Source organism: Helianthus annuus, chromosome 17, assembly GCF_002127325.2.
Source record: "Helianthus annuus cultivar XRQ/B chromosome 17, HanXRQr2.0-SUNRISE, whole genome shotgun sequence".
Taxonomy (NCBI): domain Eukaryota; kingdom Viridiplantae; phylum Streptophyta; class Magnoliopsida; order Asterales; family Asteraceae; genus Helianthus; species Helianthus annuus.
The window spans coordinates 29,966,346-30,038,434 of record NC_035449.2 but is presented as its reverse complement, the minus strand read 5'-3'; the positions used below and the strand labels follow the sequence as shown (position 1 = coordinate 30,038,434).

The window sequence follows — 72,089 nt, the reverse complement described above, 5'->3', positions numbered from 1 at the left end:
ACAAGTTGGAGGATGAGTTGTACAACTTGAAGATGGTGGGTTCAGAGATTGAAGCTTACACCAAGAGGTCGAACGAGTTGGCTGTGCTATGTCCAACCATGGTAGACCCACCATACAAGCGCATTGAGTTGTATCTCAAGGGGCTTGTACCAGAGATTCAGAGCCACGTTACCTCGGCTAACCTCAACAACATTCAGGAGATCCAGCGTCTCGCTCATCGCATCACTGATCAGGCAGTGGATCAGAATAAACTGCCAAAGCGTGTCGGCGCTACTGCTACAGCTGTTACTTCAGTCACTCCAACAGCTGCTACTTCTACCACACCCAGCGAGAATAAAAGAAAGTGGGACGGGGATTCCAGCAGGGGATCAGCGTCTGTTCAGTCCCAAACTCAGCAACGTCGCACCAACGATTACCAGAGTCCGAGTCAGCAGTCATCGGGCAGTCAGGGACATAGTGGTTATAAGGGAAATCACCCGTGGTGTAACAGGTGCAACAAACACCACAGTGGAAGATGTCGCAGGAGTCAATGTCAAAGATGCCACAAGATGGGCCATGAGGCCAAAGATTGTAGAAGCGCGCGACCAGTGAATCAGAACCAGCAACTTCCACCGCCAGCTCCACAGAATCAGCAGCAGCAGCCACAGCGTGGAAACCGGGGGTGTTTCCAGTGTGGGGCTGAAGGTCACTACAAACGCGATTGCCCTCAGTTGAACCAGAATCGCAATAACAACAACAACCAGGGCAACGGGAATAACAACAATCAGGGTAATGGTAACAACAACAACGGCAATGAAGCTCGAGGTCGTGCTTTTGTGTTGGGTCGAGGAGATGCAGTGAATGATCCCAATGTGGTTATGGGTAAGTTTCTTCTCGACGATATTTATGTTACTGTTTTATTTGATTCGGGTGCTGATACAAGTTATATGTCACTGAAAATGGGTAAATTATTAAAACGTACACCAACACCCCTAGACACTAAACACGTCGTAGAACTAGCAAATGGTAAAAGTGTAGAAGCCACGCAGGTAGTCAAGGGTTGTAGTATTGTTCTAGCGGGTCAGACTTTCTCGATTGATCTCATACCCATAGTTTTGGGTAGTTTCGACGTCGTCATCGGTATGGATTGGTTATCCCAACATCATGCGGAGATCTTATGCAAAGAAAAAGTTATTCGTATTCCTCGCTCCAGTCAGGAACCTCTCGAAGTACAAGGTGACAAGAGTGGTGCTGTGGTTGGCATCATCTCTTACTTAAAGGCGCAGAAATGTTTACGAAAGGGACATACCGCCATTCTGGCACTTGTCACTGACGCATCAGCAAAGGAAAAGAAGCTGGAGGATATACCAGTTGTGCGTGATTTTCCTCAAGTGTTTCCTGAAGATTTACCTGGTTTACCTCCTCATCGTCAAGTTGAGTTTCAGATTGAATTAGCTCCAGGAGCAGCACCAATAGCCCGCGCACCGTATCGTTTAGCTCCAACCGAACTGGAAGAACTGTCGAAGCAGCTGCAAGAGCTCTTGGAAAAGGGCTTTATTCGTCCAAGCTCTTCGCCTTGGGGAGCTCCAGTGTTATTTGTGAAGAAGAAAGACGGTACGTTCAGAATGTGTATAGACTACCGTGAACTCAACAAGGTGACAGTGAAGAACCGTTATCCTCTTCCGCGCATCGACGACTTATTCGACCAGTTGCAAGGGTCGTGTTACTATTCCAAGATTGATTTAAGGTCAGGGTATCATCAGCTGAGAGTCCGGGATGAGGACGTCTCCAAAACCGCTTTCAGAACTCGCTACGGTCATTACGAGTTTCTTGTCATGCCATTCGGGCTTACAAACGCACCTGCAGTCTTCATGGATCTTATGAACAGGGTGTGCAAACCCTATCTCGACAAGTTTGTTATCGTTTTCATCGACGACATTTTGATTTACTCCAAGAGTCAGGAGGAGCACGAGCAGCACTTACGCCTTATCTTGGAACTTCTTCGAAAGGAGCAACTGTATGCAAAGTTTTCAAAATGCGACTTCTGGCTTCGTGAAGTCCACTTCTTAGGCCATGTGGTGAACAAGGATGGGATTCATGTCGATCCATCCAAGGTTGATTCGATCAGAAACTGGCCAGCACCACGTACACCAACAGAAATACGCCAATTCTTGGGTTTGGCGGGTTACTACAGGCGATTTATTAAAGACTTCTCCAAGATCGCGCAACCACTCACTATGCTTACACAGAAAGGTGTCGTTTACAGATGGGGTAATACGCAAGAGACCGCTTTCCAGTACTTAAAGGATAGGCTTTGCAGCGCACCTATTCTTTCATTGCCAGAGGGCACGGATGACTTCGTGGTCTATTGTGACGCATCGATACAGGGGCTTGGTTGTGTATTGATGCAACGTGATAAAGTGATAGCCTACGCTTCTCGGCAACTCAAGGTTCATGAACGGAACTACACGACGCACGATTTAGAGCTGGGAGCTGTTGTTTTCGCGCTTAAGATATGGCGACACTACCTGTACGGTACCAGGTGCACGATTTACACCGATCACAGGAGTCTCGAGCATATCCTTAAGCAAAAAGATTTGAATATGCGTCAACGAAGATGGGTTGAACTACTGAACGACTACGAATGTGCCATCAAGTATCATCCAGGGAAGGCCAATGTTGTGGCTGATGCCCTCAGTCGGAAAGACACTTTACCTAAGCGCGTGCGAGCGCTACAGCTTACCATTCAGTCCAGTCTTCCTGCACAGATACGAGCTGCTCAGATAGAAGCACTAAAACCCGAAAACGTCAAGGCTGAAGCCTTGCGCGGTTCAAGGCAACAAATGGAACAAAAGGAAGACGGCGCCTACTATGTAACGGGGCGTATTTGGGTCCCACTTTATGGCGGCTTACGCGAACTTGTGATGGATGAAGCGCACAAGTCTCGCTACTCGGTACATCCAGGGTCGGATAAGATGTACCACGATATCAGAACAACTTACTGGTGGCCAAACATGAAAGCTCTTATCGCAACTTACGTCGGCAAGTGTTTAACTTGTGCAAGGGTTAAAATCGAGTACCAGAAACCATCAGGCCTACTTCAGCAACCAGAAATACCACAATGGAAATGGGAGCAAATTTCCATGGATTTTGTTACTGGCCTACCTAGATCCCAGCGTGGGAATGACACTATCTGGGTGGTCGTTGATCGGCTCACAAAGTCTGCTCACTTCTTGGCTATCAAAGAAAAGGATAAGTTTTCTACCCTAGCAGACATCTACATGAAAGAAGTTGTTTCGAGGCACGGAGTGCCCATCTCTATTATTTCGGATCGCGATGCACGATTCACGTCAGAACTTTGGCAAGCGATGCACAAATCTTTCGGCTCACGATTAGACATGAGCACAGCATATCATCCTCAGACGGATGGGCAGTCTGAGCGAACTATTCAAACTCTAGAAGACATGCTTCGAGCGTGTGTCATCGATTTCGGCAACGGCTGGGAAAAGCACCTCCCTTTGGTGGAGTTCTCGTACAATAACAGTTACCATACCAGCATTCAAGCCGCTCCATTCGAGGCATTGTACGGACGTAAATGCCGGTCACCTCTCTGTTGGGCAGAGGTGGGGGATAGTCAAATTACGGGTCCAGAGATTGTTGTGGACGCCACAGAAAAGATAGCACAGATACGGCAACGCATGGCGGCAGCACGCGACCGTCAGAAAGCCTACGCGGACAAGCGTAGAAAGCCATTGGAATTTGAGGTCGGGGACCGGGTTTTATTGAAAGTTTCACCCTGGAAGGGTGTGGTACGTTTTGGTAAACGGGGCAAACTCAATCCGCGGTACGTCGGACCGTTCGAAATCTTAGAAAAGATTGGCAAAGTAGCCTACAGATTAAACCTACCTCCTGAACTCGGTGCAGTTCACAATGTATTTCACGTGTCCAATCTGAAGAAATGCCTATCAGATGAGACCCTTATAGTTCCTTTTAAGGAACTCACTATCGACGAGCGGTTGCAGTTCGTCGAGGAACCAGTTGAAATCACGGACCGGGATGTTAAGGTCCTCAAACACAAGAGAATCCCTCTTGTTCGAGTTCGTTGGAACTCCCAGCGTGGCCCGGAGTATACATGGGAACGCGAAGACCAGATGAAAGAAAAGTATCCCCAGTTATTCGAAACCAATGCATCCACTTCTGAGGCTGAAGCTACTACTACTGAATTTCGGGACGAAATTCCAAATCAACGGGGGGATGATGTGACACCCCAGGAAAACCAGTGAACAACGTAACTTACCCAGCTTCCTCAGTGAGTGCGTACCAAATTTCGGGACGAAATTTCTTTTAAGTTGGGGATAATGTGACAACTCGAGTTTCTGATTTTCACTTTCGCACTTGATGCGTGTTGACTTTGACTGTTTAGTTGTTTGTATTGTGAATTGGAAGTTGTACGTGTTGTGTTTTAATGAAACGATTGTCATTTGGCCTATATGTGATTACTTGCTGTGGTAGAAAATAATGTTAGGATTATTATTAAAACACTTAGTCTAGATCGGAACATGTCATACAGTTCGAAGGATTCGAAGGACCACGAAGGATGACCTTCGATTCGAAGACCTCGAAACATATCCTTCGAGCACGAAACATATCCTTCGATATGTTTCGGCCCAGTCTTTCCAATGGGCTTGGCCCATTACTGTGATACGTATATATAAGGATGCATGTAAACTGATGGTTATTTTCTAAGAAAAACCCTAGTTCCTTTGTGTGTGTGCGACGGCCAAGCAGACTTAGTCCCTGTTCGAAGGATTTTATTTCCGCAACCCCGATTTCCGGTTAGTGTGTGATGTTGTTTATGATGTATGATTTCATGATTGATCAATGGTCTTGCAATATGTTGTTTATATGTTGTCATGAATCGGATAAGCTAGGTTTAGCAAATATAATTGGATTGAATAGTCATGATTACTAGGATGTTGTTGTTGATCGGTTAGCAAATCGGTCAAACTTGTTTGATTAATCGGCCGGATTGTTTGTATACGAATTGGATATGTATGTTAATCAGGTTGATAATCGGCTAAATATGGTAATCGGACATGTTCATGTAATCGACACCTATGTGTAAGTTGGATAGTTTAAATAATCTTGTTATTCAGATTAGGGTTCTTGATAAACATGGGAATTATGCTTGTTTGATCTGGTTGATGTTAACTGATTTGTGATATTGGTGTTAATTGATAATCACAGCAAAACTTGGAAACTTGTAACGTAACTGATATCCATCGAAAGATATCAGTTACTCGAAACATGGTAGTAACCGAAAGATACCGAAAGATACTAGATGTTCGAAACATAGTGTTGACCGAAGGATAGCAATGACCGAATGATAACATTAAGTTCGAAACATAACATTCTGTTCGAAAGATAGCTATGATACCTGTTAGTCGAAAGATCTCTAATGTGTCGAAAGATGACCATGAATTGAATGATAGCTGATGTTCTACTGTGAAATAATACGTGTTGTGTCGATATGCAAACTGACTGTTATGTGAACATTAAATTGCATGCGTATCGTTGTGAACATGAACTGATTTGTTATACGTGCATACGATAGGACGTGAATAAATTACTTGTGAGTGCATAACCTAGCATACCGAGCAAACCAAGGTGAGTTCACACAGCCAAGGCATGGGTTCCCAGGGTGGGAATGGGTTGGATGATTACTTGTGCATACTTTGATACTGTAACGAACGATTAAACTGTTGATGCTTACGAACTACTCAACTGCCTTCGCACCCACCCTGGTCGGTAAAGACTATGGTCGCGAACGAACTGATAAATTGCCTTCGCACACACCCTGGTCGGTAAAGACTATGGTCGCGAACTAACGAACCTAATCTTCGCACACATGCCTGGGAGGCCGCGATGGAACTGATACGATATGAAACTTAACTGAACGAACGCACTATTACCCAAACTAAACTATAAACTGTGAACTCGCTCAACTAGTTTGTTGATTATCTGCTGCATGCCTTGCAGGACCTTAGGTACATATTGGAGCTTGCACAAGGAAGGAGCAGGTCGTTGTGGGGCTTGGATCTTGATCATCTTATTGAACACTTTTGATATTTGACATTTATTTGCTATGAGTTTTACAATAATACGCTTCCGCTAAACAATGACAACTTACTTATGTTTTGGAAACACCTTTCATATGGAATTGGTTTGGTTTATATTGCATTTACTTTTACTTTATACAATGTTCTGTATGATTGGTGGCTTGATCCTGGTCAGTCACGCTCCCAAGCGGTGATACTCCGCGTGTGGATTTTGGGGGTGTGACACATATGGAAGTGGGAGAGTATAGCTATGGATTTTATAACCAAACTTCCACCCACGCCTTCAGGTCACAACAACATTTGGGTTATAGTAGATCGTCTGACCAAATCAGCCTACTTTCTGCCAATACGGGAAGACTACAAGGTAGAACGACTAGCCCGAATCTACACCGACGAGATCATTCGTAATCATGGTACGCCTCGTGACATCATTTCAGACCGTGACGCTCGGTTTACTTCGCGACTGTGGGAAACGTTTCAAGCGGCCCTTGGTACGTCGCTTAATCTGAGTACTGCATTCCATCCTCAAACCGACGGACAGACTGAAAGAACGATCCGTACTCTTGAAGACATGCTCCGTGCGTGTGTTATAGATTTCGGTGGTAGTTGGAACAAACATCTACCGCTAGTCGAATTCTCGTACAACAACAGCTATCATGCCAGCATACAAATGGCACCATTCGAGGCCCTGTATGGAAGAAGATCTCGTTCGCCTATTGTGTGGCACGAGATCGGCCACTCGCAATTAACCGGCCCCGAGCTACTACAAGAAACGACTGACAAAATCCTCCAGATTTGCAACAACTTGGCAAAAGCCAGGGATAGGCAGAAAAGTTACGCCGATAGAAGACGCAAGCCTCTTGAATTTGACGTTGGCGACTACGTACTCCTAAAGGTATCACCTTGGAAGGGTGTAGTCAGATCGGCAAGAAAGGGAAACTAGTGCCTCGATATGTTGGACCTTTTAAGATCCTGGAAAGGATCGGGAAAGTTGCCTACAAACTCGAACTACCGGAGGAACTCAGTAATGTCCACCCGACTTTCCATGTGTCAAACCTCCGCAAATGCCTAGCTGACCATGATTTGATTGTACCTCTCGACAATCTTCAGGTCAACGAAACGCTACACTTCGTGGAAAAGCCTGTCGAAATCATGGATTGTCAGACCAAGCAACTCAGACGCTCTCGCATCCCTATCGTGAAAGTCCGATGGGAAGGCAAACGAGGCGCAGAGTTCACTTGGGAACTCGAAAGCGACATGAAGGCCAAGTACCCGCAGTTGTTCAAATGAAGATCTGAAGCGTCAAATTGGTAATTCATGGCGTTGTGCAGCTTCGAGCCTAATTTCGGGACGAAATTCCCTAAACAAGGGGAGGCTGTAACGCCCCGCGTTTTCGAATGTCAAAGTCAAAGTCCAAGTCAACATTGACTTTCTTTGACTGTAAATAGTCGATTTTATATTATGTGGAGTAAGTGTTGTAATCAGAAAGAATCGAAGAAATCGAACATTTTAACGCGAACCGATTTACGACTGTGAATAGTAGGAAGTAACAATGCGATAAAGTTAACTAATCAGTAATCAAACCGATCTAACTATCATCGAACTCGAATCTCGAATTACGCGAACTCTGGTTGTTGTTATACGTGTGTGCGTGCCTTATGTGTTACCTGTGCGTGTTTATTTTATGTTTTGTGTGTTAATCAATCGAATCAATCGAAACTCGAATCGAAGTTCCAAACTCGAATCAAATACAATCGAAATCGAACTACGACAAAAGGTAACGTTAGGATAAGGTGAATTATAGATGATTATATGTTAGATATAGTAGTTGGGACTGAAAGTAATTTGAATAGGAAACTCTATCGTACTCGATCAAAACCGAAATATCAAAAACCATCGCAAAACACTCAAAATGGGGTCACCGATCGAACAGGAGACACTGATCGAACAGGCCAGCCGATCGAACCAGCTGTTTGATCGAGCAGGCCAGCCGATCAGGAAGCCTGTCCGATCGGTTAACACTTTCCTCTTTTGGAGCCTATAAATAGGGCTGTCATTGTCATCTTTACCACTTTTTGAAAGCTCTGACCGACCAGCTCCTGTTCTTCACCTTTTCTCATATTTCTCTCAACTCCGGTATGTATTCACTCTAAATCTTGTACGTTTTTTTTATCAATGCATGATTCTACACCTTTTTATCTTTCAAATCTTGATTTCTAACTGTGAAATCATCAAGATCTAAGCATTCTAGGATGATGTCATCATGGTGTTCTTCAAGAACATCATGTTTTGACCTCAATCCACCATGAATAGCTCGGATCTAACCAATTTCCACATAAACAAGTCAAGATCTATCAGAGATCTAAACATTTACTTGGTGTAAAGGATTGAAAGGAGGATTTCCAACTTTCTTTCAACTCTTTTACACTCAATGCCTTCAAACCGGTAGAAACGGAGCTTGAGCTAACTCACCAATCATTCCGATGGTCGTGTGATTCAAGATTCGGGTTCTATCTACGAGGTTCACCGACTTCGGGTTAAACGTTAAACTGACGTTCCGAACCGTTCACCGGCCGGACTTGGGTGATTCCTGTCCGAGCAGGATAAACAAGTAAGAACGAAAGTGTCCTAGTTCAACTCGTTGTCAAACTACCTCAATATAACGTCAAATAATCAGAACAGCCAAGTGTTAGACGAACAGGCCGACCAGGTCAGGATGATGGCCGAACGGTTAGGCTGTTCGAACGAACAGCCCAACCGATCGGACAAGTCAGCCGAACGACCAGGTCAGCTGATCGGCTCGCATGTGGCCCCACACTTTGACAAACTCATGAAGTATGGTATTGAACGAGGTGATGTTCGATTGGACGAGCTGTTTGGTAACATTACTCATCGGATCATGAGATACTATGCTTCAACACTTAATCGATTTTTCAACTCGTTCGACACATTGGGGTGCCACCCGATCGAACATGATATCAGAACGAACAGGCTGTTCAATCGGATACGCTGCTCGATCGAGTGACAATCTGCTGAGGACTACTGCGGAAGTTCCTAACCGATCGGTTAATGTAACAACTCACACTAAAATTAATACTTAGTAGATTAATTATCTATTAAGAAAACCCTAATTGAGAAACCCAAGCAATTCTGCATAAACCCTAAAATTTTCATAACAATCGGAATCGGGATCAGGGCCCCTAAAACTCAAGGGGGGTAAACCCTAGCTGATAATTATCTTGAATTCTTACTGTAGAAGTAAAGTTCGTTTGACACACTGACTCACCAAGGCTATTTAGGACACGAAACAACCTAGGCTAGAAAGTAGACCCGTCGCGCCACGCGACGGGTACACATATCTCTTTCGCGTGGCGCGAAGGGGAGCAATTTCCAGATATAAATAGGGGACGTTTGTCACACCCCGACCGCGTATAACATGCAACCGCGGCGGAAAACGTCGGGGAGTGTTGTGGACAGAATTAAATTGTTTCATAACCATGGCATACAAGTTGTATTTTATTTATAAACAAAGGTGTTACATTGTCTTAGAAAGAGAGTACGGAAATCAAAACATAATTAAGCTAGTTCAAACTTCATTTTTAGGCTCTAAGGCACAGGTCCGCCCTAGAATCATGATCATCGTCCTATGGAATAGCTCCTGAAAACACATGTGAAAGTAGGTACGTCAGCATAAAAATGCCTGTGAGATACATAGGTTTTGTGAAAATGGGATTCATGACTTGAGTTTAAAAAATGTTTAATAACAGTCAGTCATGAACCTTGTAATTTGTCTTGCTTTGTAAACCATTTGAAAAACGATAACATCAAATGATATGTATAGATAAGTGCAAGGTTAAACAAATAACCAAGTAAAATGAGTTGAATAAGATAAGTTGTTTATGAAGATAATGTCTTGTGAAGAATATGTTATTTATGTAAAATGTAATGTGTCTAAACTGAAATGACTTAGATAACGCCACGATATGTAATATTATACAAACATTTATATATAGGAAGTACCAGCGGCGTATCCACCATGTTTGTATCATATTACATACGCCACGTTACTTAAATCATTTACCCAAACCAATCCACCATGTAAATTGATCATGTGTAAACCAAATGTCAAGTGTTATTGTAAACCGTGTCAAATGTTTATGTTCAAATGTAAACGACCAAATGTGTATGTCAATGTCGACGTGTTTATGTTCAATGTAAATCATGTAATATGTATCCCAAAATGTATCATGTATGGTAAGCGAAATGTATCAACTTAAACCATATGTAAACTGCACAAAACAAGTCGTTGAAGTAACACGTGGTTTAAATCAACGTTATGTTCTGTGGAAAAATGCATGCTCTATTGATATTAACATTTATGCGGTGTTGTAAACTATGCATACATCCAAGCCTTGAGACTGCGGCGATAAACCCTTAAACAAATTAAAGGTTTATCTAAGTTATGTATATCGAATTCGGTCATTCCTTCCAGTCCTATCAAACCCAGGACTTCAGGAATGGGAGTTGTCAATTCCTATGGTACCACTACCTACTAACGAACGGCGTGATCAATGTTAATGAATGTATTGTCCCATGTTAAACAAACCAAATGTCATAACAAAATGAAGGCATGTGATGTAAACAATTGTACTAAGTATGCTAAGTAAACATACGAAGCAGAAATGTTCATGTAAATCAATGTGTCCATATGCTGAGTAAACATATGCAACAGAAATGTTTATGTAAATCAATGTGTCCATATGTTGAGTAAACATATGCAACAGAAATGTTCATGTAAATCAATGTGTCCATATGCTGAGTAAACATATGCAACAGAAATGTAATGTAAATCAAATGTACTAAGTACGCACACAATGGGCATACGTAGCATAAAATGTAATGAAATCATGTACTATAATGTACTAATGAGCATAGCAGATATACGATGTGAAAACATGGAAAGCATGAAAGTAACAGATAGGCACATGTGTCTCACCCCAAAACAGTTTGGAAAACAGTAAAAGATGGGGTTCTATGTACTCACCTGAGATTGCTTTGAGTTCCTTGTATAATAACCAAATAGTGCTAAAGATCACGGAATATCAACGGCACCTAATAGGTAGCTTATGTTAATATACCGGACCGAATCGGAAGGATCGGACAGTACGCGGGTTCGAAAACCAAACGAGTATGGAGACTCGTGTAATATGGTTTAACAACGCCTACATACTAAAATGAAACTTAACCTAAGTGCTTACGGTCCATCACGACCCGTTTAGGTAGCTTACGCTACCCTAACGCGTCATTCGCGTAGAACGCGTTCGGAACGCCTAACATTGCGACCACAAGGTATAACCTCGGAAGGTTATAGCTATGGTCACCTAATATGTTTGGTCGGATCCTAAAGATCGACCAAATGGGTCGGGTTCGAAAGTATAAGCGATGGTTTAGATCGCTTACCTTACGACCCTATATAAGCACTATACTAAACGTGACGAGCTAAGCATGTTAGAACATGCTTAACTAAGTTTAGAAACAGGTTTGACATCAAAACAAACGGCTTTGATGCCCACGAGTAGTTTGGTTACAAAATATGCAAGAATGCACATTTTGGCCGAAACTACGACTCGTCACTGAGCCTAGATAACGTGGTGATCAGTAGGTATGGTCACTATGGACCATAACCATCGTGATCACGCTCACGTTATGAAGTTCCATGAACTTCGCATCGACCATAAGCTGGTCAATGCAGAAAGTCAACAAAACGTTGACTTTCGGACTCGAAAAGCGATAAAAGAGCGAAAGAAGACTTACGGAGGGTCCCCGAGTGCTAATCTAGATCAAATAGCTCAGGTATGAAACAATGGTTTCAACTTAGAGCTTCAAGATCAGATTGTTGTGATTTTTACACTAAGGGGGGGGGTATTTATAGGAAAAGTGGAACCGTTAGGATCGTTTTATCGAATATCGTGCCTTGATCTCGTGCGTACATGTGTCCAGTGGTTAAATTCACTGAACTTGGCTCTTGGCCCTTCATTGGGTGAAAAGGCATCGCCTCTTGATCGAACGAAAGGCCAGATTTTGCATTAAATGCAAAATCTTTCTGTCAGACATCCTCACGCGGCCCGCGTGAAAGGGAGTGCAGGTCTTACGCGGGTCGCCTGGCCCCGTCTGATCTGCACCACTTGCAGAATTTACGTATTTGGCCCCTGTTGCGTTTTTAAGCCATTTCCAGCCCTTTTAAGACCTGTAAAGCCATCTTTAAGGCCCTAAAATGATGCCTAAATATTGTGGACATGAAACATGCCCAAAAATGTTCCGGATGTTGGCTCGTTTGGCCGTACGATCGCGATGTTCGCTTAGTTACGACGGAATGCGCATAAGCGCGAAAGACGATCCAAATGACGCGACGAATGGATTTTTCTCATGCCAAACACTAAGGCATAATATAAGGATGCTTACATAAATTTTTGGACGTCCGGATGTATTCAGAACGTAAGTTATGCGCGAAAGTGCAAACTTATGCACTTTTTGACACTTTTAGTCCCTGAATGATCCAAAAGTTTATTTTAGCATACCAAACCCCTCAAAGCCTATTTCTAAGCTATGTAAAGGGTATTTATGGTATGTTTAATTTATGGACATGTTCCGGAATGTTCGTTACAGTTCAAATTGGCATACTTTCGCAGTTTGTCAAGTTTAGTCCCTGTAAGCGAATTAACTTGTTTTTGCCATACCAAAGCCTTCAAAACTTATTTCTAAGTTATGTAAAGGTTATTTAAGGTATGTTGAGTATATGTTGATGTTCCGGAGTATTTGTCGCATTAAATTGAGTACGTTTACGCACCAGTTTGCGTATAATGCTTCAGAAAGCGATGTAGCTTTTGAAATTGAACGAAGGTCAAAACATGAAAAATGAAAAACACAATCAAACAATCATTGGGATAAAATAACATTGTTTTATTGATAATTGAACTGTTCATGATGATTACAGGCACAAATGTTACAGTCTCCCCTACTTGTGGAAATTTCGTCCCGAAATTTATTTAGAGGAAACTGATTGAAAAAGATGCGGATATTTTGCCTTCATTTGATCTTCACGTTCCCAAGTAAACTCGGGTCCACGCTTAGATTCCCAACGAACTTTGACCAAAGGAATGCGCTTGCGTTTAAGCCACTTGACTTCACGTTCCATGATTTCTACCGGTTTTTCAACAAATTTCAGTGTTTTATCAACACGAATTTCGTCAAGCGGTATGTGGAGGTTTTCATCAGCTAAACACCTCTTGAGATTGGACACGTGAAAGGTTGGATGAACATTTCCAAGTTCAGGAGGTAACTCAAGTCTGTTGGCTACCTTACCGATTCTTTCGACGATCTTGAATGGTCCAACATATCTAGGTGCAAGTTTTCCTTTCTTTCCAAATCTGATCACACCTTTCCAAGGTGAGACCTTAAGTAATACACGATCACCGACTTGAAAATCCAAGGGTTTGCGTTTTAGGTCCGCGTAATTCTTCTGACGGCTTCTAGCTGTCTGAAGGTTATCACGTACTTTCTTTACCTTTTCTGTTGTCTCTAGAATGATGGCAGGTCCAGTAAGCTGAGCCTCACCGATCTCATTCCAGCAGACTGGTGAACGACATTTTCGACCATAGAGAGCCTCGAAAGGGGCCATGTTGATGCTGGAGTGATAACTGTTGTTGTAGGAGAATTCAATCAACGGAAGATGTGAATCCCAACTACCACCAAAGTCGATCACACAAGCTCTAAGCATATCCTCCAGTGTCTGGATTGTTCTTTCAGATTGACCATCCGTTTGCGGATGATAAGCTGTGCTCAGATTAAGTTGGGACCCCATAGCAGATTGCATGGTTCTCCAAAAGTGAGAAGTGAAACGAGCATCTCTGTCAGAAATGATGCTCAAAGGAACACCATGTCTAGCTACAATTTCATCCACGTAGATTTGAGCAAGTTTGTCAGCCGAAAAATCCTCACGGATCGGCAAGAAATGCGCTGATTTGGTAAGACGATCAACGATTATCCAGATGGCATCGTGACCTTTCTTTGTGCGCGGGAGTTTGGTAATGAGATCCATAGTAATGTTTTCCCATTTCCAAACTGGGATCTCTGGTTGCTCCAATAATCCGGAAGGACGCTGATGTTCAGCCTTAACCTTAAGGCAAGTAAGGCATTTGGATACGTATAAGGCAATGTCTTTCTTCATACCAGGCCACCAATACTGAATACGAAGATCCTTATACATCTTATCTGAGCCAGGATGAATGGAATAACGAGACTTATGGGCTTCATCCATAAGCAAGGTACGAAGAGCATCTTGGCTTGGGACCCACAAACGGTCCATGAAATAGTACGATCCATTGTCTTTTAATTCAAGAGCAGGTGTTATGTGATAAGGAAATTCCTTATCCATCAAGCCTTGTGAAACACAAGCTTGTTGAGCCTGAGAAATACGGGCTTGGATATCGGTTTGAATAACAGACTGGACACGTACACAATGAAGCTTAGTACGTTCCTTGCGACTCAATGCATCGGCTACGACATTCGCCTTACCAGGATGGTAGCGAATCTCGCATTCGTAGTCGTTTAGAAGTTCAACCCAACGTCGTTGTCTCATGTTGAGCTCTTTTTGATTGAAGATATGCTGAAGACTTTTGTGGTCTGTGAAAACCACACATTTTGTGCCGTACAAATAGTGTCTCCAGATTTTGAGAGCGAAGACCACTGCACCCAACTCAAGATCATGAGTGGTGTAGTTCCTCTCATGTATCTTCAACTGTCTTGATGCGTATGCTATGACCTTGTTTCTTTGCATCAGGACGTAGCCAAGACCTAATTTAGATGCGTCGCAATAAACGACGAAATAATCGTTGCCCTCAGGCAATGTTAGGATAGGCGCGTCGCAAAGCTTTTGCTTCAAAGTCTGAAACGCTTCCTCTTGTTTGACTCCCCAATCAAATGGCTTGTTCTTCTGAGTTAGAGCAGTTAGAGGAACTGCAATCTTTGAGAAATTTTCTATGAAGCGGCGGTAATAACCCGCTAGACCAAGAAAAGAACGAACTTCAGTAGGAGTAGTAGGTGTATCCCAATCCCTAATCGCACTGATCTTGGAGGGATCTACATGAATACCTTGTTCGTTGACAATATGTCCTAAGAATTGAACCTCTTTAAGCCAGAATTCACACTTGGAGAATTTGGCGAAAAGTTGTTCTTTCTTTAGGAGTTCCAAAGTAAGACGGAGATGTTGCTCATGATCAGATCGCGTCTTAGAATATATCAAAATGTCGTCAATGAAAACAATGATGAACTTATCCAAGTAAGGTTTGCAGACCCTATTCATCAAGTCCATGAAAACAGCAGGAGCATTAGTCAAACCGAATGGCATGACTGTGAACTCATAATGTCCATAACGAGTACGGAACGCTGTCTTTGGAATATCTTCTTCATGCACACGGAGCTGATGATATCCAGATCGTAGATCAATCTTTGAAAAGTATGAAGCACCTTGCAATTGATCAAAGAGATCATCAATGCGAGGTAGGGGATATCGATTCTTGATGGTAAGCTTGTTAAGCTCACGATAATCGATACACATCCTAAAAGATCCATCCTTCTTCTTTACAAAGAGAACGGGAGCACCCCAGGGTGAAAAGCTAGGACGGATAAAACCTTTGTCGGAGAGTTCCTGCAGCTGTTTAGACAACTCTTGCATCTCGGACGGTGCAAGACGATATGGAGCTCTGGCAACGGGATTTGCACCAGGTACGAGATCAATACGGAACTCGACTTGGCGTGCTGGAGGTAGACCAGGTAAGTCTTCAGGGAATACTTCGGAATAATCCCGAACGACAGGAATATCTGAAATAGACTTACCCTTGCCTTTATCTGCTGTAACATGTGCTAAGAAAGCCACATAGTGCTTTCGCAGATACTTCCGTGCTTTAAAACAGGACATGAGTTTGAGACCACCGGCAGGCTTCTCACCATGGACCTGTAGGATCTCACCTGTCGATAGCGGTACACGAACAATCTTCTCAGAACAAACTATCTCTGCGCGATGCTTGGATAACCAATCCATTCCCACAATAACGTCGAAGCTTCCAAGTTGCATTGGCGTGAGGTCAATAGGAAAAATATGGTCGTTAAGATTCAACTGGCAGTTGCGCAGAACAGAATTTAGAACGATGGGTTCACCACTGGCAACCTCTACTGTCAAAGGTTTACCTAGTTTCGTTCTAGATACGCGAAGCATTGTTTCAAAAGACAATGACACAAAGCTCTTGTCGGCACCCGAATCAAAAAGAATAGACGCTGGCTGATTATTAATAAAGAACGTACCGTTCACCACCTCGTTGTCTGCTTGTGCTTCTTATGCATTCATGTTAAAGACTCGACCTCGAGCCGGTGCCGAATTCTGGTTTGCATTCTGGTTCTGGTTGACTAGTCTTGGACACCGATTTCTGTAGTGGGTCAGATCCCCACAATTATAACATGCACCTGGTGGGTAGTTTGGTCGTGCAGCCTGACCCTGTTGCTGAGCAACCTGTTGAGCAGGGTTCTGGACTGCGTGATTCTGAGCAAACCGACAAACATCGGCAAGATGACCCGATTTCCCACAGTTAGTACAGAAACGGCACTGATATTGTGGCTGGTGGTGACTGTTGCATCGATTGCACAAAGGTGCACTTCCTGAATAGGGTTTCTTGGCTGGAGGCTGTGCGGCTTGGTTGGGAGCTGCCTGGTTAGCTTGGGCAGTCACAGCAAAATTTTGGGAAGCCTTACGCTTCCTTGACCCCCTTGAGGAACCAGAGTCCTTTCCCTTCTTGTTCTGACCTTTCTTACTATCCTCCTTGTCAGCCGACTGCTTCTTGCCCTTGTCACCCTTCCTGTGTAGTTTATTCTTTCGGATCTGCGACTCAGTCAACGTCGCCGATAACTCGATTGCCTGACGGAGTGTGGTAGGGTTGCTACCAGTAAGGATGTCTTGTACTGAGTCAGGCAGGCCGTCGATGTACCTTTCGATAGTCTTGTCGAGTGGGGTAACCATAGTTGGGCAAAGAAGACTCAACTCCTCAAACCTATCCGTATAAGCCCTGTGCTCACCACTATCTTGCCTCAAAACATCAAATTCTTTCTCCAACGCTCGCTGTTCATGACGAGGACAAAACTCCTTCATCATAAGGGCTCTCAGTTCAGCCCATGACTGAGCTAGAGCAACTTCCGCACCTTGATCTCTCATAACCCCGTTCCACCACGTAAGAGCCCTCTTCTGAAACACACTCGAGGAAAACTCGACCTTGCGGTTGTCAGGACACTGAACATGACGGAAAGTGTTCTCGATACTCTCGAACCACTGAAGAAGCCCAGTTGCTCCCTCAGAACCACTAAACTTGAGTGGCTTAGCCGAGTTAAAATCTTTGTATTTGCATGTACCGTTGTTGTTGTTGTTGGCCTGGTTCCATTGAGTAAAGAGATTCGGGAATTGAGCAGCCATTTGCGGCGCAATGATCTCTGCCAGTTCAGCAGTCGCTATTTGGTGTTCACGTCGAGGAGGCATTCTGGAAGAGGAAAACATGAAAGGAAACGAGTGAGATGATTGGGTGTAGAGAACGAGATGAAACAGAATCAATAAAAGCAAAGATGGTGGTTGTGCATCGCAACGCAAACAAGTGATATGAAATGTCTAGTCAAAGTAAATGGGTCAGATTTAGTGTATCGCGAAGACATGCTCGCCTATAAGTGAATACTCACCCCAAGAGTTCCCAGGTAAGAGTGACTGGTCCGATTATGTGGATTTGTACGAACACTCTAGCCTTAGACAGAAAACTCAGGGTACAGGCATTCACCCTTCCAGTTCGCACGTGTTCACACTATTACCCCAAAACTTTGACGGGATTTTTGAAAATCCAAAGGGGTTCAAAACCTTATAATAGAGGGTTCAAAACCTTACAATAGAGGGTTCAAAACCTAGTAATCAATCATCCTGGAACAGATGATTAATTTTCAAAGCGGGTTCGGAACCGAAGTTCCCGTTGTGGTTATCACCTAAGGATAGGTGATGTGCATGTTTTAAACTCTAAACACAAGACAACTTGTGTTAGGGTCCTAAAGTTATAGTCTAGGTCAAAGCATTACTAATAACCTAATTCCCTATAACCAATGGCTCTGATACCAACTCTTCTGTCACACCCCGACCGCGTATAACATGCAACCGCGGCGGAAAACGTCGGGGAGTGTTGTGGACAGAATTAAATTGTTTCATAACCATGGCATACAAGTTGTATTTTATTTATAAACAAAGGTGTTACATTGTCTTAGAAAGAGAGTACGGAAATCAAAACATAATTAAGCTAGTTCAAACTTCATTTTTAGGCTCTAAGGCACAGGTCCGCCCTAGAATCATGATCAACGTCCTATGGAATAGCTCCTGAAAACACATGTGAAAGTAGGTACGTCAGCATAAAAATGCCTGTGAGATACATAGGTTTTGTGAAAATGGGATTCATGACTTGAGTTTAAAAAATGTTTAATAACAGTCAGTCATGAACCTTGTAATTTGTCTTGCTTTGTAAACCATTTGAAAAACGATAACATCAAATGATATGTATAGATAAGTGCAAGGTTAAACAAATAACCAAGTAAAATGAGTTGAATAAGATAAGTTGTTTATGAAGATAATGTCTTGTGAAGAATATGTTATTTATGTAAAATGTAATGTGTCTAAACTGAAATGACTTAGATAACGCCACGATATGTAATATTATACAAACATTTATATATAGGAAGTACCAGCGGCGTATCCACCATGTTTGTATCATATTACATACGCCACGTTACTTAAATCATTTACCCAAACCAATCCACCATGTAAATTGATCATGTGTAAACCAAATGTCAAGTGTTATTGTAAACCGTGTCAAATGTTTATGTTCAAATGTAAACGACCAAATGTGTATGTCAATGTCGACGTGTTTATGTTCAATGTAAATCATGTAATATGTATCCCAAAATGTATCATGTATGGTAAGCGAAATGTATCAACTTAAACCATATGTAAACTGCACAAAACAAGTCGTTGAAGTAACACGTGGTTTAAATCAACGTTATGTTCTGTGGAAAAATGCATGCTCTATTGATATTAACATTTATGCGGTGTTGTAAACTATGCATACATCCAAGCCTTGAGACTGCGGCGATAAACCCTTAAACAAATTAAAGGTTTATCTAAGTTATGTATATCGAATTCGGTCATTCCTTCCAGTCCTATCAAACCCAGGACTTCAGGAATGGGAGTTGTCAATTCCTATGGTACCACTACCTACTAACGAACGGCGTGATCAATGTTAATGAATGTATTGTCCCATGTTAAACAAACCAAATGTATGTGATGTAAACAATTGTACTAAGTATGCTAAGTAAACATACGAAGCAGAAATGTTCATGTAAATCAATGTGTCCATATGCTGAGTAAACATATGCAACAGAAATGTTTATGTAAATCAATGTGTCCATATGTTGAGTAAACATATGCAACAGAAATGTTCATGTAAATCAATGTGTCCATATGCTGAGTAAACATATGCAACAGAAATGTAATGTAAATCAAATGTACTAAGTACGCACACAATGGGCATACGTAGCATAAAATGTAATGAAATCATGTACTATAATGTACTAATGAGCATAGCAGATATACGATGTGAAAACATGGAAAGCATGAAAGTAACAGATAGGCACATGTGTCTCACCCCAAAACAGTTTGGAAAACAGTAAAAGATGGGGTTCTATGTACTCACCTGAGATTGCTTTGAGTTCCTTGTATAATAACCAAATAGTGCTAAAGATCACGGAATATCAACGGCACCTAATAGGTAGCTTATGTTAATATACCGGACCGAATCGGAAGGATCGGACAGTACACGGGTTCGAAAACCAAACGAGTATGGAGACTCGTGTAATATGGTTTAACAACGCCTACATACTAAAATGAAACTTAACCTAAGTGCTTACGGTCCATCACGACCCGTTTAGGTAGCTTACGCTACCCTAACGCGTCATTCGCGTAGAACGCGTTCGGAACGCCTAACATTGCGACCACAAGGTATAACCTCGGAAGGTTATAGCTATGGTCACCTAATATGTTTGGTCGGATCCTAAAGATCGACCAAATGGGTCGGGTTCGAAAGTATAAGCGATGGTTTAGATCGCTTACCTTACGACCCTATATAAGCACTATACTAAACGTGACGAGCTAAGCATGTTAGAACATGCTTAACTAAGTTTAGAAACAGGTTTGACATCAAAACAAACGGCTTTGATGCCCACGAGTAGTTTGGTTACAAAATATGCAAGAATGCACATTTTGGCCGAAAATACGACTCGTCACTGAGCCTAGATAACGTGGTGATCAGTAGGTATGGTCACTATGGACCATAACCATCGTGATCACGCTCACGTTATGAAGTTCCATGAACTTCGCATCGACTATAAGCTGGTCAATGCAGAAAGTCAACAAAACGTTGACTTTCGGACTCGAAAAGCGATAAAAGAGCGAAAGAAGACTTACGGAGGGTCCCCGAGTGCTAATCTAGATCAAATAGCTCAGGTATGAAACAATGGTTTCAACTTAGAGCTTCAAGATCAGATTGTTGTGATTTTTACACTAAGGGGGGGTATTTATAGGAAAAGTGGAACCGTTAGGATCGTTTTATCGAATATCGTGCCTTGATCTCGTGCGTACATGTGTCCAGTGGTTAAATTCACTGAACTTGGCTCTTGGCCCTTCATTGGGTGAAAAGGCATCGCCTCCTGATCGAACGAAAGGCCAGATTTTGCATTAAATGCAAAATCTTTCTGTCAGACATCCTCACGCGGCCCGCGTGAAAGGGAGTGCAGGTCTTACGCGGGTCGCCTGGCCCCGTCTGATCTGCACCACTTGCAGAATTTACGTATTTGGCCCCTGTTGCGTTTTTAAGCCATTTCCAGCCCTTTTAAGACCTGTAAAGCCATCTTTAAGGCCCTAAAATGATGCCTAAACATTGTGGACATGAAACATGCCCAAAAATGTTCCGGATGTTGGCTCGTTTGGCCGTACGATCGCGATGTTCGCTTAGTTACGACGGAATGCGCATAAGCGCGAAAGACGATCCAAATGACGCGACGAATGGATTTTTCTCATGCCAAACACTAAGGCATAATATAAGGACGCTTACATAAATTTTTGGACGTCCGGATGTATTCAGAACGTAAGTTATGCGCGAAAGTGCAAACTTATGCACTTTTTGACACTTTTAGTCCCTGAATGATCCAAAAGTTTATTTTAGCATACCAAACCCCTCAAAGCCTATTTCTAAGCTATGTAAAGGGTATTTATGGTATGTTTAACTTATGGACATGTTCCGGAATGTTCGTTACAGTTTAAATTGGCATACTTTCGCAGTTTGTCAAGTTTAGTCCCTGTAAGCGAATTAACTTGTTTTTGCCATACCAAAGCCTTCAAAACTTATTTCTAAGTTATGTAAAGGTTATTTAAGGTATGTTGAGTTGTTGATGTTCCGGAGTATTTGTCGCATTAAATTGAGTACGTTTACGCACCAGTTTGCGTATAATGCTTCAGAAAGCGATGTAGAGTTTGAAATTGAACGAAGGTCAAAACATGAAAAATGAAAAACACAATCAAACAATCATTGGGATAAAATAACATTGTTTTATTGATAATTGAACTGTTCATGATGATTACAGGCACAAATGTTACAACGTTGGCACTTGAATTTTGCTGGTAGTTCGACGGAAAAATTCACAATATACGCTGAGTTATAGTTCAATTACTACACAACACACACTAATCTCGAAACGCTGCCGCAATCAGGGTAATAACTCGATCGCTATTACGATTCAACGTCCGATCGATTGAAACTATACAACGATTGTTTAAGTGCTGCTCAAATTAAGTTTATACTTTGTTATTCATCGTGATTTTGACTTGAATGTTTGAGTGCTGTTCGAACTCGGACTATACTCTGTCATTCGTTGTAAATCCGTTGAATTGTTAAGTATTGCACTTTGTTAATCGTTGTGAGGGTTTAATCTCGTGAATTGACGTAACTGCTGAATTAGTTACTAAGCCCGTTTGTGTGTGCATTGTTATTTAAATTAGGTTAGAAGGCTAATCAGTAAAGCTTATACACTGCTCGTTAAATCTGCAATGTGAGTCATTTTCTTTTTATCAACTGTTTTACAATACTCCAAATTATTTTCAAAGTGTTATAATTACAGGGATTAAGTCGTGGTTATCTTGAATCACTGGCTAGTGGGGTATTGTGCACATTACTAATTTTCTCCCAGTTAGGTTCATTGACCTACTTGGGATAATCATCACTATTTGGGTTCATTGACCTAATAGTGGTATGACCATCGTCACTATTGTGACTTGTCACCATTGTGACAGAGCGCCAGATAAATATAAGATATAAACCATTGTAATCGCTCTTATGCTATAATTTTATAACTAAGGTCATTTTATAAAACCTGAATGAACTCACTCAGTATTTCCCTACTGACAAAACCTTTTTCAAACATGTTTCAGGTGATCTATTGTGATCCAAGAAAAGTGTCGTGAAGCACTACAAGCTTAGAGATGTGGCTCGATGTAAATTAATAAAAGAAACATGTTTTGAAAAATAAAGATTTCCCAGTGAAATTGTAAATTACAGGGTTTTATCCCTAAATTATGTAACGTGCAGTTTTAAATATTGAAAGATCCTGTTTTAAAAAGACTTCCGTTGTCGCCTAAATTAAATACCACGGGATTTCTGTCCCGCGGCTCCTGAAACGGGTCAAACCGGGTCGGGGGCCGTGACAGAAAAAGGTGGTATCAGGGCCACTTATCAAGCTACTGATTTAAGCCAATTAAGTATTTAGAAAATACTTAATTTTTATTAATTGCTATTTTGTGATTATATGTTTTATTATCTGACTAATTGTATACAGTATGGGCAGATCTTTATATGCTAGCCACTGTAGCAGTAAATACAAATCTTTAAATATTCAAGTTTTAGTACTCTTATTAAATATAAGCCAGAAACTTGATTCAGTAAATAAATAAATAAATTTATAAATAAAACCTAATGTGTTTTAATTTTCAGTTGTTTTGGTAGTTACCTAGTATGAAATAATATTTAAAAGTTTTTCTATAAAATTTTGTTATGATTTTTAACTTAGTAATTGTGTGTATTTGCTAAACAGCATGAGTAACTTGTCTGACGCCCTTCAGACTTTAAATCTCTATCCGATAAGCATAGAGGTTTCCAGAGATTTCAATAGGTATATACCAGACATAGAAGAACCTATGGAATTCAACACTTAACTCTCGAGAAACCCAAGCCTAAGAAAATGGAAATTGGGGAAAGCTCTAGGCAAATTGAGGGGTTACCATCTCAGGAAAAGCTAGATTTTATAATGGCAAGCTATAATACTATTAAGCCTGATAATGAAAATGTTTTTATTCACTCTCTTGAAACACAACTACCAATGAACTTAGAACCAGCTATTCCAAACCCTTCAATCCACTCGCAAATAGACGAATGGTTGACTAATGAAATACAGTTACAAAACCATCCCTATAAGCTTTTTCCTCAGTTCAATTTAGAACCTTTACCAAATCCACCAATAGGTAACGAGAATACGGCTGAACTTCGCTTTAGTGAAAAACTAATGGATACTGGGAATAGGATCCAAGAGATTGGGGGACAGATCTCCTGGAAATATGATGAGAGGGAACACCGTTACTAGAATATCATCTGATAAAGGATAGGGGATTTATGGAACTATGGTTGTGTAATAGTAATAGTAAAATCAGTATGTGTAAAATAAATAATAAAACGATTGCATATAGAAGCATGATATAATCAATAAAACAAATGAAATTTTAGAAAATTTACAAATTTTGTTCGTTTACGTGATTATGTGCAATTAAGTGTAACATTGGATTATTTCTTGTATACTAATTATTTATCTATAAATTAGTTATCAGATGGAAAACGCTAATAATCAACCAGTTAACGAGGTTGATCAATCTGAACAACAACCGGGGGATCAATATATGACTAGGCAGGATATAGAAAATATCGTTGCTCAAGGGATAGCTAACACTATTCCAGCAATAGTTGCTCAAGGGATAGCCAACGTTATTCCAGCAATTGTTGCTGCTGTTAAAAATCCAATCGAACCGCAACAAATCATTTCTAGCAAACGTATTTCTGAAGATAACTTCAGTAATAGCGTAAACGGGGGCAATAATCATGTTAATCATGATAATGAACCACGACAAGCTCCGCTCCCTAAGAAAATGAAAGCTGCAACGCCTGGTTGCACTTACAAAGAATTTCTTGCATGTAAACCCACTGAGTTTGCAGGCAATGAAGGAGCGACTGCGGCACTATGTTGGTTATAGAAAACCGAGGCAGTAATTGCCATAAGTAAATGTGCTCAGGACGATCAGGTCATGTACGCGTCAAACCTTTTCAAAGAAGGGGCGCTAGAATGGTGGAATACGGTGTTACAAGCAAAAGGAAGAAGGATGGCGTATGCTATGAACTGGGAAGAATTTAAGAGCTTTGTATAAAGAAAATTTTGTCCCGAATATGAAAAGGAACAAATGACAAATAAGTTTTTAACCCACCGGATGGTAGATGTAGATTGTCGAGGGTATACTTCGACATTCTTCGAGTATGCTCGAGTAGTACCAACCCTGGCTTCGCCAGAGCCGGTACTTATTTCTCGTTATATTTGGGGATTGATTTCCGAAATCCGTAATATCGTCAAGGCTGCGAAACCTCGCACGATTGATGATGCGGTGGATTTAGCCAATACTCTAACTGACGAACTAGTAAGGACAAGAGAAGAAAATAGAAGGAAGGAAGTAGCCCAAAAGATTACCCAAGAAATCCGTCCGGGTAACCATAACAATTTCAAGAAAGGAGGGAATGGGCAATCTTCCACTAGCCCATTTTGTAATTCTTGTAAAAGGAAGCATTTTGGAAGATGCAAAGGATATTGCAGTTTTTGCAAAATTCCAGGGCATCAAGAAGAAGACTGCAGGAGGAAGAGATTTTCAGTCTGCTACAACTGTGGAGAAGCTGGACATCTTAGGCCAGATTGTCCAAAACTGAACAAACCATCTGACAATAAAGCCAAACCTGCAGAAGGAGCAAAGAGGAATGTAAGAGCCTTCCAACTGACTGCTAAGGAAGCAGAGCTCATTCCAGATATGATAGCCGGTACGTTCTTAGTTCACAACGTTTACACAAGAGTATTATTTGACTCTGGTGCAAACCAAAGTTTTATAAATACTTCCTTTTGCCAAACTCTTAACTTACCTTTAACCAGAATTAGGCAAATTTCTACAGTAGAAACGGCAGATGGGAATTCAGTTAAAATAAATAAGGTTCTGCAAAGCATAGAAATAGAATTTTTAAGTCATAAATTTTCTGCAACCCTATTATCTATGAAGTTAGTTGAATTCGATAATGTGTTAGGAATGGATTGGTTAGTAAACAACCATGCTCGAATTCTCTGTGATAAGAACTTTATAGAAATTCAGGCACCCGCCGGAGATGTAATTGTGATTACAGGAAATAAACCACGTAAGGTCACGAAGTTCATATCAGTAATGAAAGTTGCTAGTTATGAACGAAAGCAAAGAATAGTATATATAATTTCAGTAATCATTAGTACTAAGAGTAAAGAACTTAAGGAAATTCCTGTAGTTTCAGAATACCCAGATGTATTCTTAGAAAAGTTACCAGGATTACACCAGATAGGGAGATAGAATTTATGATTAATCTAATTCCAGAAACTATACCAATAGCCAAGGCACCTTATCAGTTAGCACTCACAGAAATATTAAAACTGAAAAATCAATTAGATGAATTATTAAGTAAAGGTTTCATACAACATAGTTCATTCCCTTGGGGAGTACCAGTGTTGTTTGTTAAGAAAAAGGATGAATCGATGAGAATATGTATTAATTATAGAAAATGGAATAAAGTTACAATTAAGAATCGATACCCATTACCTAGGATTGATGATCTTTTCGATCAACTTCAAGGAGCTAGATATTTCTAAGATCGACTTACGTTCCGGATATCATCAATTGAAAGTACAAGAGGAAGACATACCTAAAACTGCTTTCAGAACTAGGTATGGTCATTACAAGTTTACAGTCATGCCCTTCGGATTAAAGAATGCACCTGCAACATTCATGGACAAAATGAATAGGATCTGTAAACTATATTTGGATAAATTTGTAATTATCTTCATCAACGATATACTTATTTATCAACACTTGCGTGCACTCTTAACTTTGTTAAGAAAAGAGAAGCTTTTCGCTAAATTCTCGAAGTATGAATTTTGGCTGCCAGAAGTACAATTTCTGGGTCATATGATGAATCATGAAGGTATTCACATAGATCCTGATAAGATAGCAGCAATTATCAAATGGCAGGATTCCGCAATCCGCAATGGAAATTAGGAGTTTTGTAGGTTTAGTCGGATACTATAGACGGATTATTAAGGATTTTTCAAAGATAGCTATATCATTAACTAAGCTAACCTGTAAAAACAATTAAGTTTGAATAAGGACCTAAACAAGAAGAAGTCTTTAGGATCTTAAAGTATAAATTAACAAATGTCCCAATCTTAGCCTTACCAGAAGGAACAGAAGATTTTAAAGTATATAGTGATGCTTCAAAGCTAGGATTTGGATGTATATTAATGCAACGCAAAAAGGTAACTGCGTATGCATCAAGGCAATTGAAAAGGCACGAAGAAAGCTATATCACTCAGGACTTAGAATTAGAACCATAATTTTTGCCCTCAAGATTTGGAGACATTCTCCGTATGGAAGTAAAGTTTACTGTCTATACGGATCATAAGAATTTAAGATATATATTTGAGAAAAAGGAATTAAACATGAGGCAAAGGAGATGGATGAAAATCCTAAGTGACTACGACTGTGATATTCAGTATCACGAAAGAAAGGCTAAAAACGGCTAGAGATCGCCAGAAGAGTTATAACAGATAATAGACAAAAGCCGTTGGAGTTCAAGAAGGAGACAAAATGCTATTAAAAGTATCTTCTTAGAAAGGAGTTGTTAGATTCGGTAAGAAAGAAAAGCTAAAGGTATGTAAGACCATTTCCAGTGATCCAACGTATAGGACCAGTTGCTTATCGTTTACAACTACCAGAAGAGTTAGCTGGAGTACATGAGGTATTTCATGTATCCAATCTCAAGAAATGTTTATCAGACGAATCCCTGGTAGTACCTCTTCAAGATGTAGAGGTAAATAAAAAGCAGAAATTGTAGAGAAACCACTGATAGAAAGTCAAGTTTCTCAAACACAAATGACTAGTATTAGTCAAAGTCAAATGGAATTCAAAGAGAGAACCAGAATACACTTGGGAGCTGGAATCAGAAATGAAGCGGAAATACCCTCATTTATTTCAGTGAATCTCGAGGACGAGATTTTGCTTAAGGTGGGGAGGATGTAACAACTCACACTAAAATTAATACTTAGTAGATTAATTATCTATTAAGAAAACCCTAATTGAGAAACCCAAGCAATTCTGTATAAACCCTAAAATTTTCATAACAATCGGAATCAGGATCAGGGCCCCTAAAACTCAAGGGGGGTAAACCCTAGCTGATAATTATCTTGAATTCTTGCTGTAGAAGTAAAATTCGTTTGACACACTCACTCACCAAGGCTATTTAGGACACAAAACAACCTAGGCTAGAAAGTAGACCCGACGCGCCACGCGACGGGTACACATATCTCTTTCGCGTGGCGCGAAGGGGAGCAATTTCCAGATATAAATAGGGGACGTTGGCACTTGAATTTTGCTGGTAGTTCGACGGAAAAATTCACAATATACGCTGAGTTATAGTTCAATTACTACACAACACACACTAATCTCGAAACGCTGCCGCAATCAGGGTAATAACTAGATCGCTATTACGATTCAACGTCCGATCGATTGAAACTATCCAACGATTGTTTAAGTGCTGCTCAAATTGAGTTTATACTTTGTTATTCATCGTGATTTCGACTTGAATGTTTGAGTGCTGTTCGAACTCGGACTATACTCTGTCATTCGTTGTAAATCCGCTGAATTGTTAAGTATTGCACTTTGTTAATCATTGTGAGGGTTTAATCTCGTGAATTGACGTAACTGCTGAATTAGTTACTAACCTCGTTTGTGTGTGCATTGTTATTTAAATTAGGTTAGAAGGCTAATCAGTAAAGCTTATACGCTGCTCGTTAAATCTGCAATGTGAGCCATTTTCTTTTTATCACCTGTTTTACAATACTCTAAATTATTTTCAAAGTGTTATAATTACAGGGATTAAGTCGTGGTTATCTTGAATCACTGGCTAGTGGGGTATTGTGCACATTACTACTTTTCTCCCAGTTAGGTTCATTGACCTACTAGGGATAATCATCACTATTTGGGTTCATTGACCTAATAGTGGTATGACCATCGTCACCATTGTGACTTGTCACCATTGTGACAGAGCGCCATATAAATATAAGATATAAACCATTGTAATCGCTCTTATGCTGTAATTTTATAACTAAGGGTCATTTTATAAAACCTGAATGAACTCACTCAGTATTTCCCTGCTGACAAAACCTTTTTCAAACATGTTTCAGGTGATCTATTGTGATCCAAGAAAAGTGCCGTGAAGCACTACAAGCTTAGAGATGTGGCTCGATGTAAATTAATAAAAGAAACATGTTTTGAAAAATAAAGATTTCCTAGTGAAATTGTAAATTACAGGGTTTTATCCCTAAATTATGTAACGTGCAGTTTTAAATATTGAAAGATCCTATTTTAAAAAGACTTCCATTGTCGCCTAAATTAAATACCACGGGATTTCTGTCCCGCGGCTCCTGAAATGGGTCAAACCAGGTCGGGGGCCATGACAGTTAAGCCGACCGATCGAACGGATCGATCGACCGACCTGAAAGGTAAGAACACTTCAGTGTTCTCAAATGCTACAACAAAAACTTCAAAAGTTCAAACCATCATACACAAACACATCCTACTCAAAGGAAGAAACAATCCACTCGAACAGTCCAACCGATCGAGCCGACCGGCCGATCGAGCAGGCTATCCGAACAGATTGTCCAGCCGAACGAACAACCCACTCGATCGAACCTGCCGTTCGATCGACCAGTCTGTTCAACCCACTTACACTTGTTTCCATTATTCGCGTTATTCATCGTTATGCTATCGAACTGTTCAGGCTAACCCTACTCTCAAGCGCTCCCTTCAATCCATCAATCAACCGCTGTGAGTATACTCGATCCCTTTTTGCTTTTAGCACTTTTGGGTGTTACATACGTTACTTATCCAAAACCACTATGGAACACACTACTTAATTGTTTGAACGCTAACCGAATTGCATGTATTACGTGACTTAATGAATGCTTGTTGATTGTGTTTACACGTGGAATGCTGTCTACCTGCCTTAACGACGTAGTACTATAGTTTGGACTCAGCACCCGTTCACACGGGGGTTGTTAAGGACAATTACTTGCACGGATTACGGTGGTAATCATGTATTGCGAACCGTCTCGGACGATCAACCCGCAGTCATTGGTATTGATAGGTCCATGTCGATAATTAACATGCTTCGTTTTCCTCTGTGTACGTGCTGGTTATGCGTAAACTATTTCGAACTCTATATGCTATTATCAAACTTGTATGCTCACCTTTACATTATATGTATTGACTTTATTTTAACGTATGTGACAGGTGTTTAAGATGTTTGCTTGCTAGGAAAGCGAGGCTAGAATAAAGCTCTAGAGGCCCCCAACAAATAGTTGTCTGTCAGGAAAGAGCAACTAGAGCATAGTTGTCTGTAGATCTTGTCAGGCTGGGTCTTTAGGAGCATTTAAACAATATTTATTTGTTTTTATTTAAATCTGAGTTGTCGGAACAGAACATTTGACTAGTTGTTATCTGTAATAATTTGTTTGTTATTTGGGACACGGTATGGGACGTGTTAATTTAAACTGAATAGTGATGATAATTGTTATGGAAACTTCTGGACAATCTGTTTCGCTCAGTGCCATGCCCCGATGATTCCGCCGTCGGTTGGGGTGTGACACCCAGTGGCCTTATTGATGAGATAATATTAAGATTTGTAGCGACACCGATTTATGATCAATAAATGTTTTTTATTCCTAGAGATGAATATTTTTCCCTCTTTTTTTTTTATATTATTCCTTAAGTCCCATAGGTTTGATCCCTTAGAATTGGACTCATTTTCTCATTGAGCGAAGTTCACATAGCCATAGGCTTGGTTAGTGAGTAGATGTCATCCCGGGGATAACCATTTGCTACCAATGGAGAATTGCTTCTCATCTTGAATGGGTTTTTTTTGTATGAATGGAACTTTTTCTATAAATCTCTATCTCAAAAAAATGTCTAACAGAAATCCAATCCCCGGTTGGATCATGAACTTGCATTCGCTGAATGATCTGAACCTTGACCTCGAAGAGGTCTTCCGCTTGAGCGATTTCAGTTCCTTACGTTCTTGAGTCACGATCGATGGAAAATCCTCTAGCTTGGCCCCATGGCGATAACTTGGCCAGCAAAGAGAAGTTTTTCACCTTGAATTGGTCAAAATATGTTGGATTCAGTCCGGGCATTAGGTGTACATTTCTCCTCCGACCAGGATAAAAGATCCCATTGAAGCAGGAGTCTATTCATCGCATATAGACTGCAGGGACATCGTGCGCGGCATAACCATCGAGTTGATGCTTTATTTCTGTTCTAGTTGATCCTGATTCGACATTAGAAGTATATTGATTTATTTTGTAATGAATTTTGTAAACATAATTGAGGTCATAGAGATTTATTTTAAATAAAAATTATACTTAAAAGATACACAATGATGAAAAAATATTATTATTATTATTTTTATACACCGTTATATGTAACGTAATATGTAATTTCATTCATATTAATAGTATATAAATTTGTGTATTACATGTTTTTCAGTATTCAACCTTTGTAATACAAGGCTATTATGAGATATTCAGTGTTACTAATTAAGATGGGCCGATTTTTGTAATAAATTCAAATTAGGTGTATAAACTATCATATGGTAATAAAAATTCGTTTATATAAAAGAACGTTACTATTTAAAAAAGGCCGTTAGTTATATAAGTTTTTTTAAGATTATATAATTATATCGTTTATATTGTAAAAACTTATTTAACAAAAAGGTCCTAGTGTAACAATATAATGTTACTATAGTCTATAGGAACAACATTATTTTGTATTATACTAACTTTAATACAAAAGCAAGTTTTAATGCATTCACTTTCACTACAGTATATTATTATATTATACTAACTTTAATATAAAAGCAAGTTTAATGCATTCACTTTCACTACACATTGAAGACGAGGTAAATTGTAAAATATCTTTTTGGGCCTCACGCCACGCCAAGCTCAAGCTTCCAATGGGTCAGATGAGTCACATGTGACACCAAGTTCCAGAAAAGTAAAGGGTCCAGTTTGACATAAAACAAAAGTTAAAGGACCTGTAATAGTAATAAACAACGATACCAAATTTAGCTGTTAAAATTTCGGAACAAGGAAAAAATTCAAAGAAAAAGGATAGGTCATAGTCATGCATTTAGCCGTTGGAACACTGTGGCGTATGATAGGCTGTCAAAGAAGTGCCCACAGGGGATTAGGCCCCCCAACCCAAAGGCCACTGATAATCTCTTCACATGGTCTTCGCTGTACTTCTGGGCCCGCTTTTCCACTAATTTCCTAAACTTTTATTAAATTGCACTTGACCCCTTTAACAATTTCATTATTCAAATAAACTCCAATTTTAAGTATGTTTTTTTGTTAACAAATCCAACAAATTTCGTGTGGAGAAACAACATTAATGGTGCAATGGTATTTTTGCTTTCTGAAATCATCAATTTTATTTTTAGACATGTATAATACTCGTTCAACACATGTTATGATTAGTAAGACATGTTGTTATTACATAATTTTAATCATGTCTTATTATTGAGTTATATTGTATCCATCATTTTTGTGTCTTTTTTAGTCCATATATGAGCTACAATACATAGATAACCACTTAATAGTGGCTCCAAGACCAACCTCATATGAATATATGATCAAGTCATTGTCGTGTCGAATGTGAATTATAAAAGGTTTTAGATGGAAATACAATAGAGAGGAAGCAAGAGGAGGTTTGTGTTGGATCAGAGACCCGATGCCTAACCAAACGATAATGTCAATGTAAGACTTTCATGTATGAGCTTTATCAAAGGCTAATTAGACCTAGAATCACATGTTAAGCTAAACTTAAAAGTTCCATTATTAATATGTTGTTCAAAAAAGAAAGAATAAGTGCTAATAATGAAAATAGAAAAAAAAATCATGAATCAACAATATGTGCACACGCAAATATATAGCCACATCATTGCATTAATACATCTACAAATGTTACAAAAAGGAAGTACATTAAAAATATAATGTTATAATTGTCTTACATGGCCAATGTGTCTTAAGGTCCATTTGTTAATAATAAATTCAACAACATTGCCTTCATGACGAAACACATAAACTACAAGGACTACACTGCAAACAAACTCAAAACCTCCAAAATTCAAAAAATTCCCAAAACACCCTTTCACTTATCCAAACCCCAATCATTCCCTCTTTAAAAAGACACACACCCACCACCTTTACAAAACACACACAAAAACCTCATAATAAAAACCTGAGTTGTAGACAGAGAAACAGAAGACCACATTTTCTCTACAGAAATGTCGAAAGAAGTAAGCGAAATCGGAGAAACAGCAAGGCGAGACTATGTCGACCCACCACCGGCACCCCTCCTTGACATGGCGGAGCTGAAGCTCTGGTCCTTTTACCGAGCCCTCATAGCAGAGTTTGTCGCCACCCTACTCTTCCTCTACGTCACCGTCGCCACTGTCATCGGCTACAAGAAAGAAACCGACCCATGCGGCGGCGTTGGCATCCTCGGCATCGCTTGGGCCTTCGGCGGCATGATCTTCATCCTCGTTTACTGCACCGCCGGTATTTCCGGTAAGCACAAAATAAGCTTTAGTGTAATTATTGTAATTATTAATATAAAGTTTGCCCAGCCACTATAACATGGTATGTTTATTGAAATTAATAGGTGGTCATATTAACCCTGCGGTTACTTTTGGGTTATTTTTGGCACGGAAGGTGTCTTTGATACGGGCACTTGGCTACATGGTAGCACAAAGTTTGGGTGCAATATGTGGTGTGGGTCTGGTGAAGTTGTTCATGAAGAGCTACTACAACTCCTTAGGTGGTGGTGCAAACTCGGTTGCACCAGGGTACAACAATGGTACGGCACTTGGTGCTGAGATCATTGGTACGTTTGTGCTTGTCTACACCGTCTTCTCTGCTACTGACCCCAAGAGAAGTGCACGTGACTCTCATGTTCCTGTATGTGTTTTGCTCTTGACTTGTGGCTATGTTTGTTTGTTTGTTCACCATGTACATAGCATACTTGTACGTTGTGTATTAATACTTGTACGTTGTAGGTTTTGGCTCCACTACCAATTGGGTTTGCGGTGTTCATGGTGCATTTGGCTACCATACCCATTACTGGAACCGGTATCAACCCGGCCCGAAGCTTTGGTGCTGCTGTGATTTACAACAATGAAAAAATTTGGGATGACCATGTAAGTTTATTTTTTTTAAAAAACATAATGTTAAAATTCTAGACTTGTACATTATGCATAAAGAGTTGTACAATAACGTACACTGTGCAATGATGGTGGTGTGCCGTAAACTGTCCTATGGGAAGAATTGTACGTTGTACAATGGATAGGGTTGTACATTGACTAAAATGAAAAGAAAGATTGTACATATAGCATTGAAAGTTGTACAAAGGTTGTTGAGTTATAAATGGGTGTATGTTTGTGCAGTGGATCTTTTGGGTTGGACCATTTGTGGGAGCTTTAGCAGCAGCAGCATACCATCAGTATATCTTGAGGGCTGCAGCCATCAAGGCCTTGGGTTCTTTCAGGAGCAACCCTACAAACTAAAAAAAGGAGGGGCATATGTGTCTTTTCTCCAGGATTAATTATTTCTTTATTTTTCCACTTTAGTTATTATGTTTGTGAATTATTTGGATGTGGTTTGAACTTTTATTGTTTCAGATTTGGTTGTGTATTTATCTGGTCTTGATTCTTGATTAGTGAAATGGTGGGGTTGTTTATGTTAATATGTTTTTCCTTGTTTTCTTATTTTTTGTTTATGTTAATATTGCATGAAGATGTTAAACTCCATTAGGGGTATTCTTTGTATTAATTTTCTAATAAACTTTGTTTATATCAACGTCTCTATTATAAGAATTTGGCATCATTCGGGTCACTAGTTTTAAAGAAAACTATAGAACTAGTCATATTTTAGGATCCGATGTCCTCGTATAACTATGTTGTTATGTTTGTACCTAAGAGTTACGACACAGTGATGGCCACTTATCAACTTTGGTACATGTACACCTCTTGTGTCCTAATAAAAAAAATTAACTACATCCGGAGTGTGAAACTACATTCTTAATCAACTTTGGATCTCGTATTTAAAGTCTTGGGTGAAAAATTGGAGAAAAATATACTTGTTTTTTTTTTTTTTTGAAAGGCCAACGAAAATTTTATTCCAACCTAGCTAGCGGGAAACTAGCATACACCAAATGTACATATTACACACCCACAGATACACAACATCATAGTATTCTAATGCGAACTACCATCCCAAACTAGATAAGTTGAAGCCACTCCAAACATCCCAAGTCAAACTATACTATTTTGATCTTGCTCTTACCCACAGTAGGCTTAAGGCCTTTATATCCCCAACCACTTTCTGCAGGGAACTGTGTTTTTGTTGAAAAACCAGTTCATTCCGACTCTTCGAAATGCACCACAGTGTCGTAAGGCATACGGCATGAAAGGCCTTCTTCAATTTTGGTGACCCACTAACATAGGAGTGACCATCCAAAATATCTCTCATACCAAAGGCGAAAACGGGACCGAGCTTACACCATTGTGACACCACATTCCAAACCATCTGTGCAAATTCGCAGGATATAAATAGATGTTCTACCGTTTCCGGATATTCGCTACATAACGGACAAAGATTAGACATGACGTTTATATTCCTTCGGATCAATGCACACCTTGTTGGGATCCTGTCCAACTCGGCTCGCCAAGCTAGTATATCCACTTTTCTAGGGACCCAGTTGTTTCGTTTTATGACATAAGGCGCCGGCTCGAACCGGTTATCCTGTCGCAACTTCTTTAGGCTGGCAACAGTGAATTTACCAAGCCCATCCATTGCCCAGATCCAACGGTCCTTAGCATCCGACAACATAGGCGGCATAATCATGTTATCTAACTGTTGCAGCTCCACCCTTTCCACACCAGCCCTACACACCTTTTCCAGTCCCATTTCCAACCCGCCCCACCTGGATCGACCCGCTCAGAAACCGCTACAAATTTATTCCTTTCCAAGGCAAATAAAGCAGGAAAGCGAGTTGCCAAAGGCTCCTCTGCAACCCAAGAGTCAAGCCAAAAAAATATATCAGATCCGCGACCCACTACACCTCTAATTGCATTGGACACATCAACTCCGGCTCGCTTCACCTCCTGAACTGAGCTGGCAATCTGCTTCCACGGCCCCGAAATGGATAATTTTATGGGGATAGGGTTCCACCCCCTAGCATTATGATGAATTGACCATACTACCCTTCGCCACAAACCACCATTATCAAGTTTAAACCGCCACCACCACTTAGACAACATTGATAGGTTTGCGTCCCTTAAGGATCCGAACCCAAGACCTCCATATTCGGTTGAGGCACACACCTTTTGCCACGCGACCCAATTAAGCCTCGCCTTCTCGTCCGAGCAGAGGCGGAGCATAGTGTAAAGTGGGGGGTGCACCCGCCCCCCAATGTTTCGGTTAGAAGTGTAAAATTTCATATGTTTTGTTCGAAAATTTTAAAATTATATAGGATTGTCCCCCTGATTATTTTGCCTAAATATTATACAATATATAAATTGGGTCCCATGATTTTCCGCCCCCTCGGAACTTTTGGCCAAGCTCCGCCACTGCGTCCGAGCCCCCCAGAAAAACACTCTTCGCATACGGTCTAATGCCTCAATGACCCTCACCGGAGCCCTATACAAGGAAAAATAGTGTGTAGGGAGAGAATTTAGTACCGACTTGACGAGTGTTACACGACCTCCAAAAGATAAGTTGTCTCGCCTTCCATATCGACAACCGACTTTGAAAGACATCCAACACCGGCTTCCAATACTTGCAAAGATTCATGTTGGCCCCCACTTTAAAACCCAAATGGTTAAAAGGAAACACCCTCGCTTTGCAATTCATAATATCTGCCATAACCTGGACTTCCTGGCCTCCCACACCAATGCCAAACACACTACATTTTGTTAAATTTATGCGCAAGCCCGACACCAAATAGAAACATCGGAGCAGCCTTTTTAGGTTCTTTGCATTAGATGTGGACCAATCCCCGAGAAAAACAACATCGTCGGCGTACATCAAGTGTGAGAGAACCGGCCCCCGGTTCCCACACCCCAACCCATGAAAGAGTCCAACCGAGCACGCCCTCTTCATACAACCAGTCAAGGCCTCCATTGCTAGAACAAATAAAAATGGGGAAAGGGGTCCCCTTGTTTAAGACCCCGATGACAAATAAACTCGTGCGTTGGAGACCCATTTATAAGCACCAAAGCCCGAGCCGAAGTCACCACGGCCATTACCCATTTCCTCCATTGACTTGGGAAATTCATTTGTTCTAGAACCCGGTCCAAGAACCCCCAATTCAAGGAATCATACGCCTTATCAATGTCTACTTTGAAGAACATCTCTTTCTTTTTCGCCTTCTTCATCCACCCCAATAACTCGTTAAGCACTAGTGGCCCATCCATGATGCATCTCCCAGCTAAGAATGTCGTTTGCTCAGGTGACACCAGCTTGCCAACTACATTTTTCAGCCTAGAAACCAACACCTTGGAAATTACTTTGTTCACACATTCAACTAGACTGATCGGACGATAGTCTCGAAAACCCATGGGATCATTAGACTTTGGAATAAGAGCTATAAACGACGAGGTACACCCGGGCCCCAACACCGCTTTATGGTAGAAGTCCTCAAATAAAGCAAGAAAATCGTTTTGTACCCCATTCCAGCATCGTTTCAGGAACTTAAAGTTAAACCTTATTTAGACTCCTTGGCAACATTATTATAATAATATATAAGAATCGCAGTTTTATTCAATCATAACTATATTATATTGATTGAAATTATATTATATATTGTTCATAATCGATTATGTGACCGAAACTCCAAATGCTCATCTCAACCCATCTTAATCTTATAGCCATCCCTATCCAAAATCTTTACAAGTTACCAAACATTACAAGAGAACACGAACAAAGTTATTTGTAAAATTGAATAAAAGAAGCACGTACGGGTTAAATCGATTCCCAAAGTAAAAAAGATTTGATTTGAGAAATCGAACCCACAAAATAAAGAAAGTTTGCGTTTTTTTTAAGGATTTAAACTTTAACTGGATCAAATAACTACCAACCGCCAACCAATATACCTGGTAAATCTCACAAACGTACAAAACTCGTAAGATGTAGACAAAAACTTACCCATATCTCTGAAGATAGAAAGATTATTTCTAGAGAGACTCTCGGCTTCAAACAACTTTAACAGATGATAAATTCGTACTTAATCATTAGTAGAGTTTTGAGTTTACTTTGAGAGGGTCATGTACAACTTAATCAAATAAATAAACTTCTAATATTTCTTAGGCAGGTGGGTATGGAGGGCTCATTTCGCTATCTTATCGCCACGTCTGTGTCATGGGGACATGGGGCTCAATTGACTCTTGTTAATAACATCATGCAATGAAATAAAACCTCCATATTAAAAAAAGAAAAGAAAAAAAAAGAGAAATAATATGAAAAGAAAGTGATTGGTTGAAAACATGAGCCCTACCACTTTCTCTCAATGGAGCTAATTATTGGGCTGGTGAGAAATGGATGACACCCTCTCAATGTTCACCTAGACAATGGGAAAGAGGGGCACTATTATTGTCAATGGCCTCAAAGGGGGACGCGGCTCGTACCCGCCGGCCTTATTATTTTTACACATCTTCATAATGCTAGAAAAATATAATTAATTATCTAAAAATTGAGTAAAATCAAATATACGTTATTATTTTTATACATGTTCATACTCCTAAAAAAATACAATTAATTATAGGAATAATGGATTTTAATAATCTAAACTAAAGCCCGTTGGCCGGCAACGGTCCCACCTTCAAAAATTTCCACTGACGGTCCCACCTTCTCACATATTGGCATTTAATGGACCCGGACTAACAGAACCCTAACGCCGTTGGTCTCCGGTTGCCGGAAAAAACATTTTTGGTCGGAAAACTCCTTTTTGGCCAGAAAATTCAACCTTTTCGTCTCAAACCTCTTTGTAACCTTATTACACACCTTTATGAACCTTTTCTAGTAAATACCCCAATTATTAAGGTCAACGGAAAAACTCATTTTTCGGCGGAAAACTTCTTTTTGGCTGGAAGACTCAACTTTTTAGCTGAAAACTCAAATTTTTTAGTCCCAAACCTGTTTGTAACCATAGATCAGACCTTTAGGAACCTTTTTCCGACTAATTTTTTTTTTCCGGCGACCAGAGACTAATGACGTTAGGGATTTGTTAGTCAGGGTCCATTAAAGGCCAACATGTGAAAAGATAGGACCGTCTGTGGAAATTTTTGAAGTTGGAACCATTGCCGGCCAATGAGCAATAGTTATAATCATTAAAATCTGATGAAACAATGGTTAACCGGGCAGGGTTAACACACTGGTCTCGTCAAGAAGGGTTAATCCCTTCCTCTCGAGGATCGCTGGCTGGATCACCGGTGGTTGAACTCCTGCACAAGGAAACAAGCCGTGACTCGTAACAAGGAGGATGGGGTGGGGGGTGCTCCTTGTTACCACTCTCCGGCGTGAGAATCAGTAGTTTGCTTGGGAAGCAAAGTAAGATAGTAGTAGTAGTGAGAGAGTTGTGAAGAGATACCTCAAACCTGGTTTGGGGTTGGTATTTATAGCCGAGGAGTGAAGGAGAATGATGATGGATGGACTGACGACGTGCTGCACCTTTGCAGGTGTGTCAGGCTTGTCGGTTGTGGAGGTTACGCCACGTCAGTCCATTGCTTACGTAGCTCTGACAGGTAACTGCCATTGGTGCCACTTGCACTGTGGTGTCAGTCCCACTTGTTGAATGCATAGGATGCGGTGCAAGCCGCATCGCTACGTGCGGTAACATCTGAAGTTACCGCGTCTCCTACTTGTGATCAAGGAATACGCGAGATGCGGTGCTAGCCGCATCGTCGTCTTGCCTGCATCCCTTGTCGTGACGAAAATGCCCGTATGGTGCGGTGTCAGCCGTACCGTTACGTTCATCTTCTTCTATGCCTAAGGTAAGGCTTTCTTGTATTGATAGAAGTGTTCACTGGATGCGGTGCGATGCCGCATCGCTGTGAATACTTCCGTTTTCATACACCAGATGTGATGCTATGTCGCATCACTCTACCGTTCTCATGTTCCATGTAAGTCCTCCTTTGTTATTAGATAGATTGGATTCAACCCTTTTGCCGACGCGTTCTCGCATGGGCACAAGTAGGTTGTTAGCTAGTGGGGGTTTTGATAAGGGTAATGGTCACTCGCGGTCGATGCTGACGCGAGATCTGGGACCATACCCCTTCAAGTCCCCCCAGTCTAGTGTTGCTGCCACATACAAGTTGTATTGGGAGGAGTACTGGACTATGGTGTTTGGAAGGTAGTTTGGAGTCTGGAGAAGATCCTAAATCATGTGTGGTCTTTTCTGTATGTAAATCAAGCTGGAGGTCTGGAAGGGTTATCTGACGCCTCTTCCGTATCGGTGAAGGAATCTCGTCGGATGCGAAATTCTCAGCCGATTTATGTCACCAGGTGGCTTGCCACCTGTTGTTGTGCCGAAGGTCTCTTGGAGACTTTGTTAGTAATGCTGCACAAACTTCGAACCAACCTCTGAGATGGTGGTTTGAAGGTATGCAGAGGTTTCCCATCCTTTAAAGGTGGTCTTTTCTTCATACCAATTGTTGAATTGGTGCATGAAGAAGAAAATAAACTTTTAGACCAATCTTTGAGACTGGGATCAAAAGTAGTTGATGCTTGTAAGTGCTTTGCTCAAGCTCTATGTTCAGCATCTAGTCATGAGACGACGATCCCTTTTTTGTTGGGTTTTCGTGTTCGTCATCATAGCTCTCTAGTAACCGCACGTTCTTTGCAGTTACCTCGTTGCGTCATTGTTGGCCATGTTTGGTCGAACAATGTATATTTGTACTATGGGTAAATAAACATGGTCATAGGCAAGGGTATGCCTACCATTGTTTATTCTATCCGGCCCATAGGCGGGCAAACAAAGTCATAAGCAGACTTGTTACCGTTGTTCGGACGCTTGCTGTTCGACAAAGGCTCGTTTAGAGCGCCTATCTGCGTTCGTTTTGTAGCCGCTTACCTTCCCGCTCCAATACCGAGTTTGCCTTGAAGTAGCATTGCTCGGTGATGTGGAGTGAGCTTGGCTCTTCCGTAGCAACCACTCTGCGGAAGCTATGGTTATGTCCGTAGCTCCTCGTGAGTGTCTGTGGTTTTGCATTACCACATTCGCTCGAAGCGGGTGTGTTGCTCGGATGTAGCTCTTGAAGGTTCAGGAGACAGGGTTGCTGATGTGCGTTCGCGTGCATTCCCTTCCTTCCTTTTGTTAAAGAAGGTGTTCATGTACCCTCTGCGGTTGTAAACCGGACAGGAGGGATTTGAAGCTTGAAGAGAATGAAGGCAATGCGGTTCCCCTGTGTCTGAGATGCGGTTCAGTCCAACGGACAACGCTGGTTCTGAGCATCTGACACACCTGAACGGGCTCGTGTGTGTCATGTCCGCATATTCCACGTGTGCTCGTGGGTAGTGCGGATAGGTATTATACCCCCTTATAGTGTAGAGATATATATTTTTACCTATTTTTAGGGGTATGTTAAAAAACGACATGCGGTATGGGTTATGGTGCGGTATACCAGAGAAACCGCATGCCGCTTATAATTGGATAATGTAGTCGCTTTTTGTTGCATACGTGGCTGATCTCACGTGTGAGTTGGTGGAAGTTGGTGAGATCTTCCTGGCATGTGCTGAAATGAAAGGACGTTTGCACTGCCCGAGGCATTAAATGCACTGTAGCAAAGAGTGTAAACGTTTCTTTTGTCAGGCGCGTGGGCGGCCACGCGCGTGTGATAAACGTCAGCGAAAACGGCGCTCGACACGTGGTGTCATACGATTCGCTCTTTTTGAACGTGATGATTCGTTTTCTCCCTCCGCATTAATTGCGATGGGTATATAAGGGGAAACCGTTCGTAGTTTCCCCTCACTTGATCGAAATTTCAAAAATTTGCCGTTTAAGAGAGAACTTGCTATCTGTCTTCTCCGACGATTTTTTCTGAATTTCCGGTGAGGTTTCTAGTTTTTCTGTTCACCATCTTCTGTTTCTTTGATATTCTTGATGGCTGAACCATCTAGTCCACACAATCTGGAGGGTGAAAACCCTGAACAGCCGGTAGTGGCTGAAGAAGAAGAGGAGGGGTCTGCCGGTGGTGGATTACCGGCGTTAAAGTGGACCAGAAAAAGCTTCGATCGTCTTATGCTTGATGTCCAAATGCCCCCTGAGTATGGGGCTCAGTATCCATCGGAGGGTGATACTGGTGCCGACGCTCCGGCCGGTTATGTGACCATGTGGGCCGACTTTTTTGGTGACTGTAATCTCCGGTTACCGTTGACGGTGTTTGTTGTGGATGTCTTGGAGTGGTACAAGGTCTACATTTCTCAAGTGAGTCCGTTTGGTATGATTCGGATTCGTAATTTTGAGTTCACCTTCCGTGCTCTTGGTATAGAGCCTACCGTCGGAGATTTCCGACGGTTTTATCAGATGACTGTGTCATTGGGTTTCTTTTCTTTCCGTCAACGAGACGGTAGCCCCAAGCTGATGACTCCTCCCAAGGGGATGACGATGTGGAAGAAGAAATTCTTCTACGTCAAGGCTGCTGCCATTGTTGCAGACATGACGTTTCGGAACGTGACCGAGACGATCATAGGGGAGACCATTGCGATGCCCAGCTTGAAATCAGTGCAGTGGTTTCCGCAGCTTCAGACTATTGAGTCTGTGAAGCTGACCAACACGCAACTGTGGTTGTTGCGTATGATGTTGACGAGGAGGAACAAGAACTCGAGACCCGTGGTGCGGGAGAAAAGCGGTGGTACGTACTCTTCATGTGTTTAAGTTCCCTATTCTTTTTTGCGGTACTGACTTTATGTTTGTTATCAGAGGATGCTCCCGCATGGAGGATGTTTGCCCCGGATTTCTTTGGTACGGTTGAGACCGTAGTTTGTGCGGATGGTGAGGAGGATCATAATGCTATCATCCGTAGTAACTTTCGGGTGCCTACTGAGGCCGCACTGGCAGTTGAGTTGCCGCCAGGCAAAGGTATAATTTGGAAGCTTTGCACTTGTGATGATAATGTTGGTTTATTGACTCACTCTTTGGATTGATTCCATGCAGGTGATCTTGGGGCCTTAGGGGACCCCGAAGCGAAAGGTGTGCCAAAGAGGCAAACTGTGAAGGGCGTGCGCTTTCGCCAAAAGAAGATAAAGGAGGTCACTGTTGTGCCTCATCTGGTGCCGCAGGCGGCAGGTATCTCTCACTCTTCTTTTCGTCGATACAAGGATTATGTTATAGTATCTGATACCCTTGAGGGTTTGGGTACAGCTGCGGGGTCGCGTTCTGGTGCTGCGAAGAAGCAAGCAGAAGAGACGGCCGCGGGAGGGACAGCTGCGGGTCCCCCTGTTATTGGTGAGAAGAGAAGGCCAGAGCAGAAAGCTGCTGGTGGGGTTGAAACCAAACGTCGGAGACTGGTAACCAAAAGGTCTGCTCCGACGTAGAAAAAACCTGCGGTTGTCGTTGGTAAGTGTAGGCTAGCTTGTCTTAACTGTTATGTGTAACTTGTTTTTGATAGCTATTTGACTTTGTTTTTTGCAGAGCTTCAAGATGAAGATGTCTCTATCTTTGATGCTCCAGGGTCACCCCCGCGTGCCACGGATGCGGGTGCAACTGAAGTGCCATCGACACCCCCTGCCAAGGTGGTGTCGGAGTCGACGGTGCGGACAGAGGGTAACGCAGAGAATGCTGCGACCTAGATATTTGACAATGTTGACTCGTCCAACAATCTGATCTCCCCCAATGAGGGAGATAATTTGAGTGTGCGGTTCGCTGATACTGGGAAGCAACATTCTGATGCTGAACCGCAAAAAACTGGCGCTGAAGCACAGCAGCATGATGCTGAGCCGCAGAAGTCTCCTGTTGATAAGGGTACCGGCTCGTCTGTCGGTGGTGCGGGGTATGATGGGCCTCCAATTCAGCCTGGGGAGTCTGAGTTGGAGTATTACTACCGCACTTACACCCAGGGTCGCAGTACTGTGTATCAACGACCCCTCTGGACTGTTATGCAGGGGGATGATATTTCCAATGACCCCTCGGCATGCAAGGAGATTCTGGGTGGTCTAGGCACCCCTTTTGAGGTTGCGCGAGCCCGCGTTGCACCCCGTGAGCTGCGCATAAACCAGCTCTCAACAATGTTAGTAGGGTCTTCTATTGTGGCGAATGCCATCTTGGAAGACTAAAAGGTGTTGGGTCGTCGCGAGTAGGAGGCTGCTCGTATGCGGGCGGAAGCGGAAAAGTTGGTCCAGGCTGCTCGTGCGGGTGCGGAGCAGCTCGAGAAGGACAAGGCTGCTTTTGAGAAGCAGAAACAGACTTCTGAATGGGCTGCCACTGCCCAGCTGAAACAGGTGCGTACCCTTGCTAAGCTTCTTGCTGATGAGCGCAAGAGTTGGAATGAAAAAATGTCCAATGAGCGCAAGAAGTGGAATGAATCTTGGGCTAAACAGAATGACATTCTGTTTCATGCTCGGCAGGATTTGACGAATGCCAAGGCGGCGAATGTGACCTTGAGCCAGGAGAAAGTTGCGGCTGAGGCCATTTCTGTTAAAGCGCTGCAGGCGAAGGCCGACGCCCTGAAGGCGCTTGAAGAGGCCAAAAAAGCCGGGGCGTGTGCTGCAAAGGCCCTTGAAGAGGCCGCAGAGAAGGAGAGCCGTTCTTCTAAGGCTCTTGAAGAGGCGCATGCGGAGCGCATTCGTTTGGATAAGGTTGTTGCCAGCCTTCAGGTATGTTTCGTTACCTCTGTTGTATATTTCCTTTATTGTTTTGAAAATATTTATCGAGTGAACTGTTTGCTGTTTTTGTGACAGGCTGAGGTTCAGGCCCGGGAGGTCGCGGTTACAGACCTTACTGCCCGCGTCTCTGTTGCGGAGAAGCGGGCTGATGCCGCTGTTGAGGCTAAGGATGCCTTGGTGTCCTCTTTTAACCAGCTGGAGGCTGACCGTGAGTGGTTGCGGGCTCACGGTATCGCGCGTGTAAGTATCCCTTTTCTTTAGATTTGCTTGGACTAATATTCGAGACTTATGATCCTTGTGTTGCAGATTGTTGAGGCTATTATGAATGCCCCTGAGAACGCGGCTGGTTTGGATCTGGTCAGGGATCGCGCGCGTGATGCTGGCTTTAAAGCTGGTTATAACCGCTGCATTGCGCATATCAATGTATTATCCGCAGGCGGTTATACTGATAAGCGATCCGGGTTCCAAGGTGTGGACACCGAATCGCTTCTTAAGGCGGCCGAAACCTCCTTTTATAATACGTCCCTTGCCTGTGTAGAGGAACTGGACGATTGTTTGGATGCTGCGGACTATGTTGACCGCTTGCGGATGCTTTATCCGGATGCGGAAGAGGAAGAACCCGCAGGTGGTGCCGGAGGAGATGCGGGAACCAGCGGTACAAAATAGGGTTTAGGTTGGCTAGTGTGCCTCCTTTTTGTGTTCCTCTTGTATAGTATAGGAACTTTATGTAAATTCATTAAGCATCATGTGGGTGCTTGAATTTTTTGAATACAAAGTTTCTTTGTTCAGTTTGTACAAGTGTTTTTAATTCTTGCATGTCTGAACGTATGTATGCGTAACTTTACCCATTTATGAACGGGGTCAAGTATACTCCATACTTTTTGTCGTATGGGGACGCGTCAATTCTGTTATTTACCGTGTGAGGGTTTTAGAATTGCTTAAGCTTTGTAAACGCTTATATATCCGGAACTCTACCCATTTGTGAATGGGGTCAAGTGTACTCCATACCCTTGTCGTATGAGTCCGCGTCAATTCCATTGTTTGCCTTTTTGGGCTCAGGAATTGTGTTAAAAATCTTGTTTATCCTGCCGGATAAATATGCAAGTCTTTTTGTCTTTTGCTAGCCTATTACAATATTTGTGTGTGGTTACCACTTTGTATGGGTATCGCGAATGAAGATTTTGCCAATCTGTTTTTGGGATACCGAAAAGTGGAACACGCATTTGTAATAGTAATAACAAATAATAATGTACAAAATTGCGTATTTATTTATTTGCAAATGGCCTGCGGCCCGATAGGTTACATAGAGAAATGTAAGAACATGGCTTACATATAACAGCGTCGAAGCTGTTGAGCATTCCATGTTCGTGCGATAGGTTCGCCTTCTAGCGTTTGTAATTTTTACGCGCCTTTTCCTAAGACCTCTTTGATGAGGTAGGGTCCTTCCCACTTGGGGGCGAGTTTGCCTGGGCCTCGGCATTAGATGCCTCATTGTCGCGTAGGACGTAGTCTCCTGGGTTGAAAGTACAAACGCGGACGCGCGTGTTGTAGTACTTTTCAAGTTTGGATTTGTATTTGGCCTCATTGATGGCAGCGTTTTCGCGCCTTTCTTCCAAGAGGTCCAAATCGATCCTTCGTTCCATGTTGTTGTCTAGTTTTTCAATAGCCAACATTCTAGGAGAGGGGAGGCCTACTTCTGCGGGGATCACCGCTTCTGAACCGTAGACTAGGCTGAAGGGTGTTTCCCCATTGCTTGTTTTTGGGCTTGTACGGTGAGCCCATAAGATACTTGGGAGTTCATCGACCCAGCCACGCCTGGCCGTTCCCAACCGCGCCTTGATCCCTTCGACTAGGCTTTTATTGATACTCTCAACTTGGCCGTTCCCTTGCGGGTGTGCGACTGATGAGAATATGTGCTCAATATGTAGTTCTTTTAGCCATTTTTGGAATTCGTTGGCAGCGAAGTTGGTGCCGTTATCGGTGACAATGCACATTGGTAAACCGAAACGGCAGATGATGTGTTCCCAAATGAACTTCCTCGTTATCATAGCAGTGGTTGAGGCGAGTGGTTTCGCTTCTACCCATTTTGTGAAGTAATCGACTGCTACTATGATGAACTTAACCGCACCCGGAGCGTTAGGGAATGGTCCCACAACGTCAATTGCCCATTTCTGAAAAGGCCATGCGGTTGTGACGGGGACTAAGTTGTTTTTTGGCTGCAAGGTTTTTGGAGCATGACGTTGACAGTCGATGCACTTGCGCAACTCTTTGACGGCGTATAGGTGCATGCCGGGCCAGTAATACTCGGCATTCATGATTTTGGCCACTACCATGCGTGGTCCAGCATGTATGCCACATATGCCCTCGTGTATCTCTCGGATGAGGTATGTGGCATCCTGGGGGTTGACGCATCGTAGTAGTGGCCCGAGGTATGATTTGCGGTACAAGATACCGTCTCCCATTTGATAATGGCACGCTTTGTATTGGAGCTTGCGTGCCTCTGATTTGCTTTCGGGAGTCACACCGGATTGTAGATATGCGATAATAGGTGTCATCCATGATGTTGAACCGTATTGAATGACGTTGACTTGGCGCAGGGGTACCGAAGGATTTTGCAGGATTTCGATGCGTATCTCCTTTGCCAAGTGTTGGAAGCTAGTAGATGCAAGTTTCGATAGTGCATCTGCGGACTTGTTTTCGCTTCGATTAATATGGCGAATATTGAACGAAGCGAATTTTGGATTTTAGTTGCAGGACTTGCTCGAGGTAGAGGATCATGATATCCCCTTTTGCGGCATAGTCGTCGCGTACTTGGCCTGCAACTAACAAAGAGTCGACGTGTGCTTCCAGATGTTGCACGCCGATTTTGACTGCTAAACGTAGCCCCGCTAACAGGGCCTCATATTCTGCCTCGTTGTTTGTGCTTTTGAATTCGAGGCGGATTGCATATGTAAGCTCTTGGCCGTCAGGGCTGACGAGTCGCAGACCTGCACCCGCACCTTCGTCGTTGGAGGCACCAACTGTGAATAATGCCCATGTCTCGGAGGAGGATGGCGTTGGTGCAGGAGTTTGTGCTTCTTCGCATTCTTGGATGCGATTCACCGGTACTTCGGCGGCGAAATCAGCTAAGATCTGGCCTTTAATTGCGGGGCGCGGTTTATAGTGTATCGTGTGTGCGCCCAGCTCGATTGCCCATTTTGCTAATCTCCCAGAGATGTCGGGTTTGGATAGGATCGGGCTGATTCTGTAATTGGTTAGCACTGTGATGACGTGGTTTACGAAGTAGCATCGCAACCGTCTTGAAGCGTGCACTAATGCTAGCACCAATTTCTCCATTATTGAGTATCTCGTCTCTGGGTCGTTGAGCATCTTGCTGATGTAATAGATGGGTGTTTGAACCCCCTTTCGCTCCACTATTAATACCGCACCCACCGCGTTATCCGCGGCGGATAGGTATAATATGAGTGGCTCATCTTTGCGTGGTGCGGTTAGAGTTGGGAGTTGTATCAAACACTCCTTCATTTCCCGAAAAGCCTGTTCAGCCTCTGCGGTCCACTGGAACTGTTCTTTCTTTGAACAGCTCCGCAGGGTCTTGATGAACGGATAAGACTTAGCTGCGTGGTTGGCTAAGAATCTGTTAAGTGCCGCTAGCCTGCCGGCTAGCCGTTGCATATCCTTAATCGATGAAGGCGATGGCATGCGCTCGATCGCCTGGACTTTCTCCGGGTTTACCTTTAATCCATCTTTAGTGACGATGAACCCAAGGAATTTGCCTTCTTCCATTCCAAACGAACATTTTCCTGGATTGAGCTTTATGTTAACGCTGCGCAGAGTTTGGAATGTTGTTTCAATATCTGTGAGCATGGTATCCTCTTCCATGCTCATGACGACCAGGTCGTCCATGTAGATTTCGACACTTTTGCTTATTTGGCCGCGGAAAGTGTCGTTCATCAACTTTTGGTAGGTTGAGCCCGCGTTGCGCAACCCAAACGACATTTTTGTGTAGCAGTAATTTCCGGTGGGAGTCCGGAATGCCGTTTTGTCTTCATCCTCGATTGCCATTTGTACTTGGTGGTACCCTTTGTAGCAATCGAGGAAACACTTCCACCTGAATGGTGCGAGATTATCGACTTTTTCGTCGATTTCTGGAAGCGCGTAACAATCCTTGGGGCAGGCTTTGTTAAGGTCTTTGTAATCGACGCACATGCGCCAGCCCCCGGACGGTTTTTCTACCATGACTGGGTTGGACAACCACGTCTGGTATTTGACTTCCCGCAGGATGCCTGCGGAGAGCAGTTCTTCGATCTGCTCTTGCATCGCCTGATTTTTAGCTGACCCAAGGTGGCGTTGGCTTTGGATCACTGGCTTAATACCTGGCAAGGTATTCAAGTGATGTTGCGCAATATCACGTGGGACCCCGGTCATGTCTGCGGGTGTCCATGCGAAGATGTCTTGGTTCCTGAAGAGAAGCTGCTTCAGTTGCGCTTTGGTGGTCGGGGATAAGGCGTGACCCAATGTGACCTTTTGTTCTGGGTATCTCGCGTTGAGAACCCATTTTTCTGTTTGGTCGTTGGGAGTGGGCCTTGCGACCTTGGTCGAACGTACTTCGTCCGACATCATGACGTCCCTGCGGGCATAGATTATCGCGACCCCTGATTCGGTTGGGAAACCAACCGCAGAGTGGGGGACGGATGTAATCATATTGAAATCTCCTTGGGATTCTCTCTCGATGAGTACGTCATATCTGGAGGTGTGAGGTAAAACCATGAAGTTTACCTCTTCTGTCCTTGTGCGGTTTCCGCTGGAAAGACGCATAGGGAAAGTAATCTGGCCTAAGGGAAAGACAGTTTCCCCTGCGAACCCGGTTAACGGGTAATCTACTGCTTGCAACCGATCATTGTCCTCCTGGTCGAACTGGTTGAAGCATTGTTCGTAGATTATATCAGATGTACTGCTCGGGTCGATGAATAGACGCTCGGTGCAGTAGTGTGCTAGTTGGCCTGAAATGACGACGGCGCGCCTATCGCGCGGTCCGCCTCGGACTTTTGGAAAGACGACTTGCTCGTCTTTCCAGTCACATTCCGGCCTTCTTGCCGCTTTGCGCGGCCTGCCCTTGCCTCCGTGGATCATGTGGGTGGAAGCCACGTGCATGGTTCTATTCCCGGAGGAGGTACCTTCGCCATGAGGGGTAATGCGCTTGTTGGGTTTTTGCCCACCTGGCAAAAGGTGTTGCAGTTTCCCCTCCTTTAAGGCGCGCTCAATCTCCAGTCGGAGACTGATGCAGTTGTTGGTGGTGTGGCCCGAGTCCTTGTGGTACTCACAGTAGAGTGTGAGGTCCTGATTTTTCTTGGACTTCATTGGTTGGGCCGGTCGCAAGAACTGTGGGTCCGCAAGGAGGACCTCACTTGGCGACATGGTGATCTCGGTCTAGTTGCGGTCCCGAGAATCTTTTTTTGATGCCCGACTGTCTCGGGCGGGGTTGTAGTTCTTTGGGTCGAACGTGTTGGTTCGCGGGAAATACGGTTTGTAAATATCGCGATTTCCAACGTCCCGGTTACGTTTATTGTTACGCTTGGACCCTTGGTGGGATGTTTCGGTTTGGGACTTTGCCTTCGTCACATGCGGTTCAAGTGACCGCTGTGTCTGGGCGTATGTCTTGACCGCGGTCATGACATCTTTCCATTTTTTGGGCAAACCCTCTTTGCCAGAGATGGTCATGATCATCTCTCTGTCTTTGACGGCCCGGATGAAGTGGTTTCGTGCCATCTGGTCTGCCACGTCACCTATCTCCAGGCACTCTTTATTGTATCGGACGACGAATGCTTCGAGCGATTCGTCGTCTCTTCGCCAGATGTTCATGACGTCCTACGAATCACGTTCGTGGCGTCGCTGCTGGCTAAAATGGGCGAGGAACTTGGTACGCAAGTCCTCGAATGAATCCAGTGATCCCACTGGCAAAGAATCGAACCATGCCCTGGCCAGGCCCGTAAGGGTCTGGGGGAAAAAATTACACCAAGTGGGTTCATCCCACTGGCCGTTGATGCCCGCGCCCATGAAGATGTTCATGTGGTCGTCCGGGTTGGTCGAACCACTGTATTTCCCAACGTTGAATGGGAACTTTGTCGTTGTGACATGGGCGTTGGCAATCCGCGTGCCGAACTTGGAATTTTCGGCCGCTGCCTTTGGCCTGTATGGCTCGTTCGCAGGGCGCTTTGCCGCCCTAAGGTATGTGTTGCGGGGGTGACTGGGAGGAACATAGTTGCGTCCTCCCGGTCTGCTGCTGGTGTCATGCGAATCACCGCGGTAGCTATGGTCGTAAGGGTCGGTATGACCGTACCCTTCGGTGTATGGTTGCGGGCCCAATCGGCTCTGAATGCCTGGGCCGCATCGGGAGGTTGATCGCCTCCTGTCCTCGCCATGGGGGCCAAGGCGGGTATGCACCGGTCCTCTGGTATGGGACCCGTATGAGGGGTCATCCTCGTTGAGGGTGTGGACCGAACAGTAAGACGATCCCCGTTCTTCACGTCGGCTTCTTGAAGCCGGGCGTGAATGTATCCTGCCGTCGTATTGTAAAATACGCTCAACAGGGGTGTGCGGTGCTGGGGGAAGCCCAGCTCGTATATTCGCTTCAGTACAAGCGCGGTTGTATGCTGCGGTCAGCATGGCTGCCTGCTGCTCGTACCAGGTATGAACGGTCATACCTGGTGGGATCACAGATGGGAACTGTGATAAGTCATGTCCAAACATAAAGGAGGGACTCCTTTGTGTGGACGTGCCGATGTGTCCGGGTTGGGAGGTCGAGGCATTGACCCCTACCGGGGATGGGATTGGAGGATTTTGGTTATCCGCAGTGTTGTTTTGGTGATCAGTCATGATCGTGAGAGAGGAAAAAGGATGGTTTAGAATATGCTAAGAGTAGCGGTGGGCGCCAATGATGAAACAATGGTTAACCGGGCAGGGTTAACACACTGGTCTCGTCAAGAAGGGTTAATCCCTTCCTCTCGAGGATCGCTGGCTGGATCACCGGTGGTTGAACTCCTGCACAAGGAAACAAGCCGTGACTCGTAACAAGGAGGATGGGGTGGGGGGTGCTCCTTGTTACCACTCTCCGGCGTGAGAATCAGTAGTTTGCTTGGGAAGCAAAGTAAGATAGTAGTAGTAGTGAGAGAGTTGTGAAGAGATACCTCAAACCTGGTTTGGGGTTGGTATTTATAGCCGAGGAGTGAAGGAGGATGATGATGGATGGACTGACGACGTGCTGCACCTTTGCAGGTGTGTCAGGCTTGTCGGTTGTGGAGGTTACGCCACGTCAGTCCATTGCTTACGTAGCTCTGACAGGTAACTGCCATTGGTGCCACTTGCACTGTGGTGTCAGTCCCACTTGTTGAATGCATAGGATGCGGTGCAAGCCGCATCGCTACGTGCGGTAACATCTGAAGTTACCGCGTCTCCTACTTGTGATCAAGGAATATGCGAGATGCGGTGCTAGCCGCATCGTCGTCTTGCCTGCATCCCTTGTCGTGACGAAAATGCCCGTATGGTGCGGTGTCAGCCGTACCGTTACGTTCATCTTCTTCTATGCCTAAGGTAAGGCTTTCTTGTATTGATAGAAGTGTTCACTGGATGCGGTGCGATGCCGCATCGCTGTGAATACTTCCGTTTTCATACACCAGATGTGATGCTATGTCGCATCACTCTACCGTTCTCATGTTCCATTTAAGTCCTCCTTTGTTATTAGATAGATTGGATTCAACCCTTGTGCCGACGCGTTCTCGCATGGGCACAAGTAGGTTGTTAGCTAGTGGGGGTTTTGATAAGGGTAATAGTCACTCGCGGTCGATGCTGACGCAAGATCTGGGACCATACCCCTTCAAAATCCATTATTTCTTAATTCTAAGATTTAGGTCAAATCAAGTATTCCAAATTTACCACTCGGTCGGTTTAAAACTTGAAATGACCAAGATGAACTACTGTTGCTTGATCATGTTCATAACCAGTGATCCGAATATGTATTTTCTTTAAAAGGAGGGACCAAAAGTGAAAGTATTGAAACTTGTAAACGAGACTGATAGACTTAACTTGGGGCAAAAGCTGCCCTAACCTCTCCCTCTCTAAAGCTTTATAATCATCGATCGATTCCAACACGATCTTCCTCCGTTCCGGTAATCTTAATATTAGGGTTACAATCGACCTCCTTAATCTTAATATTTGCTCATCGATTTCACTTTTCAAATAACCTGATTGCAATTTTACAGAAAAAAATGACTCAGGATGTTGAGATGAAAGAACAGCAAGTCGTTGCAGCAGCTCCTTCGAATTCTACGTCATCCGCCACTCCTGTGTTACAGCGTAAGAATCGTTAATGTTTTGCTTGTTTTTGTTGTAACATTTATGTATGTATAGCTAGCTATAAGCATCTATTTTCTGATGAGATTTGGTTGAATTCGTATTGATGTTGAAAATGCTTGTTACTTTTTAATTGTATGAAGTAGTGTTGGTGTTTGTTTTGTTTACTGTTATGATGAATGTGAAATATTAGTGATTGAAAAATTTGGATTTACTGTGTGAATCTATGTGAAATTGACATTCAGATTTGAAAGAAATTGCTGCACTGATTGAGACGGGAGCTTATGCTCGTGAAGTTCGTCGGATTTTGAGGGCGGTTAGGCTGACGATTGCGTTGAGGAGGAAGTTGAAGGCTTCGGTTATTTCTTCGTTCCTCGGTTTTGCTCTTGCTCCTGGATCGGAAGCACACTCGCGGCTAACTTCATATCTCCCTAAGGTTAGCTTCTTTTGTTTAAATAACTTTGATATAAGCTGAGAGGAAATTTGCATATGTGATGGGATTGTAAATGTTCAGAATCGTTGGATTTACGTGTTTTGTTAACTTCAGGGTGTATGCTGATGCACATATTAATTACCACTTAACCCATAAGACTGAACGCATGTACCAAGTCTAATAGGACTACTGATGAACCCTTAGCCACCCATCTAGAAATTCAGATTCTGATTATGTCTATTTCTTATAGTAGTTAAGTGAGTTGGGTTGGATTAATTAAAGTTAGTTTGTGATAACTAAGTCGGTTAGTAAGTTGAATTATTCAAGTAGGCAGGGGTTCTCAGTTCTGAATAGTCGAGTAGTATAAATAGTTGGTATCAATGTACTAGAAAGGCATATTGAGCGATAAGCCGATAACTACTTCTTTCCCACATTACTCTCCTCTCTTAATTGATCTGTGTGCTCTACCTGTGTGTTGGCTTGTAACTCCAGGGGCTGTTCTCCACTTATCTCATTCCTTCAAGAAATCAAGCTATCTAGCTTGGTGCTTTTCTATTGAATCTTTAATCTTAAACACCTACCTATAATAAACTGGGAATTCAGGTCCTCAGAGTGATGTGTTTATATATAGGTTAGTAACTAAGTGAGTTGGTTTGGATCAATTAAAGTTAGTTAGTGATAGTTAAGCCGGGTAGTAACTAGTAAGTCAAATAAGTTACGTGTTTGTTTAGCTATAAATAGGAGAAGCAATGTATGTGATAGACAGCATAAATGATAACAACTTGTATCTTTGTTTTCCTTTCCTCTTTAATTCTTGTTAACTGTGTGTGACTACTGACTAGCAATCAGTAAGAAGTCTTCTCCATCTTTGCCTCTTTGGTTAGTCTGTTTGAGCACTGAATCTTCAGAACCAAACACCTGTCCAGTTGTTATAACTTATAAGTGAACTCAGCCTCCTCAGAAACTGCAGTCCACTGACTTAGGAGGGTATTCTGCTGATGACCAGCAATTCATCAATTATATAGTAGCATACAAGTTATGAGGAAACAAGAAGCATTAGCAAATAGCAATAATGACAAGTGTGGTAATTGCTAATGCTCATAATAAAGAAATACTATGGTTTTGGGTCAGAACACAACATGATTAGGTGGTTCAAACTTAGTTGGACACACTAAGTGTCACGTCCTGTAGTAGATTTTTCTCAGCCCCCCTTAAGATCTTCTCGAAAATCTATACACGAGTGATTTAAGGTTAGAAAACTAGATGAAAAATATTTCCACGTATTTGAACCTGAGTTTGTTTCAGATCTGCATCTTTATGTTCTTTTTTATTGGTTTTCTACTGCGAGCATGAAAACCTTAGAAAAAACCTTTTTAAGTTGGAAACTTGAACATTAATGCTACTAACGAGGGTTTCATAAATAAACTTCTGTGGCTGATTACAATTCAGTGCAACAGAAAATCATATACAATCACACAACTGAGATTCAGGTCCGGATCTGATGCCACCTGTGTAATGTTACTTTTAAATGTTGTAAAGTTGCTGATATAAACGAATCGTGGCTTTGAATTCTGATCTGATCAAACTACTGCAGCTACTGTTGATTTTGCTGTTAGGGAAATCTTTTTGGTTTTGTTTTTTATCAGAATATTCCCAATCATCAAATAGGGTTAAAACTGACGCTCATTCTCATTCCACCCTGTGAATAATTCTGCTTGCAGAGTTATCTAAATCTTATTATAGTTCTTATACTGTGAAGCTAGTGAACTTAAAGGCTCATACATATCATAAATCATGAATGGTGCATAGCATATTTTCTCATCGTTTTCATGTTATCAGCACTATTTTCTATAACTTCAGTGATTCGTGATGTATATTCAGGGAACTTTTTTTAACCTTTATGTAAGTTTGAATCATAACATCTTTTATGAGAAGTGTATGATATGGATTGAACTTTTTTTAATGCAATGTGAAGGATGATCAAAGTGATATGGAAGTGGATACCGCAGCATCTGCTACTCAAGCTACTGTGAAGCACTCGTCAGAGCTCGAGATCTATTGCTACTTGCTTGTGCTCATATTCCTCATTGACCAGAAAAAGTACACTGAGGTCAGCATCTTCATTTACTATCATTGTTATATCCTGTGTATTGATGGTTACCTAACATCACTTTACTTCATCATGCAGGCTAAGGCTTGTTCTTCAGCAAGCATTGCCCGTTTAAAGAACTTGAACAGGAGAACCATTGATGTTCTGGCTTCCAGGCTGTACTTCTATTACTCTCTTAGCTATGAACTTACTGATGATCTCGCTGAAATCAGGGGGTGCGTTGCTGTGCTGTACCGTTATTTTTATTTATCGACGTCCAAGTAAAACAGGATATAACCAGTTACTATATTTTCATTTATTTGCAGTAATCTTCTTGCTCTGCACCGGGTTGCTACATTGCGTCATGATGAATTAGGGCAGGTTTGTTTCTGCATTTTTGCACAGTTCGGGGTTGTCGAGAAAGCTTGTGTTTAATTTTATGATTATTTTTTTGGTGCTGTAATATGCAGGAAACACTTCTCAACCTGCTGCTTCGCAACTACCTTCATTACAATCTGTATGATCAAGCTGAAAAGCTGAGGTCAAAGGCACCACGTTTTGAAGCTCATTCGAATCAGCAGGTATTCTTTCAGATCATTGTCTTTCTAATTACTTTTTTGGTAATTGATGTGCTGTACCAATGATTATTCTTTAATAAATTATGCAAATCTTTTATTTTGTGTTCTCTGTATTATTTGTTTCAGTTTTGCCGGTACTTGTTTTACCTTGGGAAGATAAGGACGATACAGCTGGAGTATACTGACGCGAAGGAATCCCTTCTTCAAGCTGCTCGTAAAGCACCGGTAGCTGCTCTTGGTTTTAGAGTTCAATGCAACAAGTGGGCTGTGATTGTCCGCTTACTTCTTGGGGAGATCCCCGAACGGACCGTTTTTATGCAAAAAGGCATGGAAAAGGCCTTGAGACCGTACTTTGAGCTGACTAACGTGAGTCTGTTTTTGGCTTTTCAGCAACTTCCATTTATATTTTTCTCAACCACAATTTCTTGTTTTTTAGGCTGTTAGGATCGGAGACCTAGAGCTGTTTAAAACAGTAGCAGAGAAATTCTCCACTACTTTCAGCTCAGACAGGACTAACAATTTGATTGTGAGGCTGCGCCACAATGTGATAAGGACTGGGCTCCGCAACATCAGCATCTCCTACTCGCGTATCTCCCTTGCTGACGTGGCAAAGAAGCTGAGACTGGACTCGCCTAACCCTGTGGCGGATGCGGAGAGCATTGTGTCAAAAGCAATCCGTGATGGCGCGATTGATGCAACACTAGATCACGCAAACGGATGGATGGTATCCAAGGAAACTGGTGACATTTACTCGACAAATGAGCCTCAGCAGGCGTTTAATTCGAGAATTGCTTTCTGCCTGAATATGCATAATGAGGCGGTCCGGGCCCTTCGGTTTCCTCCTAATTCTCATAAGGAAAAAGAAAGTGCTGAAAAGAGGAGAGAGAGGCAACAACAGGAACAAGAGCTTGCTAAGCATATTGCTGAGGAAGATGAAGACGACTTTTAATTCTATCAAATTAACAAGGTAAGCGCTTTTGCTTTGTGTTCTTGTCACCACTGTTTGAATATGTTAAATCCAAATTCTGGTATTTGTGTTTCTTGTCAGACTCTTTCAGTTTGGATGAAGTAGACTATGTTTTTACTTGTTATGTTCACCTTACTAGAATATGTTTTTTGTTGATGTTTTTGTCACTATTGATTGTTTTAAGTTGGATTGTCCAAAAGCTTGTTTTATAATCAAAAGATACAAGATTTGCGCCGGTGGTTAGATATCTACTTTAATCTAAATGAACGTTAAATAACTAATGTGGTTGTGTGAGAAAGTTGGATTTGGTGGCTGATTGTAGTTGGGAAATGAAGATGATGGCATATTTGAAATTTGAATGGCACACCAACTACGATGGTGGTGGTGGTTAGGAGGTGATCAAAATTTAAAGAGAGCTTCTAAGAACTTGAAAGGTTATGTTAAATGCTAGTGTTATTCTTGCATGTGCTCTCTTTATCCGTAGTCCTTCACCAGTCTTTGATCTTAAAGAAGATCGAAGAAACACATCTCAACAGGTTCAAGGCTGGCACTCGTTCAAGGGTTATAGAACTAACCTGGTGTTGCATGGAAGCTAGTTTGGTTCCATGTTATTCAAACACCCCTTGTAAGGATCCAATTGGGATATAAAACCATCCTTTAGTGACTCGGATGTCGTATGGTCAAAGAACTTACTTGGTGTGGGAACATAGACAGGGGGGGCTGGTTTGGTTGTTATTAAAACACCCCTTAGGCCCTTATAATGATCCAAATGGGACAAAAAAAACCCCATCATTTATTGACGCAGATGCACAATTTATGGCTACCACGTGTCAAAAGTGGATGTACGTTGGTAGTTTTAAACAAAAACTTAGAGCAAAACACAGAAATAGTTAGGACCGGTGGGTGTGGCTTAACGACACCCGACCACCTCATCCATCATAGTGTCCCAGGGTCGTCATCGTCCATACCGCCGGAGTTATTAGGGGCGCCATCCTCCTCTCGCTAGCACGTTAACGAGGTGAAATTGATTTGATCGATGAAGGAAAGGTCAAAATGACCGTTAGGCAACGGTAACATTCAAAAAAAAAATTTAAACTTTATAATTCACCTATAAATACCCCATTTTTTTCCATAATTTTCATCCCTTCTACCTCACTCTTATACAGAATCTCTACACTTTTTTTAAATAAGAGTAAACTGCCTTTTTGGTCCCTGTGGTTTGGCCACTTTTGCCATTTTAGTCCAAATTTCAAACTTTTTAAATCTGGGTCTCTGTGGTTTCACTTTTATTGTTATTTTGGTCCAAAATTCAAATCACCTTTTATTTGACTAATAAAACCTGATTATTTTGTCTTTTTGTTCAGGGGCAAAATTGTCCATTTAAATTTAATATCACATATTATTAATTAAATTAATTAACTTAAATATCCATTTCCCCAGTTCATCTTCATCATCTTCACCCCACCCCACACCAAACCCTAACCCAAACACCGTAGTCCGGCATCCTGTTTCTCCGACGAGCACACCCGACGCCCATCCCCTCCTTTTGTCTTCCCTGTAACACCTCCCCCACCGCCGTCTCGTCTATGGTTCCGAAACCCTTTTAACTTGACCCCTACAGCTTTGTGGTTAGCAGATTGATACCCACTTGGAGGTAGCCCAGCTTGCTGCATCAAATTGGCATCATGAGCAATCTTTTGGGCTCTTATAAGAGCTAATTCGTCCTCCGTATATGGCGACATAGCAGGGGAAACCTGGGTTGTTGAGCCAGAGACGGGAGTAACAGATTTGGGGTAATTGTTGGTATGATTGGTTGGTTTGAAACCGATTGGTGGCCAAACTGATGTTTAATTGTGACAGGGGGATCACTAGAAACCTCAACATGATTCAGATCTGAGCTAATACCACAAGCAGGAGAGGCGGCATAAGAACCCTCCATATTAGGGTTTATGAGTTCGACTGGAACAGGGGAATCAAAAGTGGATGAGGGTGGAACTTGCACCAAGAGTGGTGTGTTCGGCCCAACTCTGTTCATTTACCCTTTAAAAGCAGTTCATCACATTATATTTATGAAATGACCAATTTACCCCTGAACAAAAAGACAAAATAAACAGGTTGTAACAGTGAAAAAATGGGGTTTTTGAATTTTGGACCAAAATGGCAATAAAAGTGAAACCACAGGGATCCAGATTTAAAAAGTTTGAGATTTGAACTAAAATGGCAAAAATGACCAAACCACAGGGACCAAAATGGCAGTTTACTCTTTAAATAATCACACAATGTTCCCTAACAACCAAAACGTGTGGGATCCGAACCATCCGTTTTGACAAAATGCGCCAAACAATCCCAACAACGAGCAAGAAGACCGTTATTGAAGAGACCCGCGGACGGGTGAGCTTGGATATTATCCGATGCCATCTGGCACCCCAACTTCTACTCATCCGACCACTCCATCCGATTCTCGGTTTTTACAGGTATTATTTCCAACCTCCATTTTTCCCAAATATATGTAGTTTTTATTTTCTAGTACTTTATTTTTTAACTTTGATTTTTTAGGGCTTTGTAATGTTTTTCTTTTATTTTAATGAAATTATGTTTTTTTTTTTAATTTTCTGGTTATTAAAATTGGCATTTAATTTAAAAAAAAAAATAAAAGATATAAATAAAAAAATAATTAGGTAATCATGATAGTGGCTTTATTACCACACCCTGCAAGTTAAAGGAGGGAGTTTTAAAGCCCCCTGTGTGACGTGGACATGACGTGGCGCTGAGGTAGCATGATAAAGCCTATAGGGGCTTTATACCACATCCTCCAGCATTAGGTGTTTGTATGTGCATTTTTTCGTTGATTGATTACTTTGTTGAGACGTATATTCATCATATATGCGTGCGTGCCAAATGGGCAAGGTTTGGCCGTTTGGGTCCACTCAGGAATCAAGAATGTGCCAAACGTGTGAATTTCCGGTCATTCTCGTTTATCTTATCTTAACATTTTTGTGTAGTATAACTGAGTGTGTATAAACATGTCACCATTCGACGCCATGGTGGTAAAGTTGTGGCTAGTCCCTTGATAAGTCCAAAACATAAGGTAAAAAGTAAAAAACAAATCATACGTGTGAGGGTATACTAGTATTTGTACAGGTCAGTGACACAAAGATCATTGTTCGTAGGCTTGCAACGGGACCGGAACTGGTAATCATAAAAAAGTTCAAACCGAACTAGACCACCATACGTCGTTCACTTTTGGTTGCCCGGTTTTGGTCGGTCTGTTGTTCTGGTTGGACCGAGACTGAAATTTGTAACTAGAATACTAGATAATCTGTTTGCATGCAAGTTTTCATGAAACTGGGTGACAACTTGTCATCAAAGGAGAATCCGTTCTGAGCTTCTTCCATATATGATTTTAGACATCAAGGGAATGTTAATGATGCTACATTGAACTTGACCAAAATAAAACAACCCAAAGACCAATAATGAATTCCACTAATATTTTATTATTAAAAGAATGAGGTAGTTATGGAGTGGTTGGGGAAAGATTTTGTGTTCCTTGTGACTCAGGTTCGACTCCCACTCTCCCCATTATTTTCCGCGGCATCCAGGAGAAGGGCGAATACGAGTGGCCGGTTCGTCTTGAATGGGAGACGAGGTTTTACCGATTATTCCATTGTCATGCCTTCGGGCGGGTGGAGGTCGGGTTTCCGCGCATTTGGGAGAGCCAAGGGGCTGGCGGTCGTCGAATAGACGATATTGGCCCCAACGCCCGATGTCACAGTGATTGGCACGTCGTTCCTTATCGTTCAAAAAAAAAGCTATTTTGTAAAGATAGAATGCAAACAAAAAAAGGAAGCTCTTTTGTAAAGATAGAACGCAAAATGTGTAGTGACATGTGCTACTTTTGAGCAGCTCACTTAAATTGCTTAATCTTATCATCAGAACTACAAAAAAATGTCTTAAATTAATTGTATACATGAACGATGCATTATTGGTTAAAAACATTCTAATCAATATACATTAGGAGTAAACTTCATTACGGTAGCCTTTCTCCAACTCCCAATCCTATGCCATATGGCATATTGTATCAAATCAATCTCCATTTAAATCTATTTTTTTATGAACATATATATATTCAAGCTATAAAGTGTGGGGCTCTTTGAATTGGTATAAAGCAAACATTGGATTTGTTTTCCGCCTTCAAAGTCTCAATCGCAAGCACAATATCAAAATTCAAAGATTCAAAGTATCAATTAGGGATTTGGGGCAAACAATGATTGAATAAAGCGGAATATATAAAGATTAGTATAAAAATAACCGTAAACCAACCTGCATTATCCTTGCGGCACCACTAATTTATCCTAATTCCGCTTCTAATTTCTCTCCAATCGGCAACGCCATTGAGTAGAATGAGCATGTGCGACATTATAGTTAACGAGAATGACGTTGTCGGCCTAAACTAAATATGAATTGCATATTGCTTGGAGTTTGAATTGGGCCTCTTTGATTTTAAAATCGGTTCTTCGGTTGGCCTTCCAATAAATATAGTTTTTGTTTTGTTCATTTGGACATAATATTGTAATACACATGTGCTATATAAAGATTAAAAAAAAACTGAGGCCCCTAATTTTTGGAGGCCCTAGGACGTTGCCTAGATTTTAAAGTCTCTAGGCCCGACCCCACAATATACAATTAGAGACGTACAATTCTGTTTCTACGCCCAAACCAATTAGATTTGGGTAAAAAATAGCCAACACGGATTTTTGGCTAAACTGGTTCAGTTTGGAACCGGATTATAAAGGGGAAAATCAGTGTCAAACTGGTTAAGTTCAGTTTTAATCAGTTTTATGGATGAGATTCCAAACTGGTGGTTTGATTCCATTTCAAACCAGTTTCTGAAGCGATTTGGTTTCGATTTCGGTTTATGAACCGGTTTTCCCCTCACCTCTATATGCAATTATCCAGGACGGTTTTAGTTTGGGTCCTAGGTTAATCGATCTGAACCAGGACCGGCACACCCATGGATCACATGCTCCAACCATGATACCATAAAAAATACAACCAAACAGGCAAATTCTAGTTTGAAAAACAAATAAACAAACATACCCGTATAGCAAATGGAGTCGCTACAGTTTAGAAATTGAAGCACAAGTCTTTATAATAATATTAATTAGTTTGATTTGATGATTAGAAGTGTTATTTATGAAAATAAGAGATATGTGAAAAACAATTTTAAGCTTAGAAGCAACCCACACGATACGACAATAATCCCTTAAGCCACTCAACCAACCAACCGATTTTCCTCCACGTATGGCTACCACTCCTCTCTCCGCCCGTCCCACTCTCGGCGTCGCCGGCCGTATCCGCCCTCACCGACGCCCTTCTCCACCGCCCAACCACCACACGCTCGCAACACAACAACTCAAATCCCACCGCTTCCTCGCCTCCTCTCGCCGCACCTCATTCACCGTCCTCGCCGCCGGCGGTGGCTCCTCCTCCGCCGCCGACGACTCCTCGTTCGAGATGTCCGTTGAAACAGCTTTGAAATTGTTAGGTGTATCGGAAGGCGCTTCGTTTGATGATATTCTTCGAGCTAAGAATTCGGTTGTAGCTTCTTGTAAAGATGACCAGGAGTCAATTGCACAGGTTTATATTCAACTTATGTTACTTAATTTTTAATTGAATTGAATTTTGGAAACTTACAGTTGTGTGTGAGGATTTTGGATTGAATTTTGGGTGTGGATAATGGTAGAGAAACTAGGGATTGTGGACCTAATTTGCTTAAGTTTGTTTGTTTTTACTTGATTGTGGAAATATTCTAGGGATTGTTGACCTAATTTAGCTTTAATTTGATAATTTGGGCATGAACTTTGTTTGTTGAAGATGATTATGGTCTATTGGTGTATGATGCTGCTGTTGGTTGTTCACGTAATGAAAGGTGAATCCGTAAGACGGACTGGTATTTGAAGCAAAAAGAAGAGCATCAGGCAGGTCAATGATGGGAAAATCATGCATTTCGGTCGTGATCATTCATATTTGCTTACTGCCATAGTTATTAAAGGCGCTAGGCGCAGTCAAGGCGCATAGGCCTCGCCTGGGGCCTAGGCGCAAGGTGCAAAAAAAGCGAGGGCTGAGAAAAAAAAATCGCACAATGAAAAAGTTTAAAATTATTTTAGGTATTAGAAAATTAATACTATTCTTTAAATAAAATAAACAAAAGCTATTGTATAGCATTTAGTATCATCTATTTAGTACCAAAGCTGTAAAATATTAGTGTAGAAAAGTAGTTTTCCTTGGATAAAAGTAGAAATCTGGCTGGAATCTTGCCAGAATTTAGAGAATTTGGTCGGAAACTCTCTGGAATCTTTGAATCTCGCCGAAATATGTGCCTGAACTATCACCTAGAGAATTAAAGCGCAATTGCCTGGACTTGAAGCGCAATTGCCTCGCCTAGCTTGGAAAATGGACCTAGGCGCAAGAAGCGATGGCTTTTAAGTTTTAACAACCATGCTTACTGCAAGGGACAGTGACTGGGTCAAATGTTTCGAGTTATTAATCGTTTTAACGTATATTTCTATTTTTAGAAAGATCTATGATGTTGAGATTAGATATTTAGATATTATGAATGCTAGATTATCCTTGAGTTAAAGGCATATGAATTCGTAACTAATCTGCAGGCTTGGCGGATGTTTCTATTTGACTATTAAGCTTTGAATGTGTAATTTAGAGTTCTAGACTGTTTTATTGTTTTCTTTTTTTTTAATGAATTGGGGTATGGTTTATCTAAAAGGAAGCTTATGAAGAGTTGAACATGCTTCCAGATTTAGTAATAGAGTTTATATGCTTACCAGGTGGAGGCTGCATATGACATACTACTGATGCAGAGCTTATCACAGAGAAGAGCAGGGAAAGTTGTAAATAGTAGCATTCGTTATGCAGATGTTAAACCTGTAAATACTCCTCAAATGGGATCAATGCCTCAGTGGGTACAAGGCGCCTTTAAAAATCCACTAGTTTCAGTAGAAACACCATCTGCTAGTGATTTGGGGATTGAAGCAGGAGTCTATGGAGCTCTAGCTGTGTTAACTTATGTTAATGGTGCATCCACTCCGGTTGGTTCCCTTTCAGGTGCTGATGTTCCCGGGCTTATTTTGGCAACTAGTTTTGGGGCTTCATTATATTTTATGACCAAACGAAATGTTAAGCTAGGTATCAAAACTCGTAATAAAAAGTTAAAAACAACATTATGTTGATGAATTTTAACCTTAATAAGTGACTATCTTCAGGTAAGGCAACTGTGGTAACCATAGGGGGTCTAGTGGCTGGTGCTGTGGTGGGATCTGTAGTTGAGAACTGGTTGCAAGTTGATATCGTTCCATTTTTGGGCATACATTCGCCTGCAACTGTGGTAAGTGAATTTGTTCTCATTTCTCAGTTTTTGGTCTCATTGTACTTAAGCTAACCGAGGCTTGAAATTTCAAGATTAAATTATGACGCCTCTTGAAATGCGCTCCATCATTTAGGATGTGTTAAATATATTGTACAAAGTGGATGTTTCAGAACTTAAGTTATATAGCTTGATCTTGAACTATCTGTGTTTTTTTGTATATGTAATCTGTATACTGAAATGTATCTTAATCTGTTACTATTTTCATCCATTTGACAAAACACTCTAAGGTTGGTATATGCAAGTAGAACCTATCTTTCTAAGCTCATGATCGCCATCATATCATCCCACATTAAATAAAAACATCTTTTGTTGTGCAAACATCTTCAAATTGTTATCTGAACAACTTTGAACCCATTTGACAAAGGACTCACTGGTCAACCAATCTTTGAGGTTGACTTCGCGGATCATCATTATTATAAAAAAATAATAAAATAAAAAATGCCATCTTGTGACACGCGGATGTTTTGAATTGCTTGTTGAAAAGCAATTGGGCTAGCCACTATGGTCTACTTTCACTTGCCAATTGCTTGATTCTTGCATCTATATCTTTGAGATAGTTTATGAAAAAAAAACCAACAAAACCAGGTGTTTCAAAACTGCTGGAAAAAAGAATGGGTCTAATGTATATTGGGTAGCTCCTGGTCAAATCCTTTACGAAGTCGATGAATTCACCCACATCTTCAGCTCCTACTCTAATTCTTCGTTAGAGAGCGCGACATCCGTTTGAATCATGAAAGTTGAGGATATATATCCTATGATTCAACATGGCTGGAAAAGAAGACGAAGTCCGAAGAATCGTTGAAGGCCAAGGTGTTAACAAGGTTATCCCATGAATATTGCTTTTCGTTAAGAGGTAGGGAGCGAGATAAAAATAAATTAGGTTAAGAGAGTAAGCTTTGAAAATAAAATTAACTTCATTGAAATCCAAGAAACTACGTCCAACAATGTTAACCTGTTTATTCTTCGTTCTTTGAGGGAGAGTGTTGTGAATAGCTGCTTTGATCACTCAGAATATATATTGGCAAGTTTGGGATTATTGCAATATAGGATTATTCATTATGCACTCCAATTTGATGTTGCTAGAGGTGGACAAATCGGGGGTTTTTTTTTTTACCTAGATACGGATAAGTCAAACAAAGGTCAAAACTGGATTGTGAAAATCCGAATCAGATTTTATCCGGTTCAAAGGTCCATAAAACTCTCCTATGACATTCAGATTGGATTATCCAAACCAGATTATTTAAAACAATCCGGATTTCGGATTTTTCTTTTCACAACAAAATAAATATATAAATAAAAAATATCACATTTCTTTATTTTCAAACTTTTTTTAAGTTATATAACATAAATGTGTTATAAATAAAACATATAAATCAATAATAAATAAGAGCATCACCAATAGAGGTGTTTTTAGGTGGTATTTTTTTGTGCTAATGTGGCACCTGCCCAACCAATCAGAGCATTTCTCTCACTTGCCCCTAAAATATAACTCCCTAAAATTTATATTTGTAGATTTTTTTTTTACAAAGTCACCAAAATACCTTCTCTTTCACAAGAGGGAGTGGGCTAACTAACCCTAATGTGTCGAGTTAGGTCGGGTCGAAGCCCATCACATTAAACCCAATATAGGAATAGTTGCTTTGATTAATCATTGAAAATATTATACAGGCAAGCAAAGGTGGGATTGTGGTCCCTTGGGATGCTACCATGTTTAAGTACACTTGCACGTTGTTGGGGATGATTTCTTGCCAGTTTGGCATGAAAAGAGAAATCAGTTGGACCCAAATCTGAAATCTCTAATATCATTTCGAGTTCGGACGCTCATGTTCGTCCTTGTAGAGATTATATACATCTTTTTGTCAGAAAGGCGTGTCGGTGGTTAAAAAAATTACCAGGATGAACAAACAAGGAGTTTAGTGACTTTATCATGGGTACTTGTAATAAAATATATTCCGAAAAAATGTGTAGGCAAAAGTAAACATCGTCATTTGTATGTAGGTCGCCTTGTGGAGTTTATGAGTTTATTTGTCTCTGTATCTAAAGCTCCAAAGAACGTTTTCAATGAGGTGGTTGAAAGAACGAAAAGGACTTTTCTGGACGACAACGATCCATCCATCAAAAGCCATATGACGACAATTAATGGAGAATCATCTCCATCCATGAGACAAGATTATATCGATCAAGGGTAAAGAATTAAATTCGACATGATGCCCGATCAATCTATGATGAAGATCAAGAAACAATTTTCGTATTGTAGATAGGTGCTTGCAAGTGATGAAGAAGATAAACCAACTGGTCCTAACCCAGTTGACCTTAAGGTTTTTTCTTAAATGTCTTCCAATAGATTTCACTTCCATCCAACAAGTGTAGTCACATTGGAAGGTACAAATGTGTATACAACTTTGAAGGGGGTGAAGTTTGTTAACCAGACTCGCTTGTAATAAAACAAGCAAACACAAATATTAGACACATCAGATCTAAGATGAGTACCGTTACATTTTACCTAACTTCTTACATTCTATATTATTATCCAATGACAAAACGTTGTACTAACAAACAAAAAACAGCCGGCAGGAACAATCAGCCTACAGATTCATTGTCTTTGTTGGACAGATGATGTTTGTCGGATCCATTAGCATTTAGCAGTTAGTGTTTATTGAGATCTGCAAACTCAGTATTGTTATACTATTCAAACCAACACCATGCCACACTTTATGCTATTGCTAACTATAAAGTATAAACTATACATTCATCACCACCTCTGCTCTCTTCTCATCTGATCTGATCTGATCTACTACTAACTTCACTAAAGTTTTCTTAATATTATTTACTCCTAAAGTTTATTTCTTTTTCAAAAATGCATCTATGTGTTGCGGGAGGCGCTAAGCCCCGACACGTCTGCAAACAGAGTGCAGAACACCACAACATAACAGGGGGCGAGGGGTATAAATGGTTTAATTTTTTTTAATTATTAATTGATATATAACGCAATCATTTTAGATGGTTGATTCTCAGAAAATACCTATGAATTCTTCATTTAAGCTAGCAATTAACACTTATAAGGAACACATAATGGTTAATTCGTGGACATAAGAACCACATAGGAGGACCACAAAACCTCTGACAAACTCACTTATGGATCGGAATCATTGTCATGTGAGGTTTAAAAGTCTATTAGTATATTCAATTCAAAAGTATCACGTGACTTGCCAACTTGTGAGCTCACTTCTCACGTGGCTATCTCCCTCAAACATACTGCTGGCTGGCATTTTGGTTTTACAGCTCTATGCCAGCCTAATCAGATCTACAATGTGATTATCATGTTCAAATCTGAAACCCCATAAAATAAACAGACCCAAGATCACCAAATCAGCATTGACAATTCAGTTACATCTGTTACATTACAGGCACACAATAACATGACTAAATCTGAAACCCCAAAAGATAAACAGACTCAAAATCACCAAACCAACATAATTCACTTACATATGTTACAGACACACAATAACATGAATGCAGGTAAAATATGATAAATTCCCCTGAAGCTGGATGCTGTGAGGCCAAACAATACAACCTTTTCGTATCCCAAAAAAAAAACTATAAGAGGAACATCGAAAATTTCATGATTATTACTTTATTATCGATAAGAACTTCTGCAAAATCTAAAATTCTACAAATTCAATCATATAACCCCAAGCTAGAAAAGACTAATGCCACAAAGACTATTATTATCTTTAACAATTGGAAACACCATGAATAACAAAATCGCATAACTATGATTAGAGAACAAACTTATGGCAATGTCAACTTCTGCAAAATCTAGTTTTCTTCCCACTTAACAGAAGCAGTGATTAATTTAAACACAGCAAATCAAACAGTAATAAAACAGATAAATCATACTAAATAAAAACAGAGTGCGCGTAGAACAACCAAACGATTAATATCGAGAATAAACCTCAACCACAACAATCAAGACTCCTGCGGCTTCTCCGGCTTTTTGCAGAGAATCATATGCATCGGAGAAAAAATCCCTGTTTCGCCCCCTCTAGTGAGGTAATCAGCAGTCTTAAACAGCATCTCATGAACATCCACTGTCCCCTTGGGTGCGATCCCGATCGTCTCAAGCACCATAACCAAAATATGGTTCCTCCAATACGCAATCCGCCCCATCTTCAACCTAGACCACCACGGACGCGCAGGAGGCTTCGCCAAATCCTTCTCTTTCACCACCTCAAACCCGACCTTCTTTGCCACTTCAGCAATATCCGAATAACTCCTCAACCCTGGCAATGCATCCCCTCTCTCAATCCCATGAATAACCTCCACATGTTCCGGATCTTCACCCCGGTACAACTCAGTCGTAACCCACTCGTACGAAACGTACAACGACCCGGGTTTCAAAACCCTAAAAATCTCACTGTACACATCCTCCAGCTTCGGAGCATGACAAGTGGCCTCGATTGAGTACGCCCCATCAAAACATTCATCCTCAAAAGGCATTTCAAGAAAATTCCCACAGACAACATCACATAAGTGATCTAACCCAGCTTTCTTATTATGAGCCTTGGCCCGGCTCACCTGATACTCATTAATAGTAATCCCAACCACATTACAACCCGAATGGGCAGCAATTGCACGCATCGGACCCCCGACACCACACCCAGCATCTAGAATCTTCTGACCAGGCTTAACATTAATCAGATCTACCGCCATCTGTTCATGGATTTTTGTAGATTCAAGATTCGATTTACCGGGGATTGCTGGGGAAAAATGGAAGGATTGGCCCCACCCCCACTCGTAAATATCGGTTACGAGGTTGTAGAAGGTGTCTACAAAGGCGGGGACGTTTTCGGCTTTTTCGATTTCTTTAGGTTTGCGGAAGAAGGACCAGTACTGGTTGTATTCTTCTTGGACGTGTTCGCGTTCGATTGAGCCGCCAGAGAGTTTGACTGCGCGTTTGCCTTTTTGTTCGGCGGATCCGAGGATGAAGACGAACCAGTAGAGGCCGCCGGCGCCGAGGAGGGAGACGGTGCAGACGAGAGTGAGAGTGTCCATTATGATGGATGGTGTGGTGTGGTGTGAATGAGAGGTGCGGAGGGTTTGAGGGTGTTGATTTTATATATAACCACCGAGGGTTTGGGCCTCACTAAAAGGACAGGACATGTGAGATGAGATCTTAATAAATATGTTTGGATGATGTAATTAATCTGGCTTAAAGAGCTTTCCAACAAATAAATATGTTCATACATTTTTAGGCAAAAGATCAAATACAAATAATCTTAACATACTAAATATATAAATTGAAGGAAAACCCAAAAAAACAAGGTGGCATTTTTGTAATTACCACCAACTATCAAAGTTACAACCAAAAATACCTAAAAAAACACAAATTTTTTTTAACATTTTTTATTAAAAAATCGCTACATTTCGTTAGCAAAAAAAAAAAAAAAAAAAATTTTTTTTGGCTGCTACTAAAAGTAGCGATTTTTAATAAAAAATGTTAAAAAATAAAATATAATAATTTGTGTGTTTTTTTTATTTTTTTAGATTTTTTTAGGTTTTTTGGGGGGTTTAGTTTTTAGCATTTTAGCTTGGGTGGGGGGGGATGGTTAGGTTTTTTTTAGGTTTTTGGGGGTGGGTTAGGTTTTTTTAGGTTTTTGGGGGTGGGGGGGGGTTAGGTTTTTTTAGGTTTTTGGGGGGTGGGGGTGGGGGGTTTAGGTTTTTTTTGGGGGTGGGGGGAGTGGTTAGGTTTTTTTAGATATATTTGTAGAGTAACTTTGATAGTTATTGATAATTACAAAAATGCCACCTTGTCTTTTTGAGTTTTCCTTCAATTTGTATGTTTAGTATGTTAAGATTATTTGTACAAGAACTTTACCCTACATTTTTAAGGGTGTAAGGGGCACTCCCCTAAGAGGGGAGTCCCCTCTCTTACGAATAACTAATCCTCGTGTGCCACGTCAACTCCCCTCTTAAACTCCCCTCACACCCCAATTTGATGACACCACTCCCCTATTAGGTGACTTGACTTTTTATTAAAAAAAAAAAGGAATAATTTGATTGGTTTGAGAAGAGGTTGGCCCACCATCACCCCCTCTCCTTCATCGGTGAATATGCCCCGAGTCCACACCCCGATCACCCCCTCTCCTTCTTCGGCGGCACCCTCATCGATCGGTGAATCCGGTCCCCGCATGGGGTCACCGAGGGTGCCCCGGACACCCTAAGTATTAACAAGTCCCCAAGGTTGTAATCAATAACTTTAACCACCAAAACACACAACTTTATTATTACTTTTTTTTTTAGCTTTAAACCTATTCATATTGAAAAATAAAGGGGAAATGGACTGTATCACCCTCAACTAAGCAAAACTGGTCAATACAACGCCCAACTTTCAAGTTGGCTCCCACCACCCCCAACTGGACAGTTTGGTGTACATGTCACCCCGGTGTTAACTAAACACTAACTCTATTTGTTTTTTAATCCTATGTGTCATTGTAATCCTACGTGGCCAACCCACTTATCCAAAGTGGCATGCTTACATGGCACGTGTATTTTTTTTCAAATATGTATTTTTATTGTCTTTTTAATCTGATTTAATTTAAAAACATAAAAAGATTTCAATTATAAAGATGATCTGATTTTATAAACTCCACTGAATCTCCCTCTCTCCCCTCTCTTTCTCCCTCTCTCTAAAACCACCGCCGCTATCAACTCCACCACCACCACATTCCCCTTACCTGCAACCACCGCCCAAACCCTCCCCTGCTACCGCCACCATTCTCACTTATCGTTCCCACTGCCTTCTCAACACAGCCATCACCACCACCACATCCTTCTCACCACAGCCACCACCACTTCATTCTCACCGCAACCACCACCACCTTTACACCACCGCCACCACCATCTTGTCACCGCCACCACTTCATTCTCACCGCAACCACCTGATCACCATCACCATCCCCCTTTTTCCCCAAAATCAAAACCCTATATTCAACTCTCGATCCACCAAATCCACCCAAAATCAAAATCCTAAATTCAACCCTCATCCCCATTTTCCCCAAAATCAAAACCCTAAAGAAAAAGCAATGATTTTGCCTGGTTTTGACTCCATCGCTGTTGCCGGAGAACGGAAGCCAAAGAAACCATTTCCGGTGGCGGTGATGGTGGTTGTGGCTGTCGAAGTAGTTGTTGCTGCCGTTGCAGAACTAAAGCCAAAAAGACCACTTCCTGTGGTGGCCGTAGTGGTGGTTGAAGTAGCTGTTGTGCCTGTTGGTGGTTGATAAGGGAGCCATGGTGGTGGTGGTGGCGGTACTTGAACATGGGAGTATGGTGGTGAGGTAGATGACAGAGGAGGATGGTGGTTCTTGAACAGGGGAGTATGGTGGTGGGGTGGATGGCAGCGGAGGATGGTGGTGGGATAGATGACAGGATGGTGGTGTAGGGTGGGGCAGATGGCGGTGGATGGTGGTGGTGCTAAGTGTGTATGAGAGAGAGAGATGGGTGAAAAAACATATATACACACCTAAACTGATTTGTGTGTGTATATAAGAGTTTTTTTATTTTTAATTACTTTTTTTATTTATTAAATATAAATAGCTAAAATGATATGCTTCAGATCCACGTCAGCATGCCACGTAGGATAAAAAACTAACCAGG

At 41.7% G+C, this 72,089-nt stretch overlaps 4 protein-coding genes across 4 annotated transcripts; 3 read left to right on the top strand and 1 right to left on the bottom strand.

Annotated features, from left to right (window-relative positions):
* The first annotated feature begins 32,905 nt into the window (after window positions 1–32,905).
* On the top strand, window positions 32,906–34,559 carry LOC110925968 (aquaporin PIP2-7). Its single transcript, XM_022169754.2, has 4 exons — window positions 32,906–33,272; window positions 33,367–33,662; window positions 33,761–33,901; window positions 34,148–34,559. Exons 1-4 carry the CDS (start codon window positions 32,990–32,992, stop codon window positions 34,265–34,267), a joined length of 840 nt encoding a protein of 279 aa, XP_022025446.1. The 5' UTR covers window positions 32,906–32,989; the 3' UTR covers window positions 34,268–34,559.
* An 18,031-nt stretch (window positions 34,560–52,590) lies between these two features.
* Window positions 52,591–57,162, top strand: LOC110925759 (probable 26S proteasome non-ATPase regulatory subunit 3). The gene is made up of 9 exons (XM_022169609.2): window positions 52,591–52,741; window positions 52,835–52,928; window positions 53,171–53,361; window positions 55,334–55,468; window positions 55,547–55,683; window positions 55,774–55,828; window positions 55,918–56,028; window positions 56,152–56,391; window positions 56,462–57,162. Exons 2-9 carry the CDS (start codon window positions 52,841–52,843, stop codon window positions 56,972–56,974), a joined length of 1,470 nt encoding a protein of 489 aa, XP_022025301.1. The 5' UTR covers window positions 52,591–52,741; window positions 52,835–52,840; the 3' UTR covers window positions 56,975–57,162.
* Window positions 57,163–62,184: 5,022 nt separating this feature from the next.
* Window positions 62,185–64,651, top strand: LOC110920940 (protein CHAPERONE-LIKE PROTEIN OF POR1, chloroplastic). The gene is made up of 3 exons (XM_022165183.2): window positions 62,185–62,629; window positions 63,835–64,192; window positions 64,270–64,651. Exons 1-3 carry the CDS (start codon window positions 62,294–62,296, stop codon window positions 64,443–64,445), a joined length of 870 nt encoding a protein of 289 aa, XP_022020875.1. The 5' UTR covers window positions 62,185–62,293; the 3' UTR covers window positions 64,446–64,651.
* Window positions 64,652–68,134: 3,483 nt separating this feature from the next.
* Window positions 68,135–69,627, bottom strand: LOC110922323 (24-methylenesterol C-methyltransferase 2). The gene has a single exon (XM_022166638.2). The coding sequence runs from the start codon at window positions 69,486–69,488 to the stop codon at window positions 68,403–68,405; it is 1,086 nt and encodes a 361-aa protein (XP_022022330.1). The 5' UTR covers window positions 69,489–69,627; the 3' UTR covers window positions 68,135–68,402.
* Between the last annotated feature and the right edge of the window lie 2,462 nt (window positions 69,628–72,089).

What these genes read in the sequence shown, in the direction of transcription:
- LOC110925968 (XM_022169754.2), top strand. Translation starts at nt 32,990, where the DNA reads ATGTCGAAAGAAGTAAGCGAAATCGGAGAAACAGCAAGGCGAGACTAT. An exon ending in CTGCACCGCCGGTATTTCCG is followed by an intron (nt 33,273 to 33,366) that starts GTAAGCACAAAA and finishes TGAAATTAATAG; the next exon opens with GTGGTCATATTAACCCTGCG. An exon ending in CACGTGACTCTCATGTTCCT is followed by an intron (nt 33,663 to 33,760) that starts GTATGTGTTTTG and finishes TGTACGTTGTAG; the next exon opens with GTTTTGGCTCCACTACCAAT.
- LOC110925759 (XM_022169609.2), top strand. Translation starts at nt 52,841, where the DNA reads ATGACTCAGGATGTTGAGATGAAAGAACAGCAAGTCGTTGCAGCAGCT. An exon ending in ACCAGAAAAAGTACACTGAG is followed by an intron (nt 55,469 to 55,546) that starts GTCAGCATCTTC and finishes TTCATCATGCAG; the next exon opens with GCTAAGGCTTGTTCTTCAGC. An exon ending in GATCTCGCTGAAATCAGGGG is followed by an intron (nt 55,684 to 55,773) that starts GTGCGTTGCTGT and finishes ATTTATTTGCAG; the next exon opens with TAATCTTCTTGCTCTGCACC.
- LOC110920940 (XM_022165183.2), top strand. Translation starts at nt 62,294, where the DNA reads ATGGCTACCACTCCTCTCTCCGCCCGTCCCACTCTCGGCGTCGCCGGC. An exon ending in ACCAGGAGTCAATTGCACAG is followed by an intron (nt 62,630 to 63,834) that starts GTTTATATTCAA and finishes TATGCTTACCAG; the next exon opens with GTGGAGGCTGCATATGACAT. An exon ending in CAAACGAAATGTTAAGCTAG is followed by an intron (nt 64,193 to 64,269) that starts GTATCAAAACTC and finishes GACTATCTTCAG; the next exon opens with GTAAGGCAACTGTGGTAACC.
- LOC110922323 (XM_022166638.2), bottom strand. Translation starts at nt 69,488, where the DNA reads ATGGACACTCTCACTCTCGTCTGCACCGTCTCCCTCCTCGGCGCCGGC.